Source organism: Dromaius novaehollandiae, chromosome 1, assembly GCF_036370855.1.
Source record: "Dromaius novaehollandiae isolate bDroNov1 chromosome 1, bDroNov1.hap1, whole genome shotgun sequence".
Lineage (NCBI taxonomy): Eukaryota > Metazoa > Chordata > Aves > Casuariiformes > Dromaiidae > Dromaius > Dromaius novaehollandiae.
Genome location: NC_088098.1, coordinates 198,930,966 through 199,002,352, shown reverse-complemented (window position 1 = coordinate 199,002,352; position 71,387 = coordinate 198,930,966). Strand labels below are relative to the sequence as shown.

Sequence of the window (71,387 nt, the reverse complement as noted above, 5' to 3'; positions counted from 1 at the left end):
GAAACAGTCTGTTTTGCAAAAAGAAAAAAAAAAAAAACCTAATGGATATTAGTCTTCAGCAATTCTGTGTGTTCTAAATACCAGCATTAAGACTAGCAGGACTGCCTGCATTTGTGAATGTATCCGAGAAGGAGTGCCATGTCAGGAACAGTTGCTCTCCAGCTTGGTGTGAGTTCATATTTTATTATGATATAGGCGTAACTGGCATTGAATTGAGCTGTTCATGTTCCTTACTGCATGAAGACTGAAAATTGGTACTGTTCATGCAGTTCTATACCAGTGAACAGCTGCAGCTGGAGCCACTTGTGTGAATGTCATATCCAGGAGGTCTGAGGTTGCTGCCTAGTGTTTGCCATGTGGACAGCAAGTAGGATTTAAATTTCTAATTTGCCAAGAGCGGCTAAAGTACTGGGGGCTAGAGTTCTGCCATTCAGCCCCAGGCAAAAGGAGTCCCTGAACACGCAGTAGCCCTGAGTTCTCTGCCCATACTAACCCACGTAAAGTGAGGGGGAAGGAGGTGTACCGCTCTGAGTGCAACTTGATGATATCCATATGCTTAAATGCTATTCAAAAGATGCAAAGAAAGGCTGTTTTACAACTTTCTAGCAAAAGTAGTGTCCGAGTGCAGCTTATCTAAGGTCAGGCTGTAAAGACCAGTTACTGACAGAATTTAGCATGAAACTAATGCTCTTCGTCTCATGGTGCATGTTGCATACAGGCTTGGTGCTATTTTGTTGCCTGCACCAGCTTTTCTTCTCAGGTTACTTAAAAAGTATCATGTGAATAAAAAGGTACCATGAATCAAAAAGTACCATGCTTATCTGCCTTCTGGGCAGCTCATGTCTATTCTCCATAGCCTGGCAGGACTACCCAGTGACTACCCAAATATTCTAACGCAAAGATCATAGCTGTAGGTCATGTGATATCCTATGAAACAGGAAACCTTCAGTGATTTAGACTTGGTTGACATAATTTGCAGACGTGTTAAGGAGGTATGAAGTGATGTAAAACAAGTATTTGAAACTTTCTCTTGTGAAAAAAAATGCCACAGACTAATGAAAGTGTAATTTCACTATAGAAAGAGGAGGCCAAGAATTCAAAACAATGGGAGCCTAAAATCAGGCCCTGAAATCCGTATCCTTACATGGAATATAAGTAAGTAAATAATTAAAGACATTGAAGAGATTTTAATGGATCTAATTTTCTATAGATAATTTCTGAAGTTCATTTTCTTAGCACTCATATCATGTGTCTTCGGAGTTTGTTAACTTAGTTGCCCAGAAAGAGAGACCCAAGAGCAGTTTTGAAAATTTTAGCCTTTCAGTCTTAATTTAGGCCCTGTTTTTGAATATCTGTCCTTTGCGGAGTATCAAATCATTTCAGTAATGGAAGTTATTTGATTCTCTGTTCCTGAACAAAGAGACTCCACTTGTAAAACTTCCTTATAGATAATGAATTATTTTCAAACATATTATTACCAGAACACTATTATTTTTCAATCTTGGCATTTTTGTGTGTGTTTTATAGATGTATTTTTACCTTTCAAAAATGCTAAGAAAGCTTCAATCTCATTGTTAAATTAACAGACATCTCTAATAAAAGCCTCAACTTTTTCATAGCTTTGGAATGCAATCGCTTTGAAATATTAGATAGATTCTGGATTATGCAGACTTTGGTTACACTCCAGGGAAATTTTAAATATAATAATAGCTACAAGATTAGTTGTTGTTGTCTGAATACTATACAAAGATGTTTAAAATGACTAGACAGAAAATTGTGAAAGCAGCATATGACTCAAATTATAAATAAAATATGGGATTACTAGACCAAAATCTGTATGTGGGGAAAACTTAGTGACAGTCAGATCTACAGAAAGGAATATTCAGGAATATACACTAGGGACTCAGTCCTTATATTTCTGCAGTTGAGTCAAATATTCTGAGTAGCTGGACTGTGAAGAGTCTTTCCAGAAATTCACAGTGACTTTGCAAAAGTTCAGTTAGTTCTTACATCTTTCACACATTTCCCTGCCCTTGGTTTCCCTGTGTTTTGCTTTCATCTATCCTGCTGTGATGCATTCCACAATTTTCCATAATTACAGAAGCTGGGACCAACAGTGCCCACAAATAATGAGGGTTTACAACGATAAACTATACGAGCGTTGCAGTGATCTACTTTACCTGAGGGAATAAAAGACCAAAATAAGCTTATCCTCTGTTCGTGTCAATTGTCAGAGCCCCATCAATGGGATGGTGCTGTGACCATGTACCAAAGCCAATAATCTGCTCCAGAGTTTTTGGAAGAACAGCCAGCAGCCCTCTCGGCAGGGCAGCACACCCAGGCTCCCAGTTACAGAGCTGAAACAATCGGATGATTGCAGGAATAAGAGTTATGAATTCTGAAAAGTTCAAACAAATTCTTCTTGCTTGTTCATATCAAGATTTATATGAATAGCATAACTTGAGGCCTGGCAAGATAATTTTCTTTACAAGCGTGGCCCCCGTTAAAATGGCAGGATACCTAACGCTAGAGGTCTGGCTGATGCCTCAGCATTTACATGTGTAGCTCTATTGGCTGCAATGTTACTGCAGTAAAGGCAGGGTAGTCAGAGCCAGTTTGTCCATATCCCCAGAAGAAATTAGTTCTCAGTGCTTGGTTGTGCTATAAGAGCAGCACCTGAGACTCCTCCTGAGAACTGTAATGCTCTTCTTCAAACGGAGAGAAATATTTAAAGAAGAGGAGGCACAGTAACCTCTTAAATGGTTTCTTCTCACTTTGCCTTTCAGTGTTTTCCCTGCAAAACCTAGAAATCAAAGCAGTTCAGAAATCATCTATGTCCTGTGTGAAATCCAAGTTGTAGATTTCCGGTGCTGCTACGTTTTTTCAGACCCTCTTACTGTGAGTATCTAAGCCTTCTTGGAATAGCAGCTGCTGGGAGGGGACTGGAAGCCGCACCGTGGATATCAGGCTCTCAAACGTTTACGAAATCTGTAAACAACAACAGAGTGGGAAACATATTTTTATTGAGAGCCAGCTATGAAAGCAGAGAAGCAAACTCTTACTAGTTAAGAGTTTTTCATCTCCTTGTCCATTTTTGCTGAGAACTGGAGTGGCAGGAGGTGGAAACCCAGTCTAAATTTTGAGGGATGGGGGTAGTGGGGTGGAGATTCTTTTCTACTCAGTGTCTCTGCAGGTTGGTATCACCTGTAGGGATAAAGATCCAACCTGATACTCAGAAGCGTGCCAGTGACCCTCATAAAAGCAGTCGCTTGAAAGCCAAAGAGTGGGAGGATGAGTCATATTTAGTGGCTGTGTAGTAACTCAAAACTTGTGTCGGTTTCTTTTTCCTTTCTTGAAAACCTATTTTTCATGTATTTTAAACCCAGAAGAGACCACTGTTATCATTAACTCCCTGTGTAACATCAAACAAGGGTTGCAGCTCTGCATGCTGAAGGTCTGGAAGAGAAAAACTCCTTTTCTGAAACACCTAAGTAGTTGCAAGGTCACAAGCATTTCCAACTCCTCACCAGCACCTGGGGTAATAACATAAAATATTTTTGGTGGCACACAATAGCATATGAAAGGTTTACACTGATGGCAATTTACACAGTACAGTCTATTCTCTCTCCCTTCATCTTGTAATGCACTAACAGTTGGCAGTGTTTGGACTACCATACATGGCCATTGATGGAAGAGCACTGAATGCCCTAAAATGGTGAATACCACCAAATGTAACAAGTCTAACCAATGTCAATTAATTGCCTGTGATGCTGCTGTTGTCTGCGCTCCATCACGTTAATGACTTGACTGCCATCGCTCTACATAGTTTCTTCTGCTAGTTTCAGCACTATTGAATTTGCACTACGGTCATACTTAAAACATTTTTGGTTGCACATGCTATTAGCATAGCTTAGCCAAGCAATCAGGACTTGAGATATACTTGTTATACAGCCTCCATTGTTAAAACCATGTTCACCAGAGTTATACGACGGCCAGCACCTGGATGTCTTTGGTACACTACAAGTTCCATGAGGTGAATGTTCCACTGCTTTCCACATCTGTGATATAAGATGATGGTCACCTTGCAGGTGCTGGTAAGGAATTTAAGTGTTGATTGTGTCCATTAAACATTTGAAATACTACAAACAAAATTATGTTCCTTGACCAATTCCTGGAAAATTGAACCTGAGAGTGATTAAACAAAACTATGTCTCTGGGATTCTCCTGGCTGAAATGTTTTTGATAATCTGCCTCAAGTGACCTTTCCATAACATTTCACATGGTAGACTGTCCTAAGCCCACCCACTGAGCACATTTTCTATCACCCCTTAGTTTAGCTTGGTATCAGCTAAGTTTCCAGTAATGTTTATAATGTTTATTGCCTCCTAAAGGAAAAGTAAGACCCTTGCACTTTCTGTGATCATTGCATAACAGGCAAGAAGATCACAGTCATTTTCAGAGCCAAGTGAGTTTATATGCACTAAGTATTTGTGAGAAATCCCTTACTCAAACTATCCCAAATTTAGATCAACAACTGTATCCCCTAGATAGATGAGAAGCACCAAATGACAAGAAAATCTATGTTATCATATGACTCTTCAAGCCCTCATCATCACCATGATTCTTGGGCCATATTTTTATCTCTGATTCCATAGAGCAGTTCCAGTATCTTAATGCTATGTCCAGTTCTGGACTAAGAAAGTAGCTTGATTTTTTTCCAGATTGTTCAGGGAGATAAGGAATAAGTTCCTTCTCCTATCCAGGAAATCACTGAGAGCTCCCTGTCCTGTGGTACCTGCCCCAAAATGTTCAAGATGCATCAAGAACTCTCTCTCCTGTCTTTGATTCCCTCTTCTCTCCATTCTTTCCTTTCCTGGTAACCTTTTTCCCATCTGTCTGCCCGGGCTGTGGTTCTCAGAGGAGCTATGCTGTACTGTGATGGCTGGGATGGGATTGGTACTGTGATGCTTTCAAGCAGAGCTAGGCAAGAAGCAGAAAGAAGCACTGAAATTATCCCCATGAGAGATGGCAGGGGCAGAGGATTGGAGGGAGGGAGGTAGAACAGCGGAAGGAGAAAAGTGGGACTTGGATTTTTCACCTTGACAGCCTAAAAAATGAGGTCTTTAGCCAGTGTCCAGGAGTGTCCCATGTCCAGTTAGGCATTTATCTACTTCAGGGTAGTCAAAGGCTGTGCTAATGGGGAGGACTGTCTGCAGTTCTGCTCTCTACACCTTAAGAGAGAGTTAGAGAAAAGCAGCTGGAATGATTAAGGCCTTCTGAGTTACTACATTGACTGGGACTCCTCAGTTTGGAGAGGAGAAGGCTGAGGGAGAATGAGTGAGGTTTACAGAATCATGAAGGGAGTGGATAAGACGAATGCATAACTGTTACTCACCAGATCCTACAACACAAGAAGTAGGAGGCATTCAGTGAAACTAATAGGAGGCTGGTTAAGTTCTTTTTTACACAGGGTGTGGTGAACTTCCAGAATTTGTTGTCCTAGTGGACTGTGGAGGCAGAAAATATCAACAGGGTCAAACTGGGGTTGGACAAATTCAGGGACAGCAGGTCTATAAGCTGATACTAAAGGGAGTATGCAAGTATGTACCTTCTGACATCCCTGACATCCTCGACAACCCCGGCGATTGCATTTGCTGGGGGAGTACGAAGGGAATAGACTGCACAAAGTGGCCAGGAACACATATACTCCCTAAATGGTATTTCCTACTGCTACCGTGGTAGAGAAGATAGTGGCCTAGCTGTAGCCCAGTCTGTTACAACCATGTTAACTCCTATGTAAGAGGAGAAACAAACATATCAGACACTGGCTCCCAGACCCAAAAGATAGCATGCATTTTCCATGATCCTCCACTCACTCCAAAATGGAAAGCACTCATTCTTATATTTTTCCATGTTCCTCTATACACTTCTTCAGATTGGGCAAACAGAAATAGCTTAAAGAGAAGATGGCAGTCCTCAATGGGGGAATGGTTTAGTAGCCTTACTGTCTCTCAGCTCCCCACCCTAACTATATTCTTTTGAGCAGACTCTTTTTTTCACTGTACAAGAGGGAGGGGGTCTCCGCTCTAGCTGTAAAGGTAGGAGGTTCAGGAGAAACAAGCTTAGGTAACACCAAACCCAGATTCTAGTCAGAGATGCTTTTGCCTTGGCCAGTCAAAAGGAAAAGATTAGTACATATCCTGGGTAATTATTTGAAGAAAATGGTTATATTAATTTCGGTTTCTTCACATCACTGAATCAGAGTGCAGTTATGTACTGCTGGGTTATTGGTGAAATAGTGGCAGAATGATTAGGGAAATCAAAAGGTAAAAGCATGCAGAATGTGTGGTTATCAACACAGCAATTGGGTAGTTTTTAAGCAAACGAAACAGACACTGTCATGCAATATATTACAATGGATTATAATATTGTATCAGAAAGAAAGTGACCTGATTACATTCACTTCAGGCAAACAAAGGACTTTCTCATCAGTAGTCAACTCCAAGGAACCGCAAAGAGAGGGGACAGTCACTCCACAGGTGTAAAAGCTTCCCAAAGAATGGGAAATTACAAACGAGACTGAGGGGAGGAAAGTTTTAGAGAGGAAGAATATGAATTGAAATTGTGAATTCAGTTAGATGACTAAAGAGCCATGTTTCATTAAAAAGGATGACTTTTTCTAATAGGGTAATATGGTTCAGTGGTGACAACAGCAGTCAGAGCAAAAGTGCAATATGTAATACAGATAATAATTTTTAAAAAGGGGAGAGAACAAAAACATAAAATTGATTTACAAAGTGGGGAAAACAGGAAGATTGGCTGGCAAATTTAAAAACAATGCAAATTTTCTAATGCTTATTTGTAACAAGAATTCCTAGTGATGGTATAAAATCTTTTGTTAGATTGAGATAGTAAATTTATAATAGTGTAGAAAAGGCCAAGTTTTAGTATATATTTCTGATTTCTACCTGAGAAGGAACAGGATGATGGATATGGTGATACTGAAATATTTGTATTCATATTCATATGAATGAAATATTTTCCTTCATTTTCATTAGAAAAAAAGAGAAATTTTTAGGAGGAGAAGAGAAAGGAGAATTTTTTTAGTTAACAAAGGCTAGACAGCTTAAAAAGATGGTCTTCATAGAGTTCACCAAAAAGTCCTACAAGAGCACAGATGTCCTCCCTTTTCCAACCACACTTGCAACCCTTCTCAGCCTTAGGTGGGCCACAGGACCGTGCCTCCAGGTACCTGGTCCTCAGACTGCCAGCCCCAGCAGTGAGGACATGGTCAATGGCTACAAGAGCACCACCCATTGAGGCATCCCATCGTCAAAAACCAATGGTGCTGCCACTGCCCAGGCCCCACCTCGGGCCGCCCCACCATGGACTCGCTTGTTTGCTCTTAGCACTGTTCTTTGAGGCCTACGGCACTTGGTCCCTCTCCCAGCTGTTGGCTGGGGACAGCAGAGGTGACAGCTTGGACAAGCCCTCATCAGCATGTTCCCCACCAAGGTCACCACCTGCAGCACACAACCACGTTGTCAGCCCTAGACCTGGGTGTCCCTATTAGGGGTTAGCCCAACCCTCCTTCTCCCAGTCCCCTGACCCCGGCCACTGCTGAGGGGTTGCTGAGGTCCCCTGCTTCGGGAGCTGGAGCTTTTCTTGGAGACCTCGGTAGGCCCCCAGACTCTGGTGTCCCACGGGAGAGCTGGCCACCTAGCACAGGCCAGGGCGGGGGAGGAGGAGGAGGAGAAGCCGAGGAGGAGGAGGAGGAAGGCAGGCCGCAGGGGGCACTGCGGGGCCGCCCCACTGGCTTTGCCCACTAGAGGGCAAGAGAGTCCCACACAAGCGCAGCGGGGCGGCCTGCCCCTGCGAGGCCTCCGGTGTCTCCTTCCCTTCTTCCCCAGCTGAGCCCTCAGCCCTGGGGCAGTACAGGGCTGGGGCAGGGGGAAGGGCTACAGTGTTGTGGCCCCTCAGAGAGCCTCCTTGGGGAGAGCGTGGCAGAGCCTGGCCTCTGTCCTGCCACACGATGTCAACGAGGAGGTGTCCAGCTTTGTGGAGATGTCTTCTGGATGAGGGCAAGAAGAAGCTGGCCTGTGACCTTCAAGTGGGTGCTGGGACATGCGTTTGACACGCAGGAGGTTAGCTCAGCCTTGGCTGCCAGAAGGCTAGCAGGGACCTTGCGTGCTGGCAGCTCTGTGCTGGTGGCCTGCTTGAAGCAGATGCTTCAGCGCGTGGTAGACTTAATTATCGCTTTTGCATCTGGATAGACTAAATGCCTGGGTGAATCGGCTTGGAATCTCATGTAGGCCACCCTTTCAACATCCTGCAGTGGAACAAAGTACGAGTTACTCCTGACTTCACTTATTTTGGAAATCTTCTGTATGGTCATGTTACCATTGATGGATTCTCCAGAAAGCTAGAGAGGCCTTTGGCCATTACATAAAGTGGGCCTGGATGCAGGGTGGTTTTTCATGCTGGTCCAGCATGAAATCAAGGTCTCCATCAGGATAGAGGAGTACCAGGCTGCTGTGTCTGCCAGTGTGCTGACCAAGTGATAAGGAGGGGCATCCGTCCAGCTTATGGAGAGCTGCAGAAGCTCCAAGAAAGGCACTTTGTGTCTTTGCCCCAAGGCAGGTGATGGCAAGGTAATCAAGGCAGGTTGCTGACTGCATGTCTGTTCTAGCATTGATAAGTGGGGTCCAGCTGGTGGTCTGGATATGTGCCTTCGTTAGTATGTGCGGGCCACCACATCTTTCAGACAGTGAACTATCTGAGGAGAAAATGTAACTGGCTAAGAGAGAATTTCAGGGATATCCTAGAGGCCAGTTTGAGTGCAGCCTACCGACAAACTCTTTTGAGCTTGCAGTCACAAATGGGCAGCAGCAACGTGTGAGTGTGAAGAAGGCAGAAATCTCTTTGAAAAAAACAGTGTGCTGTTGGGCAGGAAATGCAAAGTAGGCAAAGGACGGGGCAGTAGCAGCAGAGCGGTTCTCAAACTGAGTAGTTCTGCAAACAGTGTCATAAAAACTGCTTACCATGGATAGGCCTGTGCAGTCCTCTGCATACACGGCAACTTTGAATTCCTCCCCTTTTCTCCTTCCAGTTAATGGCACTTTCACTCTTGAGCTGGAGGGACTTGTGAAATGGACAGCTAGTTCAGTACAAACGCAGCAGATATGTACCCCATCTGCCTTCAAGCATCACCAGCAGATACATGCTTTCCAAAAGACTATATCAGCATCTCTATCAATACACTCTATCTGACTGACAATGGCATTATTACTTTTGTACTTAATTTAAGATATTTTAAGCATATAACCTGATACTTGCTGGACTCTCTGAACTTCCAAGGACAGCCACAAAGATTGTATTCTGCCATGCTTATTTTATGTAGGTCCGCTAATTCCCGCAAGTGGCAGAATATCCTAATGTCAGATATGCTGCTGCAGCTGTATATCACATGGTAACACTGATGCGGGAATGTTTTTTTTTTAGAGTATTGCATCTAAACTGTCTTATGTTTTATAATCCTCCTGTCTGAAAAATTGGCAGGAGGTTGTACCTCATATTAAATATACCATCTTTTGGGATCCTTGTAGGTAATGTTTTATGTCATAAATACCTTTAAACATTTTTCCTACAGTTTCTGAAATGAAAAGGCAAATACATTCCTCTAGAACCATTTTTCATAAATCTGTAGGCATTTCTTATGTTAATCCAATCAACTTGAATCATGCAGCTAGTAGGTCAATTGAGCCATTTCACAAGTGTGTTATTTATTTCCACGTAATCTAACGTTTCAGAGTCATGGGTTTCAGTAACTTTTCACTGCTGAGATGACATGACTTTTCTTTGGAAGATTAATTTGTGCATTTATATTAATAGTTTAATGCCCTCACCATCCATTCTGGGGAAAAGCTGAATCACATGTATAGCATAGCAGGTGGGATTCATCCAATCATATCTAGACCTGTGTTATATAGAGGTCTACATCTAATATAGGCTCCCTTCATACACAGGGGGAAAAATAAGCATCTCTAGGGCATGAGTCATGTCATCCTAAAGTAGATGCCTTGAATTGGTCAGATGATTCCCTCCCTAAAATTGCACCTATTTCTCTGCATTAAAGAACAAGTAGTGTACTTATCTGGACTGCAGCAGCATGCAGTGAGGTGAGATTAATTATATGCTATCATATTCAGATTTGTATTATGCTTCAAATACCCTGAAGATTCCTGTCTGCAAAGAAATCTGAAAATGACATTGCTTTCTATATTATTTTCTATTTATAAAAAGCAGCTTTTTAAAGTTTGCTGACTCAACACATTTTTAGTAAAGTTGGCAAATGCCATGTGTTTCACTGGCAAGTTGTAGATCCTCTCTAGTTAATGGCATAAATCTTCCATTTCTCCACCTGCAATGTTGGGAAATATATGAGGGAGATATATTGTCCAGATATATAAGTCCAGAGACTTTTAGAGGTATATTAGTCCAGAGTAAAATTCTGTACTTTTGATGAAATTATGCAATCTGGGAGGAAGAAAGAAAATATTTCTTGTGGCAGGCAGATTTTTTTAAATTGGTGCTCAAAATTTGATGTGAAAAGTTGTTGTAAAGTTGAACGGGTAGGCAGAGTACAGGTGAAACAGTTAAAAAAAGAAAAAGTCACGATGTCTAAAACTTGCCAGAGGTCTCACATTAGTGTAGTACATGCCAGAAGAATATGTGCCAGGAACTACTTAAAAAATGCAAGATTCTTCTGACCAGCTCCGCTAGCAGGAGTTAAAATCCTGCATAAAGCTGATGAGTAAGCTCTTGATGACTCACTGTGGCAGATGCAGTCTTCAATTCCAGGAGGGTATAAGGGAAGTGGGTGTGAATCTCTAGTTGAGGGGAGTCAGGGGTAGAGATGTTTCTGCCTCAGTGTCTTGGGGATAGAAGTGTAGGCTTTTGATATAGCCTGAGGTATCAGTAAAGCCAAACTTCTGTAAGGGGTAAGTTTGACATTACCCATCACACACAGATTTTATGTGAAGCAGGGTTAGAACACCACCTACTCACAGATGGGTATAATTTGGGGGATGTCCTGCATAATTCATGTGTGGCTTTGATACTTATGAGTAATTTAGACATCAAAGCCTCAATTTAGATAACACTTTTATAACACCATACTTCCTATAGCCAATAATATGTAGGCTTTCCTGTAAGTCCCTTAAAAAATTGTAGAAATACGTCCTTCTTTACCTTCAGATATTTTGCATAAGTAATGCTGTTCTGAAGTACCAGGTAGAAAATACTGAAGCCTGGTCTAGAGAAAAAAAAAAATCCCGTATCTTACTCTTCATCGGGACTAGAAATGTAAATTTTAAAGGACTGGAAGCCTCTTTTCCATTGTTTCTAGGCTGAATAGCACACCAAATATGAGGACCTCTAGTCCCTCTGTTATAATCCTAGTGCTTTGCCAGTGGCATGAGCTTTAATTTCTCAGCAGTCCAATCTCCTAACAAGCAATTTTATTTTCTCTTCCAAGTCACCCATTATGCATGGAAAAAACCCTTCCCGTTAATAACCATAAAGCTCCTTTATTCTCCTTCAAATCTCCTTAAAACTTCCTTCTGACATAAAACACTTGTCATTGGCTAGGCCTGTTGCTTTTTATTCCCAACACTGCTTTTCCCTTATCCTTTCCCCATGTGTCTGTAGTATACACCTGTTGTCTTTCATCATGGGTTAAGATCATAAGCTCTTTGGGCATAGACCATCGCTCTTATTACATGTGTCTACAGTATCCAGCACAATGGGACTGTGATCCCTGAATGGGGCCTCTGGGTACTGCCGTGTTCAAGTTGATAAAGAATAATGATTTTTGACATGGGGAGTTCTGCAGTTTTTACCAAGTCATTCTGCAGTTGTTCACCCTGATACCACCATGGTGCATTTGAGCAGTGTCCTTAAACCTGATATATATGGTAAACACTGGGGAACATTCCCGGAGAGCGCTGGAGCAGTCCTTGCTAGTGCTGATTTTCCTGGGTTTTGGGGAGGGGGAGGGGGATTGGTCTGCTCTTGCTCATCAAAATGCGTGGACTGATGGGCAGCAACTGTTTCTTTTCGTGGGTTTGAGCAGAACTAGGACAACGGGACCCCGCTCTGCAGCTCCTGAACCCCATCCTGCGAGCGGTGATAACCACCGAGGGAATCATGTAAAGGGAGATGGCTGGAGCTGTGGGGTGGGTCCATGTGCCGCTGGCATGCAGTATGTCCTAACAGTTCCCTAAACATCCCTGGGGACGTGGGACGCAGCCTTTCCCCGCTGCAGTCCCCCTGTTAGGTCTGGGGCTGGGAGTCTCCTCGCCTCCTCCCCAGGGCGGAGGAAGTCCCCGCGGCAAGCGGGCAGGGGCGCAGAGGGTGGCTGCGCCAGCCGGAGCGGGGCTGCTGGCTTTTGGGGTGGGGAAGGCGAGGAGAGCCGCTCCCTCTTCTGCACGCCCATCGAGCAGCAAGACATGCAGAAAGTCGATTATTTTTAATTAACCCCCTTGCAAAATGCTCCTTCCCCGGAGCTCTGTCTCCAGCCTCCACCAGTGACCTTCGGGGGCCCTGCCCCCTCGGAGATGTACATCATCATTCACACCATGCAATCTCTCTCCCTAGCCCCCAAGATATTATGTTTCCTCTCCTTTTCTCCCTCTCTCTTTCTCTTACCCCCCCGCTCCAAGGTCCTGCCTGCAGGTTTCGCGTTTAATGCCGCGGGGCTGCCGGAGTTGTCTTCGCCCTCCGCGTAAGGCTCCGTATTGCGCCCAGTCCTTGAGCTCTGCTCCAGCAGCCCTGGAAAACCAGGAGCCCCTTCCGTCCCTTTCCATCCCCTGATCAATGCAGCTGTGCTGGAGCGCGGCGCAACAACAATAACATCAATCATCGGCATCATAAGGAGAAGCATAAATCCTTCCCCGCCGCCTTCCCCGGAGCTCTGTCGGCAGTTTGCGATAACTTCTTTTTCGGGAGGAAAATACTTTCTCGGCAGCGGCGTGGGGTCGATTTTCTGCCACGGTGCCCCCCGCCCCCGGGTGCCACCTCGCAGCCGCCGCCGCCGCCGCCCGCCCTCCGCCGCGCTCCGGGCCACTCGCCGCGGGTCCCGGCCCGGGCACAAGCGCTCTTGCCCCCGCAGCGTCGCGGCAGGGCGGCCCGGGGCCCCCCCAGCGCCCCCCGCCCCGAGCCGGCGCCGCCGCCCGCCCGCCCGCCCGCCCGGCCCCCGGCAGGCGCCGCGGCCGCGCAGCAGCGGAGCCGGGAGCGCCCCGGGCTCCCGAGGGGGCGACGAGCCCCGCGCCGGGGGAGGACGGGCACTGCGGCGTGGCCGGCAGCGCTGCCGCCCGCCCCGGGGACCCCGCGCTCCGGTTACACCCGCCGCGGGACAGCGGCAGCCCGGTCACCTGCAGCGCGGCTCGGCCCGGCGCCCCGGCGGCCGCCGCTGCCCAGGCGCGGGGCACCGGGCTGCGCTCGCGGCGGGCCGGGCCGGGGCAGGTCCGGGGCCGGGGCAGGGCCGGGGCCGGGCTCGCCCCCGCCGCACGGCGCCGCCGCCGCGGCCGGTGTCCCGGGGAGCGGGCACTGCGGGCACCTCCGGCGCGGCGTGCCCGGGCGTCCTGCGCGTGTGGCTCTGCCGCCGCCGCAAGTTTGGCCCGTTTATTTATTTATTTCGCGTTTTTCTGCCCGTGCCGCAGAGCGGCGGAGCGCGGCGGCGAGCAGTGCCTAGCGCTGGAGCCGCGGCTGTATTGCAGCAGGTAGGGCTGCGCGCTAGGACCTCGGAGGAGCCTTCCAGCAGCAATCAGGACTACCTTAAACCCAGCCCAATGCCTCTTCCTGCGCCACTCTGCGTGCTGGATGGAGATCCACAGTCAAGAGCTGCAGCTCAGTGCTGGAGTACAACATTGCACAGGGAGCCCTGCAGAAGCAACACCTGTTTCGAGCCAGCCAAGAAAGACACAAGCACTTGTACGTTGCTGCTTTGCTTGTGGATCGCCAGTAATCCCAACGCAGTGGACATCTGCTGAGCCTCCCGACAATTCTGGATACTAGATCTGGACGTCAAAAGTTTTTTTTTTTCCTTTTCCTTTTTTCTTTTTGGATTTATCTCAGCCAACAACGTGAGATTTCCCCCCTCCCCCCTTGCGGGATTCATGCTGATGTATGCAGTCTGTTATAGAGTAAAAACAGCGCATGCCTTTCTGGAGTCAGAATCCATAAATCCTGACGTAGCCTGTGCATCTTAAAAAAAATCCCTATAACGCCTAGGTATTTAAGTTGCTATGGTCATTCTTATCTTAAACCAAATGGAGAAACTACGGATTTTTTTCTTTATTACAGTTGGATGGGCTGAAGACCTTATTGCTTGCTAAGAGCTGGGGATATATGCATATATATAGATATACACATCTATATGTTTATAAATATGTCAGTGTGTGAGTATAAAGTGGTGGTTTCTTAGACTAACTGGTTTGACCTTGAACCTGTACCAGTCAAAACAGAATATTACTTTTATTTATGCATTTAATGGATTGAAGAAAGAACATTTTCTCTGTAACTGCGATAGGGAGGGGAGAGGAGTGGAATATACCTAATCTTGTATCTCCTGGGTTTGGCACCATCATTATTGTTTATTCTTATTCTCTAAAAGCAGAATCTTCTGATGGCTCCCTTAGGTGAAGTTGGGAACTATTTCGGTGTGCAGGATGCAGTACCCTTTGGGAATGTGCCCGTTTTGCCGGTGGATAGTCCGGTTTTGTTAAGTGACCACCTGGGTCAGTCTGAGGCAGGTGGGCTGCCCAGGGGGCCTGCAGTCACGGACTTGGACCATTTAAAGGGGATCCTCAGGCGGAGGCAGCTATACTGCAGGACTGGATTTCATTTAGAAATCTTCCCCAATGGTACTATCCAGGGAACCAGGCAAGACCACAGCAGATTTGGTAGGTATTACCATTAACCCTTCAGTGGTCATGTGGTGAAATAATGCCTAGAAGCGCGGCGGGGGGAGCCGGGCGGCGCGGAGCGGGCGGAGAGGGGGGCTGCGGCGGTGCCCGAGCGGCGGCGGGAGGACGCGAGCGTGTGCGGGGCCGCGGGGACCGCAGGGGCCCGGCCGCGGCGGGGCGGGAGCCCGCACCGAGGCCCCGGCGGCCCCGGCGGCGGCATTCGCGCGGCCCCAAGTCGCGCTTGAGTGCGGAGGCCGACGGGGAGGTGGCGGCGGCGGCATTTCTGCTCCGGACGGCTCTGCCGAGTGGTTTGATTTCACGAGTTTAAAGGGGTTTTAATCATTAACCGCTACGATTTAAAATTCGGCGAGTTCCCCGAAGGGAGTGGCCGCCGCCCTGCGCGCACGTTAACGCGCCTTTTCTTTCGTTTCCTCTCCCGACTACCTGCCCTGGTAACTGCCTGACTCGCAAACTGACCGTATTTTGCTCCTCAGCGAGGGATCCGGCCGGCGCGGCCGCTGCCGGAGCCGCCTCGCAGGGCCCGGCCGCCCGCCCCGACGGCGAGCGGCCCGCAGGTACCGCGCGGCGCTCGCAGCCCCGCCGGCGGCGCGCGGGGAGGGGCGGCCGGCCGGCCGGCGCGGCGCGGGGAGCGCGCTGCAAGGAGCGCGGCGCGGGCTGCGCGTGCAGGGGACGCCGCTGCCCGTGACTCAGCACCGCGGGCTGCAGCGCCGGGGGCTCCCCGCCCCGCCGAGCGCCCGGGCGCGCTCGCGTGCAGCCGCACGCGCGCACACGCGTCCCGCGGGCGCGGAGCTTCCCCGCTGCCGGGAGCCCGTCCCAGGCCCGGCGGGCTGGATGCGCCCGAGGAGCCGGAACAGCCCGCATGAGCCGATCCCGTGTTTTTAAGGAGGGGTGCGGAAAATATGCCAGGTTAGCTCGCCGCGCTCCCAGCTGCTGGAAGGAGTTAACTTGCGAGTGAACCAACCTGACAGCACTTAAAATCGGTCGTAAAAGCAAAGTCCCGTGGTAATTTCTTTTTTCTTTTCTTTTTTTTTTGCTTCGTGTTTTAATGCCAGATGTCGAGCGATATCTAAACTGTATTTTACTGCTTCGCGAAGCTGTTCGGAGGACAGCGGCGTTGCGGGGGGTGGTCTCCGAAGGGCGCCGACGGGAAGGGGCGCCGGGGGGCAGGGGAGGGAGGGAGAGACGGCTCAAACTCTGCCCGCCCCCGGCCCCTTCTCCCGGCCCTCGCTGCCGGCCGCGGGGGGAAGCGCAGAAGGCGCCGGGCGGGGGCGAGGGCAGCGCGGAAACTGCGCAGCGGGGCTTTTTTCCGGCCACGCGGAGACGCCACGAAGGGTTGCGCCCCTCTCCCCGCGGTGAGCGCACGCACACGCGCGCCCGGGGCCGCGCAGCGCTGGGCGGCGGCGGCGGCGGCGGCAGGTGTAGCGCTGCGCGCCCCTGCGCGCACCGCCCGCGCCGCGGCAGCCGGAGGCGCGGGCCCGGCCCCCCGCCGCCGCCGGGAGGAGGCCGCCAGCTGCTCCCTGTCCAGCGCGGCCGTGACCACATTATTCGAGGCGTCTATTTTTAAAAACGGCTTTGCAGCCGCAGTTGTAGGAAGCTAACAATTCCGAGGGGCAGCTATTCTCGCCCGCGGAGCGCCTTGGCTTTAAATAGCTGGCTTTCTTTCTTTTTTTTCTTTTTCCTTTTTTCCCCTCTCTCGGTTCGGCCGCCCTCTGCCCCCCCCGAAAGCACCCTCGCACCGGCTCTCGGTGACGCTGCGGTGATGCCCCCGCACGGCCGTGATGCCCTGGGCGAGGCGAGGCGACGGGATGCTCTGGGGTTGCTGCCTTCGAGAAGGGGGTGCGAGCACTTGCGTCCCGGCGCCGTGGCAGCGCCGTTGTGCTTATCGGCAGGGAGCCGAGTGGCAGGTGCTCTTTGGGTTTCGGTGATGCTGAAGCCTTCTGATTACCCTGCGAAGGTCTGCGGCAGCTCTGGGGGGTGCCCGTGGGGGGAGAGCTCGCTTGCTGGCCCCTGAGCGTGTGGGGGAAACCTGTGCGTGCGTGTGTGGATACAGGAGTGAGGAGGAAGTTTTCCTGCAGGAATAAGGAGGACAAAGAGAACCAACCCCGGGGGCTGCGCGTAAACTCCTCTCCCGGCTCGGCCCCGTGGGAATCCCCCCTCCGCGCACACGCAAGCCCCCCCCTACCCCCCCGCTGCAGAGACATCAGATAAGAGTAATTCTTTTGTGATGCTGTGTTGGATGTGTGCCTATTGCATACAATAAACCGAGCCATGTTGTGTGTCTCTACTCGCCCGGTGCTGGAAGCCCTGGCATTTCGCAATGCCTGCAGTAGGATGTCCATCTCTAAAATAAAAGCTCCTCGGGAGGGCAGGCTTGGGTCCCCCCCGTAATGCGGTCCTGTGTGATCAAAGCCTTATCTCTCCTAGGTGACAAAAGATTTTTTTTTTTTTGATGCAGTCTCCTTAGTCTAGGGCATTTGCTAGACAGTGGAGTCATTGTAAATTCAGGAACTCTGAGAGCGGAGAGGCGTGCCTCTGTGCGTCAGCACAAGTACTGCATGCGCAGCATTAACAAAACAGGAGCATGCAGGAGACGGGGGAAAAAAAGCTAGTCAGCAGGTGACCTCCGCTCGCCGGGACCTGCTGCTGCAAGGAACTGCGGCGCTCGTCAGCCGCTGCGCCGCCCGCCGCTGCGCCGCGCCCGCCCTCGGCTCGCCGGGCCGGGGCCGGGGCCGGGGCCGGGGCCGGGGCGGGCGGGGGCTCCGGCAGCGCCCCGGGGCGCTCCGCGCGGTGGCGGCCGCGGAGCGCGGTAGGGGCCGAGGAGCGAGCCGGGTTTGGGGGGGCAGCGGGGTAAGCGGGGCCCCGGGCTCCAGCCCCGCTGCGGCGGCGCCCGGCGCTTTGGGCGCTGCGCAGCGCTGCGGCGGGCGGCAGCGCCGGGAGAGCCGAGCGCTGGGGGCGGCCGCGCTGCCGCCCGCGGAGCCGTCGCTGTCTGCGCGCCGGGCTCTTAATTGGCCTCATGCGGGGGAGCGGGCGGAGCGGCGACAGCTGCGGCGGGCGGACGCGCCCCGGCTGGAGGGCCCGCTGCAGCTGGGTGCCGGTGCGGGGCTTCCCGAGAGCAGACAGTCGGTGTCAGGGGAAAGGAGCCGCGGGGGCGCCGCGGCCCGGCCCGCTCTGCAGCGAGCGGGGGAAGCCTGGGAAATCCCTCCCGGCCTCTGCCCTGGGCCGCCTCCCCGTCCACCCCCTCGCTATCTCTTTCAGGAGGCTGAACTTGCAGCAACTTCATCACGAGGAATTGCTCTTCTTTTTTCCTCCTGTTTTGTTTTTTTTTTTCCTCTGGCTGAATGATTGTTTGCTAAATATATTACAACACAGCTCTATTTACCTTGCTCTGTGTCTGCGAGTCCTCTGTGGCTTCCCTTCCCTGTGCAGGGCACCTCATTACTTCCTCTGGAAATCTGACAAATAAGCAGCTGGCAGAGATGCTTGTTTACTGGATTAGTTATTGTAGACGGTGTTTTAGGGTGCTCAGTGGAGCTAAACTGCTTCGATCCAGCCATACAAAGAGACACTATATATAGCAAAGGACAAAAATGCACACAGAGAGGAACAAAAAAAGATCCATCTTTGCAAAGATGTTCATTGCTTAAAGCCAAGGCAGATGCGCTTGATCCTTCTGTTCTTTGCTATAGATAAACCAGGTGAAACTTAAAATTTTGTGTTCTGTAGATGACCTGCCTCCTGTCTCCTGGGGATTTGGTGGGAGCACAGGACTGGCCGTGCACGGCCAGACCGGCATCGTGCTGTTGTTCAGCATGGCCCAACCTGGCTCACGTGCAAGGAGGGGGATGAAGGGCTGATGTGGACACGTAACGAGTAACTTTCCCACAAAGTTTCTTTCCTACCCCTTTAGGGAGGAGTGGGTCTTTGCAGCCTCTGACAAGAAGATATTCCACGGGATCCCATGTACTGAGTTATTTTCTCTCTCCCTTCTTCTCACCCATTTTTTGGCTATAAATAGGGCCCTAGCTGTTCAGGTTTGGAGCTGTCCTGATTTGCATTTGCTCCAGCCTCATTCTGAAGCGGAATATCTATTTTAACATCTAGTTCAGATCCTAAGTACTATATGTGCACATTATAGAAACTATAAAGTGAAAATATTCACAGGAGTGTTGGGCCAAATCATGCAGTCCTTAAACTAGCAAACTTGTGGCAGACTGCATGGTTGGCCCCAGACAATCGCTTGAGGACTTAATAGCATGGCACATAAAGCTTGTTGTGAAGAGGCTTTTGAATTTTTTAAATGAACAAGTCTGTTCTGATCTCAAATATGTGGATGCTCTTTGCCAAATACCTTAAACTCGTCTTCTGCACTCACAATAGGATGTGACAGTGCTTTTTTGTTCTTTTAACGCACTAAGCAGTGTGCACCCAAATACTTCAAATGAGGACAGCAATTAAAGTCTACATTTATACTGATATGAAAGAAGCCAGGCTCACTAACTGAGCTACAGTATGGTATAATACAAACTTAACATAAGATTTAACTTCAGTTAAAATTGCCTGGTAATATATATCAGGAAATATGATAGTTTAGTGAAGGCTTTACAGAAAAAGCTTTATTAAGAAATCTGGAAGTATTGCATGTCCAGATATAAGGGGAAGGTTTAAATTATTTCAGTGGATCAGTTGGATCAGAGATGCTGTCATGTACCATATAAGCAACATACTACCCCTTTTTATTACTTCAAAAAATTGCATAATTCCTAAATATTTCCTCCCAGTATTTGTGAAGCCATTTTCCTTGTATGTATGTAGAGAATAATTTAAAATGCCTAGGCTGTAAAACAGGGTTATCAAAACACTAAGAATACGGTGTTTGTAGTACTGAATAATATATAAGGTAATGATCAATAGTCCCTTACAGGGAATACATTTCATCTTTACATTAGCTGGGCTATAAATTTTCCCTATTGGCTTCAACTCATGCTTTGTTAGATTTATGTGATTCATGCCTGTTATTGATTAGTGCACAACTATTTTCCGAGAGATGCCAAATTAATTGTTCAAAAAATCTATGAAAGTGCTTTTTTATTGGCCATGTGAGGTTCAACACATATTATACTGTTATTGTATTATTTCATGTAAATATAATCTCCAAAAGGCTTTAAAATGGTTATGTTGTGTGCTTAGGCATAAAATTCAAAAAATATATTGCAAGTGCTACTCAGTGTTTTATTATGTGGCTCAGAAAGTAGTGTGCTGCAGCAGTATGCTGCTTAATGGTGCTGGATAACTCCTGTGAGATCATTAGACTTACATGAACACTTTGAAATAGGAAGCAATTTCCATTTTGCTCCACAAGAATCCTAGATCTGTGCAAGACTTGGCTGGTAGCATCCTCACTGAGGAGGTAAGCCATTTGCAGGGAAGGCTGCCAAAAAAACCCCAAACCCTCAGAAGCAGATGACTTGGTATTTGATACAGACACTTGCCGTACCATGCACATCGATGCTGAACCTAGGGAGCTTTGCAAAAGCAGTGGTTCTCTGCAAAATGTTCCCAGCTGTAGTGCACAAATGCTTCTGTGTGAGGTTGCTATAATGTGTATAGGAAGAATTAATCATTTATACACTATTGTTTAGGTTGAGAATATTTTAATTTTCAGATTTGAGATGAGTAAAAACACTCCAGAGAGTTAGAATGATTAATATCTAGACAAATATGTATGAGACTGAACTGTACTACAGATTTTCATTTCTGGAGCCTCTGGAAGATCATACTGTGAGTAAAACTCTTTCCATGTATTCCTGATTCATTGATGCCTCGAAGTAGATCTTGTGGTTCTGTTTGTAACATTTTATTTTCATCTTGCAGTTCTGATTCAAATGTATTTCTAGGAATTTATTTTTCAGACCAAATCTCTTAAGTTCTTTAATCATGGTAACTTTGGTTACCTGAATACTTGATTTTGTTTCTTTGAATATATTGTTTGTTGTGCAAATCAGAATACTGACAAATGTAGTGTAATATGACTGAGCTTTAGATTTGTGTTTAAAAAATGCTGAGAAAGATCGAGACTAATCTTTTAATTTGCTACCTTAATGCTCTCTGCAATGCATCGTTCTGGTGGGCACTCAAAGGACTTAATTGTTCAAGAACCACAACTGAAAATATATTCATGTGTTCCTCAGCTTCCTCAACGCCACTCTGAAAGTGGAAAAACTCCTTTGAAAACAGCTGCTTGTCACTCAGGGATCAGTCACAGCTGAGAAAAATCTTTAAATGGAAACAACCTGTACATTGTTTTTTTCCTGTATTTTGTAGGTATACTGGAGTTTATCAGTATAGCAGTGGGCCTGGTCAGCATTCGAGGAGTAGACAGCGGGCTCTACCTTGGGATGAACGAGAAAGGGGAACTGTACGGCTCGGTAAGTTCCTCGCTGTCTCCAAAAATTACAACCTTTGTGTTCTATAACAAAAATAGCGTACGGCTTCTCTAAGCCCTTATTGTGCTAGGTGCTATACAAACACTGTTTCTGCATTAAATATCTTCTGGTCTAATTAGAAGCAAGATTTCCTCCTGCGGTAAAACAAATAAGGGAGAGGTAACAAGTGACAAAATCAGGAATGAGCGATAATGTATACTGACCACAGTTTAGATCTAAGCAGCAGAGATTAATGGCCATAGCTGGTTGCTGAAGACTAAAACATGTACTGCAAGATCTGTAAAAGTGTCATTTCAGTAGAGACTTAAAAGGAGACAAAGTCACTGCTTTTTCTTAGTAGGCAGAGAGCTTTCTAGGAATTGGCAAGAGCAAGTGGCGGGGGAGGTAAAGGGTGGCATACGAGGTGAGAAAACAAGAAATGAGAATGGATAAAAGTTATGGGAAGCACAGGCATGAGGGCAGGAGGCTTGGTGGTCGTGTCCTGGCAGTTTGGCTGCTGCTCCCTGTGGGGATGGCAGCAGAGGTGAGGAACGGTTTAAGGAAGGAGTAAAAATAGGGATTTCTGATGTGGGAGTTTGAACGGTGAACGAACCTACCTGTGGCTGGTGGGTGACCATCCTTGGCAATTCCAGGCTGTCTTGGAGACCTCTGCCTTGCGATCGCTGTGCAGCAGAGCTGTGTGGGACATGGCCCCTTCTGGGAATTTGAGACCTCTGGCAGCCCCTGGGGTTCACAGCCTGGTCGGATCATGGGCAGGGATGTCTGAGATCAAGTAGGTAACGCCCCAGATGGGAGGAGGCAACCACTTCTAGCAGTAAAGTGCCAGCCCCCCAAACTGACAACGCTAGCAGGACTAGAGCGGTACCCCGGTTTGAGGAAGAGGATGGCAGGTCTGAAGGAGAGGCAAATATCTAAAATGAAGGGAGGTTGTATATTCATTGGGGCTTGTCAGAGGCTTGAAGGAGAGGACTCCAGTGATCGACCAGAGGCTGGTAGGGGTCTGGGGGGGTAGGCATTGCAGAGAGGCACTCAGGAAGGAGTTAAAGTGGTAACGAATGTGACTGGGTATAGCTGAAGATACGTGTGTCAAAAGGGAGACTGGGAAAAGGGTGGTGAGGGAATTGAGTGGGACAACAGCTGGAGTGAGGAAATGTGAGAAGATGGGGATGAGTACAGGGATGAAAACAGAAAGAGTAAGAAGGAAGTCCAGCTTCCCAATACTTGATCTGTGGAAGAGACCTTAAGCTATGAGGGTCCAGCAGAAGTGTTCTCAGCGGGTTATCCAGGTTCACTGATGCCTCCCTAACCACCTCCTCTGTGAGAGGGGGAAAGCAGGGCAGGCAAGGCAACTGTCCTCCAGGGGAAGAGCAGGTTAAGGGTGGAAGTGCAGAAAGGTGCAGCAAATGTGCAGTGTCAGGGAGGCAGAACGGGAGGTGGTAGGATGAGGGGTGAGGCTTGGACACAGAACGTGTGGACGAGGAGAAAGGGGGGAGATGCAGAGGTGGTGGGAACCAGGGAGTGGGAATGGTGAAAGGAAAGCGATTTAGCATAAATGGCAATATGGAGGAGGAGGAGGTTGGAAGAATGGAGGGGCAAGGAGAAAGGGGGAGGATGCAGTGATAGATGTAAACAAGCTGCCTATGGATAGAAAATACTTGGTCGTAAGTAACAGTTCTTGTGCAGGTGATCTGTAGCATAAAGAACCAATTAAGTCATGAGTAGTTTTATGGTTCAGTTAGGCAGCAAAAAGGCAGAAAACCAACAGTAATATGAATCCCCAATGTTAAAAATCAGCAATAAGAGTAATCATTTAAGCAGATAAATGTGTAGTCAATGAATCGGTTAAGTTATTCTACACCTCAGATATTCAGAGAAAGAAAGAAATGTCAAAACGACTAGCTATGAATAGACCTTAAATACATAGACTTGGGACAGTAAATGGTAAATCACTTTTCTGTGTAATTTATATTTTGTGTTTGTAATATGTTTGACTGTCAAAGTGAATTACCAAAAACATTCTTTACTGAAGAAATATGCACAAGAAGTTCTCTGTAAATTACTAAGCTCACTGCATTAGTAAAAAAAGTTGTTACCTGAACAGCAGTGCTAAGGGAGCCTGCTTTCCTAAGGGCTCATGTCTCACAGCCTGAGGCATGGGGGTCTGCTTACCTTCTGCTTGCTCAACCTCAAATTCCCCAGCCTTTTGCATTTGTACCGAGAAAGAGACATTAGCTGTCCTGCGCTCACTGCATTGTCAGTTTGCACTGACTGCCTAACTCACTACTCCTGAGCAGGACATGCAAGTGATTTCTTTTCTTTACGCTGTCTCTGATTAGTCACAAAATTGATAGGAACTTAATTGTTTTGAAGACCTTTGCCTCCTGATTGAAACTGCTTGAAAAGTTAAGGAAGGACTGACAGGCTAGCAGGCAGAGGGACAGAATAATTGTATGACCTCTTTTCCTTAAGAAATGAGGCTAAAAATATAAAGCCATTTATAGTGGAGAACTGGCAATCTATAGGGCCAGAATGCAAAGTTCAGGTTAAAATCTGATGGATGATAGGGCATATTGTCAGCCTCCAGAGATGGCACATACTGAAGAGTGATGGTAATTGAATTACATTACTTCCAATGAAATATAACCTCTAATGGCTACTCAGTGTGACGATGCTTTAAAGCCTTGTCAACACTAGCAATCCTAGTGGCTATATTTCAGCAACTGTCAGCTCTCGTAGAAACACTGAGATAAGCAGGCCTCAGAACAGATTTGTGTGTAGAATTGGCTGGACATTTTTAAGTGACAGTATTTTGCTTTTGGTTTTGGTCAAAAAGGGCAATTAATTGAAAACGTTCTCTGGTGGGAATAAATGTACCAGTTTGAACCAGAAGCAAGTCACAATCCAACCTAGAGTTCTCCTTTTGGCGAGAGAGAAAATCAGATTAACTAAGGGCTGACAGGTGACAGCCTGAGGTTCAAGTTTTTCATCTGAACTAAGCAGAGCAGGTGCTTGCGTTGGACTGTTCTGTCCCATTTGAACTCTGTTCTTGCACAGCAGGTTCTCTAGTTCTGGAAGGTGGGTCTCTTTGCCTTGGTTTCTTCATAGAAGACCATGAATGACATTGGCTTTGTCATGGTGCAGAGCAGCTATATGTATGAGGCTGTGAATGTGTTTTGTAAGTTGGGAAAGCTGTTTCCCACTCACAGCTCAGTAGCCACATCAAAAATACCTGGTCCTACTCTACTTCTGCGTTGTGGATTTACACAGGTGTGTTTCTGTGGGCATCCAGTGTTGCAGCACAGATATTGCTGGAGTAGATGCCCTGTGACTATGATGATACCATATTTATATTCAAATTACTGTATGAAAAATGTATTAGGTGTGAATCAGATTAGCTACTATGACACTTATATCCTTCTAGATTTGTGTTTGAAACATTTGGCACAGGAAGATTTTTCCCAGCATATTTGTGGTGCCACTGGAGATGGGACATATGGCAGAGCAGAGCAGCCAGGGTGGGTGACTTCTGCCAATTTTCATAAAAGGCAACAGTAAAATCAGTTTCAGAATATCTTGATCCAGGCATGCTCGTTTTGGTCTTCTGAAGTGCTGCTTTCTTCCTAGATCTGCATCAACTGCCTGACATACATGCTTCCCAGCCTGCCCTTTACAGGTAGCTGTTCCTCTTGCATCTTCTGGTCAAAGCAGCGCAGTGCCTTGGACACTGCTCCTGGGCAGGAATGTGTAACTCAGGGTGGCTATTCCCAAGTTCCTCTTCACCGCTGGGATTTGGCTAGGCAAAACAGAAGATATATGTGGTACTCTGAAGAAGCAAGTGGTAGCTATGTAGTGACGACTTGGAGGCTATTTGGTGGCAGCAGCTTTCCCTCCTGTCTAACTTTCCCTCCTGCTCTCCGTTTACCTTGCCTTCCCTTTGCAGCCTGCAGATATGAGTCATCATGTTTCACAACAGTTAATGTGCTTGTCGTTAGAGAGGAGGAAAAATCCAAACTACAGATAGGGTCCGAAGAGTGTTAAGAGAAGACATGAAGACCTTCCTTCCTTCCTGACTGCCAAACGGGTCTTGCCAACACCTCTGGCAAGTGTGTTAACGAATGTGTGTGAGCCGTGCTGCCCTGTGCCATGCAGAGGAGTGAAGGAGGTCTTCATGGTCATTTGCATGACCTTCACACCTCCGTGTGCTGTGGTAGGACACACTAGCCCTGTGGGAACAGAGCTGCCCTGCTCCTCTTCTCCACAAATGCCGGTCCCTTGACTGCTCGTGGGCCCCTGGCCCTGGCAGGAGGCAACACAAGTTATATGGCCAAGAGGAAAAGTGTGCAGAGAAGTGGAAGATGTGGAGCAATGACATGGGGGAGCGGTGTGGAGAGGAGGAGGAAGACAGGAGGGGAGGCTGGATATGCTGAGGAGGGCCAGGAGCACTCAGAAGGGGTGGTGAGGGTAGGGCGAAGACCTCGTGTGCCTGCAAAGCACCTGAGGCAGAGCTGCAGAGCCTGGATTGATGACAGCAGTGGTTTCTGGGGCACTAAAGCTGCCTGGGGCTCCTAAAGCTACCGGGGTGAGGATGGGGAGGGGAGAGACAGTGCTGCCCTTGAAGAAACATGTTTTGCCAGTAAGTGTGCAGGGAGGTAACGATATGCCTCCTTATTGTCCGAGCAGGAGAGCACCTGCAATATTGTGTGCATTTATTTGGATCCTTGTGGTCCTAGAAGGACAATGCAGCTACAAAGATGGATGAGCAGTTTTTGAGGAAAAGGAGACAGATTTTCATAGCCTGCTAAAAATAACTTGCTGTAGGTAAGGAATTGTGTTATCACATTTTATGTTTCCAAGCAAATAAGTGAAGGGAATTTTTCAGCCCTTCAAATGGTAGGTCAAGGTGCACAGAAGCAACATTAAAAAAAGAAAGCTGGAGGTATGTGTTGGGAACAGCGTGTCGACCAACTATATGGTCAATGCACATATCTAAGAATAAGATAGGTAATAAAGTGACCTTGCAGTGTCATTCACACTTCCCTATTCCTGTTAAACACCTTTGATCTAAAGGGATTCCATATGCTTTTGATTATTTTTTTTTAAGCTGCATTATTTACCCATCAGTGTACATGCAGCCACCTGTCGCTGTAGCGAGCCTGGGAACAGGACTGTTGCAGTTCACAACAATTCTTGGAGGAAGAACTAAATGTAATTCCCCTGAATGAAAGGACAGACTTGTAGGCTGAGAGTGGTCACATCCCAGCAGGGATATGGCTATGACAGCAAATTTAAATTTAACACCCTTCTGCTTGTGCATAAAATAAAGTGTCTTTCGAGAAGTGATATAAATGCTTGAGAGTCAGAGGGCAGTTTCAAGAACGGCTGAGTTGCACGGCGCATTCCGGGCACTAGTGGAATTGATCAGGAAAAGGTGGCACTCTTGTGATCCCAAATCTGATGATGTCTTTTATCAGTAGCCCTGACTCATGTGTTCCTGAGTAAATTCACTTTAAGCAGAAGAGTTGTAAGAAGCAGACCTGTAACTAATTTGAAAAGGCAAACTTCTGAGATTTGAAGGGGACTCGTTCATAAAGGTGCTTGTGGCCTTGAATGTGGAGGAAACTTTGAACTTGGTCAGAGATACAGAAGTTCTCTGGAAACTTACCCCAGCAAGGGTAAAATTGCAGGGAAGGGTTTTGGAGTCTAACCAGATGTGGACACTGAGCAGAGAGCCTGCAAGGAATAGGAGGAGGGCAGGTGGCAGAAAAGGGTGTCTTAAGGCCCACAAGCCTTAAGTGTGTCTTATCCCCGCAAGCATGGGGATAGAATGCAAATTGCTATAATGAAGCTAAATTGGGCCTTGCAAGGGATAATAAAACATATGGCAAAAACTTTTAAAGCTATATAAATGAAAAGGGAGCAGGAGTCTTTACAAGTGCTATGTACTCAGGCTGGAGTGCAAATGGAAGACAGTCTGAATATGGCTGCAGAATATATTAACTTGGCTTGCAAGTATGTCTAATAAACTTGTTGTGATGGTGAAACACGGTTGGAAGATTTGACTGTAGTTTGATGAACGGTCAAAATGGGTGCAGCTAACACCAGTGCTGAAAGAAATGACTGTTGTCTCCTTCCTCCCTTTTGCTGGCACAAGCGTTTCTGTGGCTGCACAGTGAACCGAAGCAGGGAGCGGAAAAATAACCTGGGAAAACAAAAGGATTGTGTTCAGGCGTGGTGGTTCCCCATCCGATGCACTGTGGGGCTGCACGAGGCAGGATGTGGAGCTGAGGTGGGAACAGACCCTGGAGAGGGGGGATGCATCTTCCAGAGGCAGTGCAGGTGTTTGCCAGCCTCAGGTGTTTGCGAACCTGCAGCCGTGTGGTTTCTGTTCGGCAAGGGGCATGACCTAGGAAGCTGCAAGGCCGTTCGTCTGTCCCGAGTTGTGCTCAGGGCTTAAGAACGTGCTTTTGAGTGAAGGAATAGAGGAGGGCCTGAAAGTAAACGTCAGATGAGTTTACTGAAGTTGGATTAATAGTTTCAGGCAAATCTATTATTTTAGTTTTGATAGGCACTTCTTTTTCTAGAAATGGGAAATACCATTGCCCTAATCTTATAGGACTGTGTTAGATATGACCCAACAGAAAAGAGTATTTGCTCTAGTGGGATAGACGGGGCTTAGCAGAAGATTGTTTGATAGATGAGGAAAGAACTGAAGAGAAGACAGCAATGGGAAGTGCTGAAAAGTGTTAGATTGGACTGAAATTATTAGTGGAGCTTTTATGGATTAGTCCTTGGGGTGGACTTAATCCTCCTTTATTCCTGATTTTTATTAGGGACATTAAACATCTTGTCATAAGAAGTAGGAGTGTGTTACTGAAATTTGCAGGTGTTGCACTGAAAATACTTCCCAAATTTGCAGAGGACTGCCTCCCAGAGGGGACTAGGTGACCTAAAGTGTACAGTATGTGAACTCATGCTCTTGGGGCTACTGTTAAGGATTTTTCTGAGTTGAGCACTCTTCAGAAACAGCAGAGAAGATACTGGAGGCACTAACTCATCACAGTGTGGCTACGATGCAAAGGTTGTGCAGCTGCACCTTGGAGAACCATATAAATGCCTCTGCATAAGGCAATGGTAGGATCTAGTCTAAGTACAAAGTGGAGTTCTGGTCACTCATGTTACAGATGAATTGAAACTGGAACAGGTGCAGAAAGGCCTTACTGGGATAATCAGAGGAATGGAAAGATATGATAGAGTCTAAGTATCTTGGCTTATTTAGCCTAGCAAAACAAAAACTGAGAGGATACATCCTTGTATCTGTAAATGCATTGAGGTTTAATATCAATGAGAGAAAAAAAAATCCTTAAAATAAAGGACAAGGACAAATTGGTATGAGTGGGTCAAAAAGAAGCTTAGGCTGCATGTTAAGAGGTTTCAGATCATTGAAGAAGCGAGATTTTGAGCAGGCATGAAAAATTTTTGCAGACAGCTGCGAGGTGAGGCACAAACTTTTTTTTCCCTATACTGTATGGTAGGAAACAGCTTTGTTATTGTGGATATTTTCTTTATTCAGGGTGTAGGTCAGAGAAGACCTGAAATCTCAGTTATTTGTTGTTTACAACCTCATCTACTTCAACTTTGCAGATACTTTCTTTCTGAATTTGTATAGGCAGCCTCACTAAATGCTGGTTAGTGTTAAATGGTGTTTCACACAGGTAGCAGCATTAAGGATGAGAACAGACCTAGTCAGCAAGATGACAGCAAGGTAGCAAGGAATCTGTAGAAAAGAAAGATCTTTTGGGATGTGGGTATTGGTGTAAAAAAAACCTGATAGGCGAATATGTACACTTAATACAGGTAATCTGGGACAAGTTATTTGTGAAACTGCACCTACTATGGTTCTTATTAAACTGAGTCTTTGGTCTGTTTATTAAATCAGCATTACACAAATTATAATACCTGTCACAAAAGGTAGACACCTGTTAGTACTGTCTTGTGGGATAGATACTGAGTAATCAGCACTTTTTCTTATGTCATTGATTTTCCTTGGAGAACTGCATTCCAGATACTGACTAGGTCTGAGGATATTTTATAGGAGAGAAAACCTGCAGTGATCTCCTTATCTTGCTCTATGTGATTCCATGCTGAATTTGGATTACCATTACATGCCCGGGACGAGAAAGCACCAGAAAGTCTTTTACTTAAATGAGAGAGATATATAAAGCTAAGCTTTGATTTTTTATAAAAATTGGAGATTGCAGGTGCCGTTTGACAGGACAGCCAAGGCGATCTAACGGCTACCGGTTTGCGGAGCGGGCAGCCCTGCTCCCCTGTCTCAGCTGCGCGCTTTTGCTTCCTTCCTAGCTTTGACAGTAGCACTCGTCCGACCTGGTCGGAGGCCAATGCAGGCATCCAAAGCCACAGAAAAAGGCTTGTCTTCTTCTGTAGGGCTACTTCTCTGCTGGTTCAGCTGTGAGGGAGCATTGCAGTGTGGTGTGGGAGAAGGCTTGTGCGCTGCCCTTTGGGCTGTAAACCTGAATCCTGCCTAGCAAGCTCATGCTGGACATGTTCACTTTGAACTTTTTCAGATTCACCTCTTTCCAGCTGTATAGCTCCCCAGTCAATCTTGCCCGAGCATTTCTGGAGCCAGCAGTGTTAGCTGTTAGTGTAAAAAGGTGCTGTGTATTAAGCCGACCTGAGAATAGTATGTTGAAGTGACATACTAAAAGAGCATCATCAGCAGTGACATACTGAGAAGTGCTTGGGGATTAAGAGCTGCATCAGATAAAGAGCTGATGTGCACTGTTTCTGACTCAGGATCCAGTGGGATGCGAACGTAGCACTCTTTTCCACTTTACCATTCATCATTTTCAAAGACGGAGTAGAAAAGTCTGCCCTGCGGGGACTTCATTAGGGATTTTGTCTAGTTTGGGATTTGCTTTGCAGTTTGAATGTACTCAGGCTGATTTGGTGATGTGCAGTAATGCAGTTCATTTGTGTTGCATTCAAAAAGCTTAAGAAATAAAGCTTGTTACAGTGCAAATCCATTTTTCCTCCTTTTATAAAGCCCTTTGGCTTCTTTTTCTTTCCTTTTGTAAGGACAGACTTTTGCTGCTACTTTTGATCTGAAGATCAGGTTTTAAATCCATGTTCCACAATGGCTACTGAGGAAAAAATTTGGCTTTTGTTATGTATGCTGCATGCTTTTGAGATCTGGCCCAGGCTGTGTATCTTTAATCTTTTAAACTTTGCACTTTGATTTTAACACAGTTACGGAGGCACTGTAATTGTGACTGAGTGCTTGGGAGAAATTTTGACTTGATTCTATTACCATTGAAAGTGCTGAGGGAAGTGCCATTGACTTTAATGAAAGCAGAGTTGGACCTGTTCCTGTAAAACCACCTATTAATTTTATGGTTGTGTCAGCAGACCCTGATCAAGATAAGAGCCCTACTGTTTTCATCATTTAAAAAAACCTAAATCAAGACACGGTTTCTGGCTGTAAGAGTCTGCAATCTAAAGACGGTTTTTAAACATGTTTATTGTCCTTGAATAGCGAGGGTGATTTTGGCCTGCTCATGCCTTCATTAGGACAGCATCTAATGCAGGATCTGAACTTAGAACAGGAAGCTTGTTTGGGAAGGTTTAAGGATAATCCTTCGAGCCATTTTAGAATATACAAATGTGGGAAAACAATGTTGTCATGTTTAAAAAAAATTATCAGGGTGTTTTCTTTATACTTGTAAAATCCGCGTTCTGCGGAAGGTCCGTATGCTGCTGGTAGACTGACCACCTGGTCTTTGACCTCTTGACTGACTCATTCTGTTGAAGTTGTTATTATATGTCTATTTCTTTCAGGTAGATTGACAGTTTCTTTCATCAAAACTGAAATTAACTGCATGGCTAAAGTCTGACCCACTGAAGAGACGTGTTCCACTGGGGAGCGTGTGTGTGTGTGTGGTTTTGCGTGTGTGAGAGGTGGAGGGTGAGTAGCAGACGAGAAGAGCCCTCTGACTTGCTGAAGCATTTTCCGAAAGCTGGGTTAGCTGTATTGCTGGGACCCTACGGCAGGGCATGGCAGCACCAAAGATACGTGGCTTTCCAGAGAAATCTTTGTGAAATCTTCTTTGTCCTACTTAGAAAGTAAAATACTAAAAAAAATATATCTAATCCTTGACTTCAGGGTGGGATTGCCTCTGGGAAGAGGAATGGAGGTAGTGACCAGAGAACAGTTTCTTGAGAGACAGAAATGTTAGCAAATGGAGGAGCACTGCTGTGTGAATGGGCAAACGTGACATGTTTTCTTCAGCAGCTGCTCTTTGAAATGCTGGCCTTCCTTTATGGCCAAAAAGGTGGGAAATTAAAAGGCCTCATTTTCAAACAACTTAAACTGACCATGCAATCGAGTCCGGCTGGAAGAAGGTCGTAGAGTGCCAGCCCTTTGCTGTCCTGCCCACCAAAGCCTTGCAGCTTCGAAAATCTGTCAGATTTCACATTGTTTTCCAATGGAAATTGGAAATCCACTCCAGTGGATGTTTGGCATTTCGGCAAGGAGGACAGGATCTTTCCATAATGTAATAATGTAATAGCCTGCGCGGCTTGGTTTGTTTAACTCTGATGATGTTTAAAGTGCATCCAGATCGACCCAGACCGACACTGTGGTCAGTAATGTCCCTGTCCTCTGAGCTAGAACCTAGCAGAGGGCTTTACATAAAAGCAGTAACTAAATCTAGAGACAGGCTTTTGTTCGTTGGTCCTTGACCAAATCAACTTGCTGAAAGAACAGAACATGAAGTATTTTAATAGGATAAATTTTTATCATGGCATATGTATTATAATTGTTCGGCCCCTGTGCAAAGTGTTTCATGAAGGCCCTTGAGTGTGCTCTTGTTCTTATGATGAGACCTTGTAGCTGAGGGATGAGGTGCTCCTCTAATGATGGTTAGGTCAAGTCTTGGGTGGGGTACTCATCTGAGTGTAAAGACCCATGCAGATTAAGTACTTTTTATCCCTCAATTTATAGTGTCTTTCAGCTTGTGAGTTGAGCTGCTCCTGCCACTACACACAAAAAGCACACGCTTTCTGCTCGAGGAGGACTATGCTTTCCTTTGACCTGGTGTTCTTTCCTTGGAGAGCAACAAAACAAAATTAAAAATGCTGACAAAGCACTTTGATGCTATGCTCTATTTTAGTTGTATTTAAGCAAAGTATGATTCGTTTAAAATCTCTGTTGAGTTAAAAGGTTAACTAGTATTTCATTTGCACAGGGTGGTGAGTGTGTGTAGCTGTAGGATAACAGACCTGATTTGACATACGTGATACCATTTGATAGAAGAGAATTTGTGGAGTGGGGCATTAGGGTAGGTCAAGTTACAGCTTTCAGTAAGTCTGAGCGTGCCTGAAATGGTTCTTTTAGTGTCTTAAAATATTTGTTGCCTTTTTATCATTGTAAGCCTGATCCAAGTTCCATTTAAGCTGATGGGAACTTTTCTGCTGTCTTCTTCAAAAATTGGCTCGGGCCTCGTCTCGGATTGCATACCACCTTGTTTGCTGATTCTTGGAAGGGTTCAGCCAAGCGTTATGAACTAGATGCTTAGATAACATTGATGGCTGTGGTCCTGGATTGTGCCAGGGAGACCAAAAATAAAATAGAGGTCAGAAGTGTGAATAGTAAATGGCGCAGTATGGGTCTGGTCCTGCTGGCACTGGAGGGAGGGGAACACACCTGCTTGCTTGTTTTTTAGTAGTCGACTTCCTCCCAGCGCTGCTCAGTCGTAGCGGAGGGAGGGAAGCTCTTCAGCTTTCACAGAAATGGAGCTGTGACAACTTTCACAGCCAGAGGCCTTGACGTGGAATTTTGTCATTTCTTCCAGCAGAAGCAAGAGGAGACCCTTGGCGTTTAGGTGAAAATGAGTTTTCATCTAATGCACTTGCCTGGGCAGGTTTGAAGTGAACCTTTATGGACATACGTGTGACAGCTGGTTGGCAGCGTGTGCTGGCAGGCGTGCGCTCACGCATGGTGGGCTTGCTCTTCCTATAATGGTCGCATGACCAGGGAGGGCATGTTTGAAGCTCGATGGATGCTTCAAACTGGAAATCTCAGTGGAGTGGATATCACTAAAGCTGTGGATTCGGCAGTGGCAAAATGGACGGAAGCCCAGCTGGGCTCTCTTCCTGCTGCAGTTGGTGTCGGAAGAGCTCTGTGACAACCCTGGTGTGCAGGGTAGTGGTGCTGCCTCCCCGTCTGCACTGTCTGGAGGAAGTCCATGGTGATGTGGAGGGCATGGAGTGGGGAGAACGAGGGGAATTGTGAAAAAGGGAGAAGGAATGAAATCCGTGCCATGCTTACAAAGCTCCTGAGATTTTACTGTTGATGCTGAAGTCCACTTATTTGTTCAGAAAACTGCTTTTCTGTCACCTTAATTGTGACCTGTACCACTGCAGTTTCAGTATGTGCATTGCTATTGCCCCTTCTGATGATAACACTCAAAGGGGACCAGGTTCTCCCAGGTGGTGGTGACTTTACAAGCTTTTTGTATGGAAGATGTTAATTTTTAAGCACCCTTAGAGCTACTTTATGGTTGCAGTACAGAATATCCAAGCTTGTTTTGTGTAAATGGGGGTGTATGTATCATAAAAATTTCATGCAAATGAATTAGCAGTTTAGGAGGAGAAGTGAAGATGAATACTCCTTCTGTGTGAAAGTACAAGATGAGGTCAGGTAGGGAAAATGCAATTGCCCAACAGGGGTTTTATCAGGACACTTTGCCTAACTTCCCTTATCTTAGAAAAAGTGCCATGGAATATGAAATGCATGTAATTGGCAGTGCATACGCTTACTTATTTGCTAGATCTCTCTTCTAGACATGCAGAATTTCCTACCATCTTCCTGAAGTGCTCATGGAGAAACACTGACACAGACATAAAAAGTCAGGTAGTATTTTTGGCAGACTTCTTTTTTTCCCCCTATTATGTTCTGTCAAATTATTAAACAAACAGCATTGTGGAAAAACATAGCTTGAAGAAACTGGTCAAAGAGGAGTCCATGCCATTCACTAAATCAGATATTCAAAATGCAGTGCTTGACTAGCACTGTTCTCCACTAACTTAGGAAGAGAGATGACACTGCTTAGTCACAGTATTTGGCTTCCAGTGGTGCTGAAGTTACTCTGGAGGTTGCCCATTCAGCCAGAGGCGAACCTGCTTGACATGGCACGTCAGACAAAGCAGTCTACTACAGCTTTATTTATGACAGCTCTTGCTGAGTGTTAAATATTAGCTAAACATGGTATGTCCTAAAGGCTGTTTGCAGTGCAGAGTAGGAAGGGCCGATTTTGGGCAAAATGTATGTGTTTGTAAGCAGAAGAGCAAAGAAAACCAACTTGGAAGAGAAGAGGTTTTTTTTCCCCTTCTCACTGCATATATAGTTTTCATTAATGTCATATAGCCATAATAAGGGAGTTGGATGAACTTATTTAGGAGACAATATATCTAAACATGATTTTATTCAGACAGGGTGGATTAACATAGAGCAGATGTGTAGGAAGGGCTGATTACATCAGATGTACTACTTTTTAATAGCATTTGGACTTTTGGATTGTTTACTTGCAAAGTGTCTATATTTAATCAATCACTGTAGTAGTTTGTGTAAGGCAAAACTATATATGGCATAGAAATAAAATTGTTCGCTAAAGGTGAAATGTGTTTATTGTGATTTTAGGAATGATAGTCAGAAGAGGTTTCCTTTCATCAGATTACAAAACAGTTAGAGTTTTAACTCTGTAGGGTTATCTGAAAGAAAAAAGAATATTGACAAGTTTTATACAGGATCCTGTACTGTGCTTTCATGTAGTAAGCAGCACAAATGCCTCATCAGGTTTAAAGTCATGAAACCATTTTCTGGGCAGTGTACCTGTGTTTTTCCTATTTCCACATATTTTCAATTAGCTGCTTCACAGGGATATCTATTTTAAATAATATGCCAAAGCTTTCATTGCGGTGGCTGTAACCCTCTACTTTGTTAATTTATAATCTCACTTTTAATGGATCTGCCTGGAAGTAGAATGATATAATTATTTTTCTCCCCAGTTTAGACACTGGAGAATATAAAGAGAGAAATGCAATTCTAGGCTCACTGACGCTAGCCAGACTTTATCAGGCTGCTAAATTCAATCCACCTTGGTTCCTTTGCTCTTGTGATATGTGCATCTTTGAGCAATTCAATTATTTGAACAGCTAGAGTTAAATAAAAGGTTAAAAAAAAGTTAAAATGTGGAAATACAGTAAAATGAGAATTGATCACTTTATAGTGGAATACTCTATAAACAGTCTTCATTGAAAACATGTGGTATGTGGTGCGACATCTGATTTATATAATTCTGAGGTCACCTCCTTATTTGGCCCCCAAATTAAATGATTCGATCACGGCAGACAGCCTCCCCTTTTATAGGAAGGCAGGTTGGTTTCCACAGCTGTGCCGGTGGGGTACGTTTGGTATTTGTGTTAGTCTTCGACAAAGATGGCTGGTGGCGTGAAGTACGGGGCAACGAAATATTGGCACTGCAAAAACAAGAGAGCATAGATTCGGTTGCTGGAATAACAGCACGGAAAACCTGCTGTACTCTATGGCTAAACCTTGGTGTTAGGCTGTGCATACAGAGGCTTTCGAAAAGTCACAGCCAGCGGGGGAAATGCAAGCCGCTGGTAATCAGGAAACAAGCTCTCCTTCCCGTGGCGGGAGCAGTGGCTTTCGGCAAACTTTTTGCGTGCCGAGCCGCTGAGGCGAGGAGGAGCGTAGGCTTTCGCGTTTGAAGCTCGCTGCCAGCATGTGCTAGCCTCCCCCCTGCGTTACGTGCATTTCTGGCTTGGACAACGTGCATGCGCGCTCAGAGCAGGAGTGTAAGCTCATATTAAATAGCGTTGTGGTTTATATATACATATGTGTATATATATGTATGTATATATGAATATGTTAGTTTATATCAATTTCTGTCCGTCTTGGTACTATATAAGCCATTGTTGCAAGGCTCTCTTGGGGGGAAAAAGTATGCTGGGATTTTGGTCCCAATTTGTAGGGCCTGATTCAAAGTCACTGAAGTCAGTTTACTTCAGTGGTCCTTTGTTACAGCCAGGATTTCTTAGCATCCTAGGAAGAAACAGTATCATGAATGTCTAAAGAAATGATTTCGCTCTCTGGAAGAGTGCTCAGCAGTGTACCTGCAAATCCATACCTGCATCCTGATAGCTCTGTGAAGTTCACGTTGAAGTATTTCCTTGGTGGCTAATTTTCCCGAAATGAAGCGCTTCCTAGGATTTTGATAAGGGACGAAAGAGCTTTAGCTGTGTTCTAAGGGGAAGAAAGGCAAGAACAGGATGAAGTTGTAAAATCAAGATTAAATTTGTCGTCTTGAAATCCACCGAACTCATGCAGAACGCGGTATAATACAAAACCCTGTACCACAGCACTGTCACAATTGATCAAACCTGCCAGATAGAGGCTATTTTAAAATTTCTCCTTCAGGGCACGGGAAAGTACTGTTCTCACAAAGATAGAAATTTATGATGATGCTAAAAAAAATGCAGCTGAAGTGAATAATTAATGAATTCAAGACAGGACTGAAATATCTTCCTAAAATGTTGCCATTTTTAGTATGGAGTGGCTCTGCAGTGCTTGTCATGTGATCCTATTGCCTTTCAAGAGCAGCAAAACTCAGTCTGAATTAATTTCTTGTTCCCCCGTGGACCTATAGACCCAACATATAACACCCCTTAGCATCTGCAAACAAAATGATTTTAAAAATCATGCGAAATAAAACACTAATGAGAGCTGTACTTAGAGACAGTTTTTATAGCAGCTGAATCATTTTTATAATGTAGTTTGTACTCTGAGCCTGTCCGGGGCGGCTGCTGGAATGGGTTTAGCTTCAGACGATTCTGGCTCCAGTGATATTCATTATTGCTGCAGTTTCTCACAGTCAAAGTGCGTAGAGGCAATTAGCATTAGGTTGTTGCAGGATCTGCCCCGTAGAGGAGGATCTAATGTAAACAAATGCTTATTTCTTGTCTTTGGATAAGCAGTAGAGAGCGTTGCTGTGTTCCAGCTACTTCACACGGTAAAACATTGCAGACAAAAGCACCTCCCGAATGAACTCCTGTGTAGAGTAGCTGTGTGCACGTGCTCACGTTTCCGTGCGCCGGGTACACCCGGGCGCCCGGGGAGGAGGCAGGGCACAAGGGATGGCGCCGCTGTGCCAGGCGCTCGGTCCCCACGGGGCCACCACTGCGGCCATGCTGAATAGTCAACGTCCAGCTTCTCCACGCCAGGCCCTGGGGGGCTTCTCCTTCCTGAGGGAGCCATCGAAGGGAAAGGTGGGACCTGCTTTCTGGCTCCCTTTCTTGCTTCTTGGAGTTGTCACAGCTTGAACTTAGACCCCCAACACCCCCAAATATTCAGGTGTGGTGGAGGAGCCTGGCTTTGCGGGAGCTGGTGGGAGACGAGCTGGGGCGCAGCCTCGGCCACGGGGTGGACAGGGCGGCCATGGCGGCGCTGGGTGCAGGGCCAGGTCCCCAGCCCTGCCGCGGGGTGGCCGCGCTCGGGGCGCTCTGCTGGCTCCGAACCCATTGGCACGGGGCGTCTGCTGGGGCCTGCAGCCCCTGGTCGTGCTGGAGGCTCAGGTGGTGGAGGATTTTGGGAGCCTCCTGGATTAAGCCATGGACAATGTTTCTTGGAGGGACCTGGAGTTGGAGGCCTGGCTCCTTAATCACACTTGGCTTGTAGGTTTAGGTGCCCTAAATGCTTTGCTGCCTGTGGGCCTTGGTCTCTGCTTCCCCTTCCCTGTATTGCTACCTAAAAGGATGGTTTTAAGATTTAATTTCTGTGAAACCCCTCTGCAGAAGTGCGCGTTGTCTGGTGTTAGGAGCTGTTCCTCAGCTGGAAGCTGAGTTTGGTTGACGTGGATGTTATTCGAGTGAGAGCTCTTGTTGTATAAAGCTGCATGATATTATCATTATTATAGTCTATGTGCGAGAGCCTGGGAGTAGCCTGACTGTTCCCAGGCTTCTTTTTGCCAGCTGTCCGTCAGCTCTCCCCGGCTGGGGGTCGCCGTGTTTTGCAGCCATCTTGCTGAGTCGCTTGTGTGAGGCCCTCCACATTCAGACTGCACCAGGTCAGCAGGTTCCTGCTTTTTAAGCAAACCCTGTCCCTTCAGCCTGGGAGGGTTAGGGGGTGTCACGGCCTCAAGCGGTGAGCTGGGAGGCGGGGTGGGCAGCTATGGGAGCCTGTGGTGGGCAGCTGGGGCCTTTGGTGGCTCTCCTCAGCAGAGCAGGACACGAGGATGGCCCCGTACAAAGCGTGGAGGCTGCTCCTTGCCTAACTGCGTCTCACATGGGCTTCGTGCTTGCTCAGGCTGTGGCTCTGTGACGCCGATAAACCAAATGATGAGTACTAAATTTTTTAATTAGTGACATGGGTTGAGTGCTCCTTGCAAGGAAAGGATATAGGGATTTTAAGGCCCTAAATTGCATCAGAGCCCTGCAGAGCAGTGCTGGTTTCCCTTTGTTATGTCTTGCAATTCAAACGCTCGCGCTTGCAGTTCAAGCAGTTGCTTGTGCAAGTCCAGTAACATCCTGTGAGTTGCTTGGGAATGATCAGGGAAAAAAATATATGTTTTCATTTCTATTCTGCTGTTTTGATTTTGGCAACCAGGATTTTGGAGAATCAGTTTTGCTTCACATGTAGTTATCCACCCTTGTGATTGCTTTATGAAATACCCAGAAATACAGCTTTATACAGCTTTTATTTAGTTAAAATGGGGAACATTTAATGGTTCATTTTGCGAATTGACCAATGAGGTACTGATTTGGATCAGTGAAAATAATAATTCTTTTTTTAGATAGATTCTTTTTGTGGCTGGTTCCTTACTGCTTTTTCTTTTCTTTTTCATAGGAAAAGCTAACCCAGGAGTGTGTATTCAGAGAGCAGTTTGAAGAAAACTGGTATAACACATATTCATCAAATCTATATAAACACGTGGACACTGGAAGACGATACTACGTTGCGTTAAATAAAGATGGGACTCCAAGAGAAGGGACTAGGACTAAGCGGCATCAAAAATTTACACATTTTTTACCTAGACCAGTGGACCCTGAGAAAGTACCTGAACTATATAAGGATATTTTAAGCCAAAGTTGACAAAGACAATTCCTTCACTTGAGCCCTTAAAAAGTAACCACTATAAAGGTTTCATACGGTGGGTTCTTATTGATTAGCTGTGTCATCACATCAGCTCCACTGTTGCCAAACTTTGTCGCATGCATAATGTATGATGGAGGCTTGGAGGGAACATGCTGATTTTGTTCTGCACTTAAAGGTTTGTCCTCCTGGAGGAGAGCCTATGCCCACTCGCTTGATTTATTACGAGAGAGAGAGAGTGTGTGTGAGAGAGGGAGGGAGAGGAAACGAGTGCGCGTGAATGGGAGGGAGAGAGAGAGAGAGAGAGAGAGAGAGAGAGAGAGGCAAAAGCAAGGAGGAAAAAGGCCTGATGCATGCTGGGGAATAGACACGCTTTTAAATTTTTGATCAGTTGTACTTCGTCATATATCAGCATAGCTGCCATACTTTGATTCATCCGGATATTTGGCTGGTGGCCTGCTCAAGTGTACGCTGCATTTACAAAGGCATGGAGGGTGCAGTCTTACTTAAACAAGAGACTTTTCAGTTAATTGCTCACTGGGTCTCACCCCACTGAGTTTAAAGCAAAGACCTCTTAGTAAAAAGTAAAAATAAAAAGTTAAATTTATTTATAGAAATTCCAAAGGCAACATTTTATTTATTTTATATATTTATTTATTATATAGAGTTTATTTTTAATGAAATATGTACAGGCCAGATAGGCATTTTGGAAGCTTTAGGCTCTGTAAGCATTAAAATGGCAAAGGCCACTATGAACCTGTGGTAAATTCATGCAAGTAAATATAAAGGTGCATGGATAAATAAAAAAACCAATAAAAATTAATAATAATAAATTCTAGTGACCCTCATGTACTAAAGGCGACAATCTATTTTGTGCCCATATTATTGTAAAAGTATGCACACCACTCATGACACTGAGTACTCACTCTTCTGACTGCTTGTTTCATAGCTTACCCCCAGAGGATTAAAAAGAAAACTGGGTCTTCACCTTTTTTTCTGTGTCTGTAATATTTCCTCTCCGATAAAGTGACTTCTTACATCGCTGTAAACTTCACAGATGTGGAAAATATAAGGGTTGGAATATATTCTACTTGTTAAAATCTATTGCAGATTATACCAAAGCTAAATGATAAATATGCTTTTTTTTTTTTTTTCCTAAAGCAGGATGCCAGAAACAACATAAGTAATATCAACAATTGTACTAATTTTAAGATTCCACAAATAGCACATAACAGTTTCAGAGGGCAAGAACCAGGTTAACAGGATCACTCTTGTAAACATGTTTATTTGTGCACTTGACTATCTACTATGAAATTATACAAGTTCCGTAGGGGTCATTGTAACATCTTTTATGGAAAATTGCTTTCAGTGTGAACTGTCATAATACATGATATTAGCACCCTTCTTAAAGTAAAACTTGCAAAATGAAACTAATAAATCTCTATAAATAATGACAATGAGAGGGAAAGTACTAGACTTTTTTTTTTCCCTAAAATATGTTCAAATGCTCATGAACTGTAAGTGAGATGGCAGTATGTAATATTTAAGGAATTATAGCATTTTATGTTAAGCACGTGAACACATTGACTAGCAGTTACCATTGGGAATTAACCTTTAGAAAGAAGCAATTTTTTTCCCAGTACCCTGAAGAAGAAAAGAGAGAGAAAGCGTATAACACATACATTTTATAGTTGTATCCCTGAAGTTTTGAACCTAGTACCATTAAAACGAGTGCAACTTTTGCCATTGAATCTATGGGGAGGATGATTGGGTCTGACACCCCTACCTGTCCTCAGGGGCACTGAGGCTGAGTGGAAATGTACTTTGGAGTAGCTATACATAAGTTTTTAGCCTATTCTTAATTAAGTAATCCTGATTTGTTTTTGCTCTAATGCAGTCTTGTCCATGTGATATAAACGTACATTATTCAAAACTTAAATCTGTTCTGCGATAACCTATGGCTCAGTGTCCTGAACACACGTGACCTTTCTGCACTCTGGCAGGCAGCAGAGGCCATATCTCAACTTGCAGTATCAGTAATCTTAAATAAAATGTGGCATTTTATTTTAATTGTTGTGTAATGATAAGGATACGTAAATTAAGTTAGTTGATTTGTAAGATACAGTTAGACCTACGTATTTGTCTAGGGACTGTTATTGCCTAAGGATTTCCAGCATCGTAGTGCAGCCCACTAGTTTATTTTTAACCCTTCAGAACTGCTGAAACTTGCACGTAATTTGGCTGCAGGTTAACCAAATGCTGAATCATTTGACCAGAAGGTGCAAAACCTTCCTGGACGATAGAACGATGAAATGAGCTTCTGGGAAGTACGAGGATTCATTGCTCAATATTGAAAAGATTAACTATACTGCAAGACAAGGAAGGTTGCAACTCTGTGTTTTTTTCAGTAAATCTTTCATACACCAGAAAATCAATTGTGAAGGTTAAAAATACTATGAGTTGAGGCCAGAATACTAGGCCATGGTCTGAGTCTTAATGTTAAATCAACTTGGATTTTTAGTCATAGGCAAATCATTACTACTAGTTAACATGTTTTATTTATTTTATTTTTTTTTGTATTTTTCTAAAGAAAGGATTAAAACCAAGAAAAATGTTATGAGTTTATGGCAGTCCATATAAATAAACTGTAACCAATTTACTCGAATAACCCATAATGGTGTGTAAATACTGACTTTATGTAAATATAGAAACGTGTAATTTAACATAGGCATTATTGCGAGAGTGGATGGTCCAGGAGCTGGCAGTTTGCCACTCACTGCAGGTTCATTGGGTCAAATTCAGCTTGTTTCAAGTAGTGAACAACAGATTTTGTGCAGTCACTGATGTAAAATGAGTTATTTCTGCTTGCTTTCTGACGGGGGATGGGCCAAGCTGTTATCGCCCGGGTGCTGCTTTGCTCCTTTGCTGGGGATGGAGCGGGCACGGAGGCCCTGCCTGGCCTCCCGCAGTCCTGCTAAAGCAGGTTGGAAGACACCTCACATGGCAAAGTGGGGGAGCTTGCACTGCTGCTGCACCTCTGCTGTGGACAAATAGAAATCTTCATTTGCTAGTGCTGTCAATCTGGCACCTTTCTTGAGCACTAAAATTCACTTGAAGAAAAATCTGAGGGGAAAAAAAAAGAGCAATTGGTGTTATTGATATTCTGTAATGGTGTGTAAATACATACAGAATTCTGTAATTTGTATAAATACATTGCTATAGAATTTTGAAAATTGGTATTATTTGCTTGATGTCCCTTCAGAGCTATTTCTTACAACTGTGCATATGTGTAGTTATGGGATTGCAAAAAGATGTTCTTTTTTATTCCTAGAAAGGGTACGAGAAAATTCCAGGAAGCCCAAAACCCTGAACACTTTCTTTTTTTTTCTTTTTTTTTTTTTTTTTGCTAAGCTGGAAGGAAGGGGGGAAAAAGTCTTTTTGGCAAGAGTTGTGTTAACATTTCACCTGAAGCAGATCTGTTAATTCCTGGGCAGCATGGGCAAAAAGGTGACTGACATACAGAGTAATGTTACTGTACCTGCTGGCTTTGAGCTGCATCTGATAACATGACCTGCAAGCACTCCCCGACTAAGTGGGGTGGGCAAAGCCTATCAGAGCTGGGCAGTGCGGGAAGTGGAAAGCGAAAAATCAGACAAGCATTGCCTTAAACTGTCACTCATCAGTATAAAGCTTTGACTGCCTGCCAACTTGAAGGAAAAAAAGTACTTTTCAGAAATGACTGGGTATAACGTGGAGATGGGATTCTAGCATTTGAAAAAATCAAGCACTACTACCATCCTTGCAGAAAAAGCTAGAAGTATTTTTAATAAACACACAGATAGGAGGGAGTTGAAGAGAGGGAGCACTGCTTCCAGGGCAGTCTTTAGGTTTCTGTGGAGCAGAATATAGCAGGAGGCAAGAGCAGATGCATGTGCAGCATCTATGTCTTCATGTCTTTCAAGGACACTTGCATCATCCTAGTTTGTTTACGTTCTGCTTTGCTTACTGTTCTTGTATCAAGTAAAGAAGCACATATAAGGTCCAGTTCTGCTACCCATTATTATAGGAGTAGAAATAAAAGGGCTTACGCACATGCTGAATACTCCTCTGTGTGTCCTCCTGGGCCAGCCAGTGGATTCTCCCTATATCCCCACGAGCTACCTGAACCATTATCCTTATTTTGCAGGCGTGGGGACTGGGATATGGGTAGGCTCTTGCTAACTGCAGCTTGTTCTTCAGAAGTGCTAGACTCTGGACTCTGAAATTTTGATGAAACCTTTGAAAACTTCCCTCGTTCGTGTGGATGGGTAACTCTAGGCAGCCGTGTTTGAAGGTAGGGAATGTGGGGGAAGAAGCAACCAACAGCCTTGTTCTGAATATTTTTTTCCATGCGGCACATCATTTACAGGTCTGAGAATAGAAACTGGAAGACTTTTGGTTTCCAGACTTTTATCTCTGTTCTTCAGCTCTCCATGGGTTGCCCACAGGTCAATTCTGTCCTGCCTTGGTGTTATTTTTCACCTTCAAATAACATTAAAAAGTGGTTTGACCATCTGGCTCCCCAATAAGTACCAGTAGTATAATCTGATCTCCTGTTGTCAAGAAGCTGAATAGGCCTGTCCTAGAGTTTTCTGCTGAGCAGTTTGGCATTGTGATTGAGCGGGCAACGCAAATTAGCACCTTAAATTTAGAATTTATAAAAATGATCTGTCAAGGACACAAAAAGACAATTAGTGATTAAAAATAAAGAAGTGCGACTGCAAAAGTTGTCTTGGCAGTTCAGTTGTCTACATGAAGTTTGCAAGCAGAAAATGTTTGCTGGTGGGCAGGAAATTTGCAATGAGAATAACCACCAAGCTGCATCTACAAAGGAGTTTCTTAAATTCCATCTTGTTGTCCTTTTTTTTTTTCTTTTTTCCCAGGGATTATATATCTTAACTTGTGTGCTTTTTTCTCTATCTGATGCTATCAGAAAAGACTCTTCCATGCATTATTTCTGAAGTACAGTTATCTATGTATAATTTTTCAGAGCTATTCTCGTCTCAACCCTGGGGCAGAAAAGTCAGCATGTGATTTTTGCTTAGGACAGAGGATAATGTGTGTCACAGAGATGCTGCAGTTGTGCTCAGACTAGGGATGTATTCCGTAGGATGACCTTGTCTCATTGTATCTGTCACACGGAGGGCTACAACATTATTTGTTCTTCAATACACTGTATTTTGTTGTTACTTTAGGTGAGATTTGCAAATTATCCTCCAGCTATACAGGCTTTACTAAACCAGTATCTGTCTCTTAAATGCACACTGATAAACCTCCTATCCTCCATGGACAGCAGTGCATAATGCAGAATTTAGCTGTATATTGTTTAGTGATGCAGAGGGTTTCACCTCATAGCAACCCCCCCCCCCCCCAATTTTTCCTTAGATTGGGGGAAGTGATTTCCGTGTGTGATACTCACAAGTAGCAACTATGACACAGTTAAAAAAATTCTGGAATTAGACTGAACTGTCAACATGTTTCTCACATTTCTGTTTTCTTGAGAAATCACAGACCATCAAATTACGGTGATATGCAAAATATGCCCTGTAGATTTTTTTCCATATCCAGAGGGCCTGGATTTATGTATATCTTATTGTTGAAGCCAGTAAGTCTAGGTGAAAAGAGCATTTCTGTAATGTTGTAATTTTTGCATTTTATTGAAATTGCGCTCCCTAAAATTGTAGCTTTAATTAAAATTATTATTATTCCTATCCTTCATATGTTGAAGGTAGATATAAACACTGAAATATAGGGTCTTGAAATACTCTCTCACAGCTGTGCCCTTGAATACTTACTTTTTTATTTTATGCTTCTTATGTAATGTTCTTCCTATTACTTTTTAGAAACTTTTATGGTTGTTATGAATATTCTACACCCGTTGTAGCCAAATTATATATCACTGTCTTCTTCGGATAAACTAATTTTCTCTTCCTGGACCTCTTATGTTTTAGCAGGTAAGAAAGTAAGATGAAGTTCTTCTCACCTAGGTCCCTTATTTTCTTTTTCCTTTTTTTTCCCTACCACAATCACTCTTTTCTCTTTGGGGACTGTAATTAGTTCCACAAACCTTCACAAAGACCCCTTATGCTACAGCCTTGTAGCCTTATCTTCATGCCAGGGAAGGAGACGACTTGCTGTCAATGAGCTTGAGTGCATTTTCACCTTTGAGTCACTGTTTGATTTGACTTCAAATGAAATCAATGTTCACATCTTCCTCTCCAGGATGGTTTGAGTCTTTCTCTCTCCCATGTTCCTAATGGGCTTGTTAGAAGGTTGTCCCATAATGTTAGTTTATTCAGAATGTAATGGGTCCATTTCGATTTCTTTTTCCACAAAGTATTTTCTTTGTTCTGTGTAACTCCTTGATTATTATCAAATAAGGATAGTTAACGCCTAAAATCCAGTGTAGACATTAGCTTATTAACTTCAAATCTCTTCATCAGCCACTTTGTGTTACTCCATGTTTGCAACTCATTTAGTCATAATGATCTGACATTCATGTTAAAGATCCAAAATTTGGTTGCCAGTTGCATTTGTCTGGAGACCTGAATTGTTTTCTGAAGAATGAAAGTCACTTACGCTTTCCCAGTTCTAGTGTGGATGTTTTCCTCGCTGGCACCGGTCCACCCCAGTGTCCTTTTGAGGAAAGTGATTCTCTTGGCCCCTTCAGTGTGTGCTGAATTCACCTCCAAATGGTCTGCCCTGTCACCTACCCTTCTGTATTCTCTCTTTTATTCTCTCTTGTATTATCTCTTTTCCTTTTTTTCTCTTCCAACCATCTTTTTTAGTTTCCTCTTCCAATTTGTCTTAATTTCATTTTTGTAGTATTTGGGTGTTGAGGTAAATACTGTCTGATTTTGTAGTTGTTGTGGAGGTGTCCAGTGTACTCTCATTTCTAATCAACCCTGTTTTCATCCCGTAAAAATACTGGCAGAAACAACAAAGCAAAAGAAAACTAGATGATCTTACCCCTTATCTCAAGTGAGCTTGAAGGAGGGCTAATCTGAACTTGCTCATGTCAAGATCTGAGATTTCCACACACTTAATTATCCTTCTGGAGCTCCATAATGTCCTGTTATTTTCCAGGTGATGTTCTTTGCAATCCTATCAACAGCTCTTTCCAGTGTCTACAAAGCATATGTGCAACGAACTCTCTGAATGCTCTGAGACTGCTCTCACATAATGGCACAGCCATAGGCAATTTTTGCTTCTCAAAATCAGCTTGCTCTTTTCCAAGCTGAATGTTTGTTGCTTCTTTCAAGTTCCGTAACAGCATTCCTGCTAGGATTTTGCTTGGTATAGAAAAGAATACTTTGCCTGTTGGTTGGAGTTTCCTTAGAAAGAGACCATCTTCCTCTCTCCAAGACTACATGAAGGAATTCATACTTGGCTTCAGTAGAATTTGCACCTCTTACGTTTACCGCCTCAGCTCCTATTCCATGCATTTAATTAATGTTTCCATTTTTATGGCCATATAATCTATCTGAGGACTGCATTGATTTCAGAATGAGCAGCCAATTACAAAATGGTGAGTTCTTCTTGAGTTAAAAGTTGATTAAGATAAGTGGGAAAATTGATATTTCATACAGCTATATTTTTCAAGCTCTCTGCAAACTCAGGCAGATGTTCCTGAATCAATTCATTCTTTTTTTCTTGACTTTTCTTTGTATTTTACCCTTCCTGGTAAAAATTAGGTCAACAGTAGCTCTCCATGAACTGCCTGTGCCTCTTCTCCTTCCCTCCCTTAGACTGAGATTTTCTGTCTTCAGGTAATCTGGGTAGAGAGAGCTTCAATTGTGTCTATAATGCTAGTGCTTAGACTGTGGCCTTTAAAGAGTAACATAAATCCATTACTGCACAATTCTAGGAGCAAGGGAGGAGATGTGAGATTAAGAAAAAAAGAGGTGGCATTTTGACTTGCCTCTGCTTTCCAAAAGGACAGAATGATCCCCTTTATAATGGCTCCAAATATTGACAGTCAACTGTACTCATGTCTTATAACCTGAGGTGATAAATGGCTGTTGGATAGGAAGCAAAATGCTTACACTTTCAGCTGTTCCAGCACTTGTTATGATGCTGGGAGATATCAGAAGGTCTCAGCTTGACACCTGTTATATTTTATGGAAGATCTGAACAATTAATTTACCATTTTCAATCATCCTCTTGCCCAAAGCAAACAAGGAAACAACCATCAAACCCATGCTGAAGACTTGCATTTTCTAGTATTGTTTCCTTGTTAGGAGCTACAGCTTATGTTGATCTTGCAGCATTCTCTACCCCTCCTTTCACCTCCTATAAGAATAGGGAATTCTTCATTTATTGAACCTTACATTATTGTTCATGCTCTAAGCATGAAGCTTCATGCTGCTGTTACTGCCTCGGCTAACAGATGTGTTCCCTGTGGCGCAGGCAAAGGCGTTCCTCATCCAAACAGAACGGCTCCTGTTGAGATGCCCAAGAACCTTCTTCTTCCCTGTCCCCCAATATCTAAGGAAAGCCTGGGCCAAGAGTCTGATGTTTATCCTGGTGGAAATACAAACTAATTCCACTGAGGTAAAAGCAGAATAAATCAAACCCAAGGACTGCGATTTGCTCTGCCTTTTGCACAGCTCTGTGAAACTGGCAATGTTTTAGCAGATCACCTGCAGCTGCTCTTGCAAAGCAAAATCACAGCAGCAGCCACCAACTGAGACTGTCACCTCGGTTGAAGAGGCAGTGCTTATTATTGTGGCAAACAGAGCTTAAGGGTCCCTGATCTCTACTAGGGAGCAGGTTTTAACAGCAATCTTAAATTATATCAGAGCATCAGACTTAGAGTGGAACTCAGCTTTGGCTTGCTTTGAAAATCAAAGGGAGCCAAATGCAGTTCGCTGCTTCATTTTACTTAGAGGATGAAGTATTGCAAATTTTGGACTAGTCACTGTGGTTCTGGGAAAACCTGGGTGGTGGCATCTCCAAAAAAATGTAAAAACACAGATAGTTCCCAGTTTGTGACTGGTGAGTTGCACAGGAGGTTATAACATAACTTGCACAAACTGAATCTTTATAAGAGGACTGGAATAATAATTGATGAATCAACATTGGACACATTTTGTAATTTTGGGAGGCACCTGTTTATAATGTCAGCCACACACCCTATGTTTGACTATATTCTGAATGAAAACACAGCAGAATATTAGCATCATGAACCTGAACAAAATAAATCTAAAAAGTTCAGCCAAAGCTCTGACCTTGAAATAAAAAAGCCTTGGAAGTAGCTGTTGCCTTTTCTGACTGAAGCTTTGTCTTTAAAGCTTTCCTAATCTTGTTGGGGCTGAGCAATTCAGCACCAAAACTCCAGTGAGATCCATAAACTAAGAGCTCACTTTCTCCTTCAACTCACCAGAAAACTGACTTAAGCATCAACCAAAAAGTCAATAGCTTTATCACCTACTTAGTGAGCTGAATCAGGAGGGTCCAAAAAGCATCACTGAATAACCAAATGTTGGTGGAGGGGCCGAGCCTGGAGTGGAGACCAGGAGGAGCAAGCAGAAACAGGTCTTTCAGTGGCAGCAACCACTGACTGCTCAGCTGAAATGCCAGACCACAGTGTCACGCTTTCTCTCTGCCCTTGGGGAGATGCTGCTCTTTCCTGCAGATACAACACTGCCTTGTCATAGATTCAGCGACATGTCGGTGGGTTGGGGCCTGGGAAGTCTCTTTCCCACATACTGCTTGGAGCTGGGCTCTCGCCAGCACTAGATTAGCTCACCCACAGCTCTGCCTAGCTGAGGCCTGAAACCTCCAAGGATGGAGGCTCCGCAGCCTCTCTGGGCACCCTAGCCTAGGGCTGCACTTCCCTCCTGGTGAAAAAGTTTCTCTAATGCCGTATCTGACCTTCTCAAGCCACAGTCTGTGGCTGTTTCCCCTTGGTTTGGCTGCATCTGCTGAGAAGAGCTTGGCTCAGCTATCATCATATCTGCACTGCAGGTAGCTGTGGGATGCTCACCTCCTCTTTTGCCAGTGAGCCCAGCCTGTCCTTGCAGGTTGTGTTTTAATGACTTCGATAGCTCTCCAGTTTAGACCCCCCTCCTCATGATATCTTCTTGATAGTTTCTTGATATCCCTCTTGAACTGTGTGTGTGTGTGGGGCAAAGCTGGGCACAGCATTCCTAATATGCCCGAATAGTCCTGAGGAGCCAGTCAGTGCCACAAACTGGACTGCAATGCAGAGGTCCCTGACCTAACACTGACCCAGCCTGGTGCACCCACACCGGGCAGTGCTGGGCCAGGCAGAAATACCAGCTTTGCTCTTAAAGGCTGTAGAGCTGTGCTAGTACTGTACTGTGCCTGAGCTAACAAGCTCTGCAGGCTTTCCTGGTCCAAAGCTGGCTCAGTCAGCAGCAACCACGACTGTTCAGAGCTGCCTCACAATGCACTGTTATGCAGTGCAGACATGTCCTATCTCTTTTACTAAAATTAGTCCCCAGTGACTCTGATAAACCAACTCCCTTTCATGTCATAAAATACAATTATTGAACCCCGATCCTGTTCTTTGTTCCCTCTTGTCTTTAAAGCGTTGGATTAGGACATCACATACAGTTATTTGCGTGTACCGAAACGTGGAGCTCTGCTGGAAATACTTGGTTCACATGACTAGCTCTGCACTCTCTGCAGAGCAGGTTGCAGCAGAATGCATTCTTCCCAGCTACTTGAGAGCAAAGTGACCTTCATTAGTTCAATCCTTTTTTTGAAAACAAAAACATCCACTTGGAATGTTAATTAATCTGCAGTTAGCAGGCTATCAGGCTTGGTTTTAATTTGGGTTAATGACAACACATATTTGAGGAGAAGCAGTGAAAGAAGAGTCCATATTTACCGTGGAAACTGGACCAGTGGAGTTTCAGGGGAATTTTTCCCATTATATCTCACATGGGTTGGTTTTACTGGAGTTTTTAAACAGACTGGCCTGTCTGAATTGTGTAGAAAGGAAGCCGAAAAGCAAAATACAAAGAGATCAAAACGTAGCTTTCCTTTATGTGACATTTACTGCTTTAGTGCTATGGAAGGTTGGTCACTCCACTTTGCAGGTGGTGGGGAGGCAGTTGCTGTGAGCCTGGGAGTCCAGCACCACTTCCGCCAGTCACTGGCTTGGCCTTGCCCTGCGAGGAGGTGGGCAATGCTCCTGCTCTCCAAACCTGCTTGGGTGAAACAAGCTTATCCCTGCGCGGGGGGACCTGAGGCTACAACCCGGGCAACAACCCAGCAGCACGAAGTGGTCCTCAACACCAAACCCTCAGAGGCGGGCGCTGCCCGAGGTGATGGAGAAGCGTGGAGACAGCTTTGGCAGCTCCTGTGCTGGGGCGTCTCTGGGTCTGGGGGTGCAGGGAAGGGCTGGGCAGGCTTGGAGACGGGCTTTACCTGAGGCCTCTGGCAGGATGGGGGCACCCTTTGCTTCCCCTTCTCTTTTTGCAGCCAAAAATACCTACTAACCCTGATGATTTGGCCCTAAAAGTCAAACATTAAGACAGCTGCCAGGCATAACAGTCTGGCAGACACTGGGTCTTGTCTAGTGCATCAGGTCTGATTTTCTTTGACTGCTGCTGCAGTGAGTAAGCGAAAGTGGAGCTTCTGACCCCGGGAAAGACAACGGTGTGAGTCAGTGCTCGGCCAAGCAAGCTGAGCTATTATGCTATGTGCATTTTCAGCTTTCTCACATCCTTCCCAGAGACATTTTTCTCTTTTGTAATTCCTTATGTTCTAACCCAGACAGCAAAAGAAAGATATTCAGTGGATGTCACTGCTTCTAAATGGGTAAGGCTTAGCTTTCTTCAAGCAGCGTGAGTGAGCTCAGCCTCTGTTTGATTTTGTTGATTAGGCTAGGGACTGTCACAATTTTATGTCTCAGACAGCACTGACCACCCGATCAGGCTTTAGCAAATAAAATACCACAAATACATGCTTAAAAATGTGAACATAATACTCATGAAGGACTATTAATGTGTGCAGAAACTATGCAGGCTGCAAATACACCTTCATCCTGACCTACAACATTCCTGTTACTTTAGTCCTAATGGAGACTGCCAATTATGGTTTTATGATACAGATTAAGGGTGAGGGCCTGTTGCTGTTTATGCCAATCAGAGCACTGCTGTTAAATTCAGCGGGGCCAGAATTTCTTTTTGTGTCTGAAAAAAGAGAAGCTGCACAAGTTACTTTACCAAATAATTCCATTATAAATATACTCAAAGGTCACCCTATTATTTGGAGCTGGTGCATACGGGTTTTTTTTGAACTTGACATACTATATCAGAAAGCACAAATGACAGATGTGAAAAAACTTCTTGTGACATCGTGCAACAACTAGGATTATTTCTTACTGGAATTTTTTACATTTTAAACCTTCTAAAATGAAAAGCTTCCATCTCAGAGTCCTCATCAGTAGAGTCCTCATTTACTGAGAGTGGAAAAACAACAGTAGCCAAACTCTTCAATGGGAAAATTTCAGCTCAACAAGACAGTTCAGGAGGAGAGCCCTGTGTGGAAAATATCTTTTGGATATGTAACATGTGGAGAATATTTAAGTTGGCCATTTTCATTAACACTGGAATCTAATCTCATGGAAGCCCACATGTACTGTTCTCATTTTACGTACTTTTTTCTTCCATGGGGGCAAACAAGATGAGGAAACTCAAAAGATGAATTTTCTCCGCTGTTTTTATGGGATCTTGGGAGTCCCTGCAACACAGTAGACTTTGAAGGTCAGAGTCGCAACATATTAAATTGTTTTGTCATTCTTCTTATGGCAGATCAGAGTGACCAAATTTGCTAGTTACTGTCTGCCTGCTGTGATCACTGCTGAGCGATGTGCTTTAAAACATGCGGAAACAGGAGGCAGTATTTCCCCCCCCCTCACCTGCTGAATGTGGCATTGCTGCAGGAAGGTCGTGTCCTACTTTGGTGCCATTTCAGGTGCAAAGAAGGAGGAGAAGGGAGGTGAAACCTGCACCACCTTTCTTCAGGAAAAATATGTTTCCTCTTCTAGTCCTGCAGGCAGCAAGTGGCAGCCTACAGGCAGCCCTCTCTGCCTGCTGCAGCCGCCTCCTGGATCACGGGCACTGGCATGGACATCACTCCATCCTGTCTCCATTCCCAACTTCCTGGAGGTTTCTGGACTCATCTCTAAGCCTAACTTGGGCTGACGTTTGTATTTTCAGTTATGCCGTGTGTGCAGTGCTGCAAACAATTCTTTCCATACAACTCCATTCTGAGCTTGTTTTTTCTTCTTATATTTTTCCATTTGACAGTATCTTTTGAGCTTTGGATTACACGTACACGACCATCATGTTTTAGCTGTAGCCACCAGCTAGATGAATAGAAACATGAACATTTGGGGTGAGGGTTCCCCCTGCCTCATCCCGATATGACCCAGAAGATCTTTCCTGAATCTTATAGCACTATGAAGTATCTCGCAGAAGAATAACACTGTGATTTTCTCGAAGCTATTCACTCCTTTTAGATGCAATGTTCCTTGTACGTTACCTATTGCCATATCACAAAAAGGAAAGTGTATGCTCTAAGGAAAAGCAGCCGCAAGTCATTGTTTCTAAGAACACCACACTTGCAAATTCCTAGAACACTTTTGCTCTTTGTAAGTAAAGTGGGAACGTTGTTTTGCTAGACAGAGTATGTGAATGACAGCCTGGTGCCCATCTACTCAAGTCCTCTGGAATGCGAGTAGATTTCCAGCATGAGGCTGAACACTTCTGTTTGTTAACTTAGTGGAAACCACTTGGCATAGGAACAGGTCAGAATCATGATGCAGGCGTTTGAAATTAATACAAAGCACTCCCGCTGGCTGGGGACCCAGCTGCTGAAAGGAGCCCTGAAACCTAACCCTGCTTTTTTTCAGGTTTTCTTCACTAGAAAAGGTTCTAGAAAGTCAGTGCTGCTGATTTTTCATTTCTGCTCTGTCAAAACTGATCCTGAAAGTTATCTGCCCTGATCTACCAAAATATTTCTAGCCTGGACAGGTTATGCAACGCTGAGCCTCAAAATGTAGGAGATATCTAATTAATCAAAATAATTTCTCAACATTTTTGCCCTGTTGAATTGTGTCAAGTACCAACAATTTCCTGGAATTTAGACAGATGAATATTCAGAAAGCTTCTGTGCTTCCTCTCTTTGCAAAATCTAAGTGGCTCCTCTGAGAACCTGTCTATGTGCACATGGCCACTGTGCAGGGCTGGGAGGAGTAAAAGAAAACTCTCTGCTATTGATTTGACATTTCCAGCTTTCTTCAGGTTCACAGTAATCTGGTTTTCTTTTGGTGTTTTGCTGAGGTAGGGACACAGCAGGCTAGAAATCTCCTCCCTTTTGGTTTTATGAAATATTAATTTTTATAATGATAGAAATGAACAGCACATAGAAATCTATTTTAGCTTGTTACCTTAAGAACTTCTAAATTTTTTTAATTTTAAAGTAGAGCTACTCCCAGCTTCCTTTATGCTCTCAACTCCCACTTTCAGCTTAACCGGACTTTAGATGCTGCAGCCGCTACTAGAGTTGATGACTAACAATGATGCTTCTAGCTGAGAATCTGAGAACGTCGTGTTTAAAATTTCTTGAGAGCTGAAGCTTGGAAGGGAAAGTATGATGGTGCTGGAACAGTGTTAGTTTACAATCTGGTAGTTGATGACCTGCTGGCCAAAGTGAATCCGTTTTTTCCTTTAAAGAAAATAATTTTGGCATGCTTATAGCCGAACAGAGATCTTCAATATTTTCCATGATCTGAACTTTTGCTTTACTCTTCAAATAAAAAAGGATGTAATTCTGTAAGTTTTTAGGCAGTCAATAGGATTTTATGTGAGCTTCAGTATTATGAATCACAAAGCTTTTCTGTGTATAATTCGGCTACAGATAAGTGTTACAGATGAATTTTTATTTTTTTAACTAGATCTAAAAATAACTTCATACACAAGTGAATTGATTTTATTATAATTTGTGAAAGAAAGAGAAACTAGATGTAGGAATGGCATTCTGGTGGGGCTGGTGAGATGAGAAATTAAGGTTACAGAACTAAGAAAATTATCTATGCCTTTCTTCTTCTCACTGTCTTACTGTCTGGCTGATTGAGGCTGGGGAATTGGAATAAAATGAGGAACCTGTCAATCTGCACAATGTCCTATACTTGACATTGGTTAGGACTGAAGAAGGTTACATGCACTGCTGAATGAGCTGAGTGGGATAATAAAGGGCATGAACATATCACCATTTAAAATCCTGCTTTTCTCCACAAATGGGATTTAGAATAGCTGTGGGCTATTCTTGCCCAGTTTCTTGCCCTGCTGACATATTTGCCGAGTCAGCTAGAAGCTACTTCTGTGGCTTATATACGTTTTTTCTGAGTGCTACCTACAGGACCAAGGCAAGAAATGTTCTCGGGGGGAGTCCCACTGCCGTCAGCATCAGCGGTGGGTTTGGACAACCCCTGCGGCTGAAAGGGCTCCCTTGGTACCCTTTGGGCACGCTTTGCCCTATCTCCCCAGCCCTCTTTTGTAAACAATCACAGAAAGGAGCCTAAGATCAGTATGTGCTCCTGTGGCCTCAGTTCAGCCTGGTGCTATACGTCATTCCCGTCTTGCTTATGTGCTGAACTGTCAGTGCAAGCAGTAGGTTGCCCTTATATTTAGAAAGCAACATATTAGCTGAGTGGCAGTTTGTCTGGCACGTGGTTTGCTATCTTTCTTTGTCTGGCTTTGTATAATTTAATTTTAGGAGGCAGTAATTTCCACCTTCCAAGGAACATTTAGGTAACGTTTCCTCCAAGTCCCATTTGTCAAGGGTTTTTATCAAAGAAAAGGGTTCTGCGTGTTGTGCACAGCTTGCCCAGTACAAGGCTCCTTCCTCTGCTTCTAAAAATGTGAGATTTACTCCGAGGCAGCTGATGCAGCATCCATCATCTGGGGCTGTACCCAGCCACGGTAACGCTGCGCCCTTTGTCATAAATACTGAAATAGTTAGAACTTTATTAGGCAAACGCAGCCAAAAAAGCCGGAGAAACAGAGACTAGCAAAGCAGATTTTTTTCGCAGGTAGTCTTGGGAGAAGCCTTGCTGGTGCTGGTGGGTGTAACAAGGTATAATTCGAGCTTTAGGGGAGCACTGACTGCCTCTCGCCTCAGAGCTGGGTTAAGCAGCGGGAGCCGCAGCCGGGGCCGAGCCGCCTGGTCCCGGAGCGGCGCTGCGGGCTGCACGGGCAGCGCGGCTGGGCAAACCCGCCGGCCGCAACGCCGCGTACGGGAAAAGGGGCAGGAGCCGGAGGGGAGCATGCGGAGAGGGAGGCGAGGAGCCGCAGGGCGCGGGGAGAGGCCTGGGAAAGAGGCAGCCGTGGGGCATCGCGGGGCGGGAAGCGCACCGGGGCGGCGAGCCGAGGAGCCGTCTCCCGATGCCCGAGTCCTGCCGTGTTCGGGGAGCGGGGCGCTAGGCACAGCCTTGTAATAAACAGGATTACAGCGGAAAATAAAATAAGCTCCTGTTTGCATTGTTTTTCTCTTCGCAATGGAAACAACATGTAGGACACTGAAATTTGGCTGCTTGCTCAAGTCAAAAGGAGGTTGGCTACTAAAGAGCAGTGGAAGGAAAGTGGATATCCATAGATGGCAAGTTCTTTAGAAAAAAGACATGAAGCAGAAATACTTGATGAAATTACAGCAGAGGAAACACAAGGGTGAAGGTGTATTTTTTCCAGGACCTGCTAAGCATAAAGTAAAATTGAAAATTATGCTGGTATCAGTTGTACGCAAAGGAGGGCTAGGACCCAGCTAGTGATACAGAATATTCCAGTTAGGCAATTTTCCAATCAGAGGAACAATTACTGTGGAGACATTTGTGAGCCTGCAATAACAAATGGCATTCTCCTTCATAAGATAATCAGTTTAGCTTTTAATCAGAGCGTATTCACTTCTAAAATTAAGCGTGTGCCCTGTTGCAGCGAGGTCTGGGCTGCCCATCCTGCTCTCTGCTGGGTCCTGCCTGATTCCCCAGGAGCCAGGAAAGCAGAGCAGAGAGCTGTGGCGTGGCGTGGGGATGCGCTGGACCACCGGCCTCGCGCAGAAAGGTGCTAGCAGGCAGCAGGCAGCAGCGCCAAACATTTTTTCTCAGCCCTTAATAAAACTGTTAGATTCCTTTTACAGCTGTGCAGTGCTGGAGAAGCTGGAGGCTTGCATGGATTTACATGAGGGCAGAGCATGTCCCAGGGCGTATGGGAGGGGGAACTGTTAGCATGCTTGTACAAAGAATACGACCAGAGACAGCTGGCAACCTATTTCTGGTACTCACCACTTCAGTTTCTCAGATGACATCTGAAAGCATCTACCACCATTTAATTCTGATTAGTACACACTAGATACTTTTTGTCATTTTCATGAAGTGCAAATTCTGCATCTTTGTTACACATTAGGAAAAAAATCATCAGCGAAGATACCCACCCAACTGTTTTCTCCAGACATGTAATTCCCATTGCTATGTGCTTTGGTTTACATGCAGCCATTGCTGCCTTTAAATAGACAGTGTAAAGATTACTCCACCCTCCCCTTTCTTTGTCTCTGTGCTCTAAACATAAAGGAGTGAAGAATGAGCCAAAAAGTGCCTCTGATGCCACAGTATATAAAGGATCTGCGGCAGCAGTCAATAAACTAAAAAATCTTGAATGCTATGATTAAAAGTAGTATAATAAGGGATGTATATATAATAAGGGATGTCTGGAGTTTACCAATAGATGATCCAGGGGAAAAAATAGGAGGGAGGTGGCTTACTACTGCCTGCTTTAGGCTATGTCAGGCTTCAGACTAAGATGCAATTCAGACCGCTTCGGGCAGGAACCTCTGGGGCATGCTCAAAGTGATATGGAGACTGTTTTGGGGTACGGCCCTGCTTTTGAGGGAAGGATGGCAAATCTGCTCTCTGACAGCCCTCTGGGAAGGAGACACTGGGCTGGTGGCTGCTCTCCTCAGGGATTTTAACCTGCAGTGACGTGGAGGAGGCAGCTCGTGCTGGCAATGAAAGGTCACATCACCATTTGGGGAAGGAAAGAGAACTGGAAAGTCCCCTAGAGAAGGGGAGGATAATGTTCAGGGGAACAACGTGGCCTTGGTTGTGAGCTCAGTGGCAGTAGCTATCTGAAAAGGGACCTAATGTACAACCAAAGCGTGAAGGCTATCTGGCTCTCAGAGGTGGATAGCTTTTCTATCTGCCTTTCAGTCCTCTTTGTGAGGATGGTGCTCCCTCCGCTTCTGCTTCTTTCATTTTAGGCTTTCGCTTTAGGCTTTCCCTAAATTCAGCTTTCGACTTGGAAAAGGGTGAGGAAAAATTCGGTTCAATTCAAAGGCGAGCTTATGAAAGAAAGGACTGGAGCAAATCTGTTAAATTTCCAGATCTAGCTGGAGTTTTCCATTTTTCGGCAGTTTCCTATATGGAGCCTGTCTTGAAGCTGAAGTCTTCTCATCTGGAGAACAAAGATGAGAACAAATGGGACAGCGTGACACAGTCATCCTGCCTTGAAGAGGGACCCCTGGGTAGGGTGGTGTTTCATAAGGTAAAAATATATTTATATCTCTCAAACAAAATCTCCTGATCTGAGTTTCTTTTTAAATTTTGATGAATATTTTTGGCCCCTGACTAAAAAAAAAAATTGGATATGAGTTTTTCTTACAGGACAGAAGAAGGAAGAAAAGAATTTCCATTCTGATTGGTAGGAAAAAAGGTTTTAAAAACACAAAAGGCACTCTGGAGAAAGGCAAAAAGAAAAGCAAACTGACCTCCTGCCTACCAAGATTTCCTCCTACCTCCATCCTCCGTGTTCAAACATGGCAGCAATGAAAATACAGCCCATGCTCTAGGAATGAAAGATTGCAGCAGCTTCAGGCACTCCGCAGGAGCTCAGCTTTGCTGCAGCACCCAGCGGGGCTGCCTGAGGGCTGCTCCAGAGGACGTCGGAGCCCTGTGTGGTGCCGTGCTGCCCTCCCAGACACATGTGTAATGAGTTCTTCTGTCTTCTGTGGCAACAGATGCTTTGAGTCTGCAGGTCCTCAGCTTGGTCCCTCATGTGTCAGTAGGATGGGTGGGACTGCGTGGATGGAGACTCACCAGCGCTCTCCAGGGGGACCTCCTGGCTGCTGGTGGTCCCTGCAGATCCCTGCACCTGCGTGGGGACTACGCAGGTGTAATCCCTAGCAGTTTTCTGAAGAGGCAGCTCAGAAATCTCACACCTCTGCATTTCAGTCACTTGGGACATTTTCCAAGTAACACGTCACATTTCAGACTTGTCACATTTCAGACTTGGGGCAAGTTTGACTGGCGGATGGCTGGTCCCGTGCCTCGTTCCTGGTAACGTCAGTCATCCTCTCCTGCTGCCAGCGAGCCCGTGAGGTGCCTGGGCCAGTGGGGAGCGCGGTGCCGGTCGGTCAGGCTGTTGTGAAATGCAATCATCTCAGCTCCTCTCCCACGGACACGCTTTTCCCCACCTGTTCCTGGATTTTTCACTGCTGGAATGCCGGCAATGTGCTGGGGCTTAGTGGGGGAAAGTCCCGGCTCCACAAGAGCATTGCAACACTCCTGGTGCTGCTACTGAAAGGGTGCTATTTTCCTTCTTCCTTGTTTTTTAGCAAAAAATGAGGGAAACTATGAAACACACCTCAGCCGACAATGCAGTATGAGCGCTGCATATCCAGGCCAGTATGATTTCGGCTGAAGACTGCCGCGTGGGCAGCAGGGTGGCCGGCAGAGTGGGGAGCTCTGCCAGGAGGTGGCTGCTCTCGGCCTTGCCACGGTGCTGGCGGGCGAAAGGCAGCGCGAGGGTGCCGAGACCCCGGGCCTCTCTGCTGAGAACTGCCATGATTTTTGCTGGGGAATAAGTCGGCTCCAGGTCCTGGCAGGTGCCCAGTGCTGTGTGTGCTGGTTTCAGCCTCTCAGAGGCAAAAACATGACATAAAGCTTTGCTGAGCCATCGCTGTCTTTTGCATTACGGGGCTCTGCAGGGCACTTCTGCAGTGTTAGCACCCACCCTGTGTTTAAGCTCCAGACTGCGTACGCACTACACACGACGTATATCTTCTGTTGGTTTGGAGTCCAGCCACATAGTTATTTTTGCACAATCTCCATCTCATTTCAAAGCAAACTCCCATTTTTGTGCTGAAAGGGTAGAGGATCAGCAATGCCGCTTCTCCCTGGGAAGGGAGAGGGCCCGGCAGCGAGCTCACCGAGCCTCCAGACCCGGCTGCCAAAGGAGGCATCAGCAGCCTGGCTGCTTCAAAGTTTTAGAGTTATTCTGGGGGAAAAAAAGGCAGAAAGCGTACCATAAGAATAATCCTGGATCAGGAGGGAGGTGAACCACCTGACCCCAGCAGGTGCTTTCTGTCTAGCTTTTGTGGAAGGAGGGTGGTGGTGTGTTGAGGACAATACTAATTAAGACTCTGAGGACAAGTTAGGAAAACAACCACTGAGTTTAATAAGACTTGAGTGACCGGCTGCCCACAGGCAGCGTCCCCTCCCGAGCTCCCTAGCCCTCGAGCGGTGACCCATGCGCTGGCGGCGGTGTGGCCTCTTCTGCCGCAGGAGCTTGCTATTTCTGGTGACGTCTCAGACCTCCTTTAACCCCATGGAGCAGGCCGGGGTTTGTAAAACATGTCCCCTCGTGTGTGTTGCTGAAGCAAAACACAGCATTACATTTCCCTCTGTGTCCTGATGAGGCCAGCAGGCTTACTTTCCTGTAAGCAAATTTTCCATCTTTCACCCTAGCCCAGCAAATATAAATCCTTGAAACAACTCCCAGACTTCAGTGAAGTTGAAAGTCAAAAGGAAAAACAGAAATTTTGCTGCTAACCTATACTTTTCTAATAATACAAAACAATATTCCAGAATCAAACCTGTCCTACCCCTGTTTGAACCCTGGAAAAAAAACCCTGGTTCTCCATTCCAGCCTGCGTTCTACAACCTGCTCCATATCTAATCTTTCTATATTGCATAAGGTGTTTGCTAACATCCAAAGTATCTTTCACTGTTTTGAATACTCTTATCAAAATCTTGGAGGCAGCTTGGTCTAAGCAGTAAGTCTTGTTAGGCAAACGAACACTTTTTCATATTAAGTTGTACTTAATAACTGACCAAAAATTCACCATCTCCTATTAATAAAATGCTGAGCTGGAACCATCTCTGGCTTTTTGAACACACCTTCTGAATATTTACATCTGGAGAGTACACAGTGTTTACAAGAACTCGTGTTTATTTATCCAAGAACACTTTCACAGAAAAGCTTCTTTATGACTAGCTGTACATTTTCCTTGGCCAGTTTATTGACCTTTAGCAATGCATGGTTATTTGTTTGGTAAAAATGATAGCATTAATCTTAACCTGCCACGTGTAACCCATCTTGGTAACAACTTTATTTAAAAAAAAAAATATTGTGGGTGGCAGCAATGCCCCTTGGGTGCTGGGGGCAGGGTTTGGATCCAGGGCCAGACAGTAATGAGCAAATATCATTGCTCTCTGCTGACACTTGTTAAGTGGCTGGAGTGAGACGGGCTTGTGCTCTGTGTCCACGGGCTAGCACATCCCTGGTGATCCTGCCGGCCAGCATTTTAGCTGGCGCCTCCAGGCTCTGCGGGTGCTGGTCACCGGTCCCCCGGGTTGGGCCTGAGGGGGGCTCAGCCCTGGCCGTGGGGCCGCCGGGCTGTGCCGTGTGCCGGCAGCCTGGGACACACGCACCACTGCTGCCTCTTCCGTGGTTAACTGGATGGCTTTCAACCTCCTTGCTACCTACTCTGGCATTTCCTCAGAACTAAGTATATTTATCCAAGGGCACTTCCGCAGAAAAGCTCCTTTATGCTGTGCTATATATTTTCCCTGCCAGCATCCTGACCTTTAGCACTCACCCGCTGTTTCTGCCTCAAAAGTTCATTTCAGAAGAGTCCCTCCAAAGCTGCCCAGAGGCCAGCTGGCACCGAGCCGCCAGCTCTCCAGGGACGGCTGTGGGGTACCGGCCTGCCGAGGACCACCACGTGAAGAGGTGCACTTCCACGAATTGCATCTCACAGTGCCAGATGCTGCAGGTCTTCCAGCTCTGCAACCACTTCCAAAAGTGCAAATACCTGACCAAACGCAGCTGAACTGCGTAGGAGCCGGAGAGGGCTGGAATGAGGGAGTAAGGCGCAATAGTGGATTTTTAGGAACTTTTTGACCCCCTCTCCTCAAATTGCAAATACAAGAAGTCCTTAATTTGGTCCTCAGTATAAAAAGGGATTGTCTCCAAGTTTGAGTAAATTGAAAAATATCTCATGCAGCATTTCTTTGCATAGAGGCTATTTACCTGGTCAGGAAAAGACTCAAAATAAAGAACTAGATTTCTTTTTCACTAGTTCGTAATTTTACATTAAGTAGTACAAAAGCCCAAACTGAATCTAGGTTTCCTTGTTCCCAATGGCCCAGGCTGTAGAGTTGTACTTCTCCAGCCCACGCAATAACTAGACACAGCTGAGTGGGGTAGGTGCAAGAGGCAAGGCTGGGAAAGCCCTATTGCAGAAGTCCTCATGAAAGCCTCCACTGCCCTGTGGGTAACAGCTGTAAGTTCAAAATGGGACCTGAGGGTAAGAGCACTGTGAGTGAATGCCCCAACCACTCAGTTCTCAGTGAAAAAAGGAAAGGTGAAAATAGAGGAAGAGAAAAGAAGATCATGTAGGTGGAGCTAGTGGGCACTGGGAATGACTGAGGGTTGGCAGAGAAGACCAAGACTGAAAATCCACTAGGGGAAATGAAAAGTGGAAGAAGGAACATGAGAATGGGAATTATTTGATTTTGCTTTTTTTACATTGCTAGGAAGCCATGTAGAAAAATACATTGAAAAAACATAATGAAGGTTGCAAAATCGAGCACTCAGAACTTAAGAAACAGGATGAAAGCTGCCAGAACAACATGTACAGAAGACTTTTAATAGCATGGGCATTAATCACTGAAAAGGCTCATGAAGGGGATGATCAAGACTAGAAACTTAAATCATTGGCTCTGAATACCCTAAAAAGATATTGCTCTTGCTGCAAGAATCACTTGGGTACATTTTGTGGTCAGCTTTAGGCAGGAGCTCCAGCTACACGTCCAGTGTTAGAGCCAGGGCTGCTTTGGCACATCCTGGGGCTGTCATAGGCTGACCTGGTTCCTCTGACATCTGTGGGTGCCTCTGTCTCTGAGGGGGCTTGGGCCAGTGGCAAAAAGAGCAGAACTGCAGTGAGTACTGGAAGGACAGTGCTGGGTAAGGAGAGCTCAGGAACGTGGTTAGACCTTGTGCTGCTGGGTGTCCTCCACCAGTTTGTGCAGTCTGGGCTTAAATCTGAACTGCCAAGGACAGGACAGCTCCGCCTCTCTGAGGAGGAGCAGTTATTGGGGATCTCTGCAAGGGCAGAGGTACCGAGATGATGCCAATAATTCACTGCAGGAGCCAGAGAAACTAAATCTCCTCATGCTACCAGTGGGAGAAGGTGAATGAACTCCATTTCTCTTTAACCTTGTCCCCAAACCTTTTCTCCATAGCTGACAAAATCCTGCTTTCATTTCTGAAAGTTCTGAGGTCAGGGTTTGGTATCTGCAGTTGTTCCTTTAGGAGTCTGTGAGCAGTGGCCCAAACAAGGAGCAATCAGGTAAGCGTGGTTAATGTGTGGTCTTCCCAACGCTCCTAAAAATTCAGAATTTAATCTTGGCAAGGGAATGGACCAGGACCTGAAGCCTCTGTGGGTGTAGGCGGAGAGGGGGGATAGATGTTCAGCCAGCCAGGACAATCACAACAGTCCAGCCTGACTTTTAACTCATGGAAAACCTCCAAAGTGCAAAGCAACCTAGAAAGTTCACTGGGAGTTGATGGTATTCAGCACCTCCCAGGTTTGGGCTGTCAACGAATAATTTTAATAGCACATTAAGTATCTGATTCTGGAACATGATCAAGACCTAACACAAGGAAGTAGCTTTTAATTAACAAGTTCCACATGCTACATATGAAAAATAACAGCCATTATAATCTATTAAAATTAAGTGACATATCAAAAAACCTCCGATGCTGAGTTTAGCTGTTTTAATTTAAAATAAACATTTCTACATCAAAGTGGCACAAAAGAGAATTTGCTTAAATTTAATTTTTATACTGGTAAAAAGGATTTTACAGCTTATAATACATGTTTTTCTTCATGCCATACAACTGCTGAAAATTGTATTAATTGTACTGCTTTCAGCAATTGTGTTGGCATAAACCATTAATAATTTAGACTTGTGGGGTTTGTTTTGTTTAATTTATTTCCAAAAAATTATTTTTATTACAGAAAGCTAAAATAACATGTAACCAAACATTCAGATTTATATGGGGAGTTTCAGCCAATAAAAACCTTAGTTAGAACGGTTAGCCGTGTCTGGAGTCCGAAATACTATAGAGTTTTATCAAAAGCAGCCATATGAAACCAGAAGCTTCAAAAGGTGGTTTAGTTAGGTTTTGTTTAAGTTTTTGAGCAAACACTCATTGCTCAAATGCTCCTTCGTTGCTGTGATAACTACTAGAGAGGTGAAGTCATGCTTAACTGCTTTCTCGTAATACTGTTGTCTCTGTCTTGAGTCTGTCTAGCTTTGGCACATTATTTTATTAGGCAAGAAGATACCTTTTAATAGCTCTTACAATGTTATAATGCTCTGCTGCTGCAGCTGAAGGATTGGAATTAGCTGAGTCAGTTTAGTTGATCAGATGATGGGACACACATACTTTGAAGTCCACTTCACAAATTAGCTCACAGTCTGTGGTTTCATAGATTTTCAGCAGGTTTTAAATATTCCACAAAAACTTTTTAAGCATTTGTATTTAAAAATAAGAACACTACCCTTGAATGAAGCTGTACTGAAGAAGGAAGGACTAGATAGGCACAGAGGGGACCTCTAAGGTCACCGAATCCAGCCTTTGCTACCACAGGCAACCACATCACAGGGCACCCTTCAAAAGGGATTCATGAGTCTTCAGAAAGCATTCTCTGCTCTGCAGGGCCTTTGGTATCAAATACAGTCTAACTGTGCAGCACCTACATTCCTGATTAAAAAGAGAGAGGGGGGAAAAAAAAAGAAAAACGAATGAAGTCTGTCCTGACTGAAGTTAATATTTACTGAACAGCGAAAACAATCATGCCAACCACTGAAAATGATGAATCAGAACTTACTTTCTTGCCCAGGGACAGCCAAACACAGAAGTTGCTTTGCAGACTCATCTTGCGTGCAGATGATCAGGCGTCCTTCCCCGAGGCCCAGCTACCCACACATTTGTGGTAGGAGGTTGTGGTTCATCCTCCCGCCTGCTGCTCCATTGCCCATCCCAGGCAGTCCAAAACCACCACAGGCACCATAATGTCATCAAATACAAGGAAATATTGTCACTTTCTGACTGGGATTCTGAAACTCTTGATTTAGCATTTTTCAAGCTTTTCTCTGTAACCAACAGGGCCCCGAACTTCTTTATGAAAGTGAAACTCCTCTGTAAAGAACAAGTCCAGGTGTCAGGACTTAAAACATGTCCCAAGAAAGGCCAGGAAAGCTCATGAACTGCCTGGTGCACCAAGCAGCTCCTTGTGGGCAGAAAGATTCTTGCACACAGTTTTGCTCAGGGTGCTTCATATACACATCAGGAGCAGTACAGGACACCTAACACACATTCTTCTTACATGTCTCTGCAGCAGTGACAGTGGCACTTCTGCAAGCCCCAGCACCCAGGTGACAGGAGGAAGTTTTGACTGATGCCTCCTTTCCTACAAGGCAAGTTCCCTCCTCCAAGTCCAGCACGCAGGCTCCCTTGCTTTGAAGCACGCTCTGCTGATCACTCATTTGCGTGCTGGACACTTCCCGCTTTCGTAACTCCTGCTCCTCCCTGGGCACTTTTCCAAAGCCCCACAAATGCCAGGCTGCGGCGGATGCTGCAGCACGGGTCCTTACCCAGCTGTCCAAACAGGGGGCTCGCACACAAGCTACGCAGTCACTGATTTCGGAGGTTCCAGGGTACCAGTTATCAGAATTAGTATAATCTTTAACAACTTAATTTTCTGCTGTAAAAATCACACTCTTAAGCCGCTTGTGTCTGTGTCCTGGGTGCTTGTGCAAGCCTATCCATGTTCCCCACCGCCTGCCAGTGCTGGCCTTCCCTTGGCTCTCTGCTCTCTCCTTCCCACCACTGGTGGTCAGACCCGTCTTGCTGCCATGCCAGCTGTCTGGATTAATTGCGCTCTCTCTTTCCACCTCGGCAACTCCCCATCTGTTTTTCAGCTATAGCTTAAATCCCGTTTGATCTGATCCTGAATCACTGACTTCACCAGGAGCCTGCGCACAGCCTGTGTCTGGGACCAGGTTCCTCCCTCCTTTGCGCTCCCCCTCTCCATACGGTGTTAGCCTGCAGTACTTAGTACAGCCTATTAAATGTCTCCCTGCCAAGGGCTGGATCATGCAATGTTGTGGGAACCGTGGCCTTGATCCTTAAAAGCACATACTTAGCTATATTTTTGGTGGGCCTATTAATTTGTTTGAAATTAAGACTGTGCTTAGGGCTTTTCTGGGCAGCAGCCAGAGCATGTAGCACATTTCAGGACTGAACCTTTCCATCCTAAATTGTTCTATAGACATGCTACAATGCACATTATAGCCAAGCGCATAGAGAGCATTAATCCCTTCGTTCCATCCAAAAGTCATTTTATCCCCCCAGCAGTTATTTAATACCATTATCTATTTACTTAATTTAGTTACTTAATGTACTGCTATTTAGACAACAGTTTTGGACTAGAGACAGAGAAGACCATGTTAATTGACACTGCAGCATGGTACAGTTGCCATACAGTTATGACAGCTTAACTGTGTGATCAGAAACTGTTACTGATGGTGATTCTTCTGTACCCCAAACACTGGCATTGAGTTGTAAACCAAAAGGCCAAGTTTTATACATAAGAACAGTCTTTGAATCTTAATCCATCTTCTGGATCTGGAGAAGTAAGATAATTGCATCCACAGTGACTCAGAATGCCTCATACACTCATCATTTCCTAAGACTAAAGCAGTTTTTTTCACCATTGAATGAAGTGATTAACCAGAATATTTATGAACAGTTTGGTTGTGCACTTTCCAAATGTGAACTTCAAAGTGTCTCTGCTTTCTTGGCGCTGTGATAGATAAAGCAGGTACACATGAGATACATCTACTTCCACAAACATGAACGCAAAGAGCCAGAGTACATACACTGCAATTACAGGATAAGCAGAGAGACGTTAATGTAAACTGTTAGTGAGGAATGTGTGTTTGGGCAATTGAGTCTCCCTTTTTATGTGCAGGAGCCAAGCAGAGAAAGGGATCAAGGCAGAACTTGCAGGTGAGCACAGAAATCTGTGAAATAAGAAAAGCGGTTTCTGAGAATTATCTGAGACACCTAATCCATACATGAAATTACTGTGCCTGTCTTTTTTTAATAGGTTGATAAATGGAATGTGGTAGACAATGCCAGCATGAAAATCAGTATCTTTGGTAAAGATAGGCGAATTTGTAGAGAAAGAGGAAAAAATGGTAATTATCACTTGATGTAAACCAAAGGAGTAAGCTGAGCTTTAGGGACTATTTTTAAGCCCGCTTTTAAGGTTTGATCTTCCAAATAACCTCAGCTCCCACTAAACTCAATGGAAGTTGAGTGTCTTCTGAAAAAAGTTGAACCAGCAGACTTAGGTGATTTATTGCATTAAGATACTGGCAGTGTTTTTGTGAAATCAGAGGAAAGTTCTAGAAAGATCTGAAAAGAAGCTCCAAATCCTATGGGAAAAAATGCAAGTTGTGACATTTGAGCAATCAGAAATTTGAAGGGGCTGGAAAGGAGATGATGAGTTAATGGATACCCAGTTAAATGAGGGCTTGCAGGAGCCCAGGGTTTCTGGGCTCCTATCCTTCCTGCCAAAGGGTGGGAGAACAACAGGCTGTTTCTGTGATGGTGACGTCCCCAGCAGGATGGCAGGTTCTTCCTTCCCTAGAGTGAGCTCCAGTCCCTCCCTTCTCCACACTTCTCCACAGGAAGGGTGTAAGGGTGTGTGTGTGTGTGTGTGTGTGTGGGTGTGTGTGTGTGTGTGTGGGTGTGGGTGTGGGTGTGGGTGTGTGGGTGTGTGTGGGTGTGTGTGTGTGTGTGTTTCTTGGGTCTACATGTAGAGCTGTGTAGAGTCTGCAGCAGGTTTCACCTGAAATAAATAAATGAATTAATTTTACCAGAGCTGGAAGCAGTCCCACACATTTCAAATTATTCTTTGTGATCCCTAGTTATATCTAGTTTCACATTAAAGTCAGTATTTCGTCAAGCGTAAGTCGATACTGATGAAAAGAGTGGTGGGAACTGGCAGTGATACATGGGACCAGAGATAAATAGGTGTGTGGGCACAGACCCATTATCATGGTGATGGGCTTGCGGGGGTGCCTGAAATCCTTTCACATTTGGTCCTTCTCTCTTCAACATCATCTGTTCTCTGTGTTTCATCATTGTGACCAGATGACATACAGCTGCATCATGCTGAGACACCTGACCCAGCTGTGTGTGCTGTCCCTGAAGTTCCCACCCTACAGTCTTAACAGGACTGAATTCCCATCCTAGTCATAAAATCTCTCAGGTTTATACCTGTTCAGCTTCTTTCACCAGTGCTGAGGGCCCAAGCTGCTTCTGTCCTGCTCCTCGTGAAGTTGTTTCCACGAGTGGAAATCATCAGTTCTCCATTTGGCCACTGCTGCCACGATGTCTGGTACAGGCCTGCTCTTGGCTTTTAAGTAACTTTCCTTCATTCCTCTTTGGCATACGAAAGCTCAAGCCATTATAAAACTATTTTCTCCCTATAAGGTATTGCTAGAAAGACAGAGGGGCAAAATGGGACCTTTCCTTTTACAGCCGTATTGGACTCACTGGATCAATCTCAGCTGCCCTAACCACAGGTGCTTCCTTTTTTTCTCTCCCTCCCCATTTTATAATCCCCAGAGCCCATCCAACCTCCTCAGCTCTTGCAGCTCCTTAGAGGAAAACAGGGGAAGAGAGAAAGGTTTACAAAGAAATGCTGGGCTGATCCCAGGGGAAAAAAAGCAATGCTTGTACTTATGCTGCTGTTGATGATTGCTGAGCTGTCATGGTAGGAGTTCTTGGAGATTTTCTTGCTGGGTGGCAAAACACCATTGCACTCTGATATGTGTACACCTCCCACCCAGGTGTCTTCAGTCCCCTGGGGGTGGTACTCAGCCCAGGCACTTGTGTGGTGATTCTCTGAGCTGGATCCAAATAAGATGGTAGGTGCAGAGGTACTGAATTTGGGATCTGGGAAGCAGTATAGCTTGGCTGGCACAGAGGCTACTCCTTGTAAATGGTCCTGCCCCTCTGTAAGATTCATTAACTTGGCCAAAGTGCTGGGCTCATGAAATCATCCTGATGAGATCTGTGCAGCTAGCTGGCAGGTCTCAGTGTGTGTTGCTCTGTGCTCAACCTCCCAGCTGAGCACAGAGCTCAGGGGTAGAGGATAAGTTTAGGAAAAAGAACGCTAAGACTAGTGAACATTTTGGCATCCAGCTTCTATGGGACTCTGCGTCCTTGTTTTGAGTGCTCGATATGGCACAACTTGATGTCTTGGCAAAAAGTTATGCAGGTAACTGCCACTCCTGCTCTCTAGCTACCCTGTCCGCACCAAAAAATAATTACATGTTATAGTAGAAGGCATAGTATGAAATGACTTGGAGAAACTATCTGCAGAAGAACAGGAATGGATATGTGTATGCTTACATATAAGATAGACAGATCTTTGAAGAAAAAAGAAAATAAAAAATGCAAAGTGAAGCTGTACCCAGAATTCATTAGGTTATCTGCAAAAGTACTTAAGGGGGCCTCCTTTGGGTTAATTCTTTCATGGGTCGCAGAGAAAACTATGGTCTGGTTGAGTTATTTCATTCACATTAATCTTTCTGCAGCAATCACCACCTTATTCTTCATAATCTTTAAATTAAGGCATGTATTAATTATTTATATGTCTCCATCCATGTGCATGGTGTTTTACAAAGTAAGTAAAATGAGGCCTCGTTCATAGAAGAGCGCATGATTTAGCACAGGCAGAGACAAAGCAGGTGAAAAATTCAGGTGTGGAAGCAGCAATGGAGAAATAACTAAGAGGGAGGACTTCTTTTTCTAGAAGAAAAGTTAGGGCAGTTGGCGAGAGCTGTTCTGCTGGGAAGTGGAGCTTGGAAAGGATGTGACTGGGTTGCTTGGACCTGGACAAGAGGGTGTTGTGTGTGGCAGGTAGCATGGAAGGAGGAGTGAAGTCCTCAGCAAAGACAACAGAAGTGGCAGGATGTGATCTGATTGTCCAGAACCTTTGCAGTGATAGAGACAAGAAATGTGATGAAGAACAAAATGCCCAGGAAGGTGGGGAGCCAACAAAGAATTTAAGTCTGATTTAGTTTTCAGCATTTTTAATCTCTAGCTCTTCTGCAGGATCACTGCCAAAGCATGTATGGCCTTCACTCTGAGTCTGCCTCTTCCTGAGCGGGCCCTGGAGAGGAGTTGGTGTTTCCTGCTGAAACAGCCAGTCACCAGGCTGAGAGAGGCACGATAAGCCCTGATGGCTCTCATTCTGTTTGTCTCATCCAAATCTTGGTGCAGCCCATGATACTCACAGAGGCAGCTGGGCAGTTCATAAAAAGTTTAGCTTGTGGAAGCAATAAACCCTCCCAAACTCTCCTCTGGAGTTTGGGAAAGTTGGAACAGCTTGACAGCAATTTTGCATTGTTTCTGGGTCGGTAAAAGCAACCTCTTGTTTGCCTCTGTAAAACCTTGGGATGAAAATACCAAGCGTGAAATCCATCTCTTTATTGCTCCTTTATATTTGTTGCAGGAAATCAGGCAGAGCTTGGACAAAGTTGTGCATGGACAAAAACCAAAACATCTAGTCCAGTTGGTTTGGGGATAGTATTGTGCTTCTGATTTCACCTTGTTCCTTGTCCAGTGTCAGAAAAAAGTCAGTTTCATGACTTTTTTTTTCTAGCTTAGCATCAGTTATGGGACCTAAAAAAGAGCCCAGTATGCCAGCTCCCTGGGGAAAACTGAGGGAGATATTCGAGGTAGTTGTACTAGACCTTTGCAGTTTCTACGATGCGCAAATGAACATATCTGTATTGAGCATATCCCTTCCTCAGTTTGCATCACACACTCGGTAACTCTGCCTTCATCCCACCATCTCTGCATTACTACAGTTTTCCAAACACCATAATCAAAAAATTTTTTATGACAAAAAAAAAAAAAAAAAAATCCCATAAAATATAGCTTAAATCCCTTTCTCCTCTGCCCATTGTGACCTACAGCCATCCAAGATTGCCCAAGCAGAGCTGTGAAATGGGGTCAGAAACTTCGCTATCACTGCATGTGCACCCTGAGGGTGCTGTGGGCACCCACCTCAACAGGGTCCATGTGGCCTCATGCAGGCCAGCGTGATCTTGCTTGGGAACGGCTGTTTGTGGCTTTTGGATGGCTGTTCAAAGAGACACTCATGCTGCAGTGTGAAAAGAAAACTATCAGGGCTCAGAGGTCTTCCTGGGAAATGATCTTATCCTGTGTCTTATCCTGTGAAGCTTCAAGATTTAAAAAATGTTCCAGTTTGATAGAACCTCAACATATATTGTAGCTTTTCTTGAGAAAAGCACAGGAAAAGCTT

At 45.1% G+C, this 71,387-nt stretch overlaps 1 protein-coding gene across 2 annotated transcripts; it reads left to right on the top strand.

Moving 5' to 3' along the window:
- Positions 1 to 13,587: 13,587 nt before the first annotated feature.
- FGF9 (fibroblast growth factor 9) lies at positions 13,588 to 42,292 on the top strand. Of its 2 annotated transcripts, XM_064505014.1 has the most exons (4): positions 13,588 to 14,144; positions 14,678 to 14,963; positions 21,309 to 21,412; positions 39,372 to 42,292. In XM_064505014.1, exons 2-4 carry the CDS (start codon positions 14,687 to 14,689, stop codon positions 39,615 to 39,617), a joined length of 627 nt encoding a protein of 208 aa, XP_064361084.1. In that variant the 5' UTR covers positions 13,588 to 14,144; positions 14,678 to 14,686; the 3' UTR covers positions 39,618 to 42,292. The 2 variants fall into 2 exon arrangements, with proteins under 2 accessions (XP_064361084.1, XP_025964716.1); XM_026108931.2 differs by having other exon boundaries at positions 13,589 to 14,963.
- Positions 42,293 to 71,387: the final 29,095 nt, after the last annotated feature.

What these genes read in the sequence shown, in the direction of transcription:
- FGF9 (XM_064505014.1), top strand. Translation starts at nt 14,687, where the DNA reads ATGGCTCCCTTAGGTGAAGTTGGGAACTATTTCGGTGTGCAGGATGCA. An exon ending in GCAAGACCACAGCAGATTTG is followed by an intron (nt 14,964 to 21,308) that starts GTAGGTATTACC and finishes TGTATTTTGTAG; the next exon opens with GTATACTGGAGTTTATCAGT. An exon ending in AAGGGGAACTGTACGGCTCG is followed by an intron (nt 21,413 to 39,371) that starts GTAAGTTCCTCG and finishes TCTTTTTCATAG; the next exon opens with GAAAAGCTAACCCAGGAGTG.